We start from the raw sequence: 72089 nt of genomic DNA on the forward strand, positions 1-72089 counted from the left end.
GACTCAGAGGAGTGTGTTTCAGACTGAACACTAGAGACTGACTCAAAGAGGAGTGTGTTTCAGACTGAACGCTAGAGACTGACTCAAAGAGGAGTGTGTTTCAGACTGAATACTAGAGACTGACTCAAAGGAGTGTGTTTCAGACTGAAAACTAGAGATTGACTCAGAGGAGTGTGTTTCAGACTGAACACTAGAGACTGACTCAGAGGAGTGTGTTTCAGACTGAACACTAGAGACTGACTCAGAGGAGTGTGTTTCAGACTGAACACTAGAGATTGACTCAGAGGAGTGTGTTTCAGACTGAACACTAGAGACTGACTCAGAGGAGTGTGTTTCAGACTGAACACTAGAGACTGACTCAGAGGAGTGTGTTTCAGACTGAACACTAGAGATTGACTCAGAGGAGTGTGTTTCAGACTGAACACTAGAGACTGATTCAGAGGAGTGTGTTTCAGACTGAACACTAGAGACTGACTCAAAGAGGAGTGTGTATCAGACTGAATACTAGAGACTGACTCAGAGGAGTGTGTTTCAGACTGAAGACTAGAGACTGACTCAAAGAGGAGTGTGTATCAGACTGAATACTAGAGACTGACTCAGAGGAGTGTGTTTCAGACTGAACACTAGAGACTGACTCAGAGGAGTGTGTGTCAGACTGAATACTAGAGATTGACTCAGAGGAGTGTGTTTCAGACTGAACACTAGAGATTGACTCAGAGGAGTGTGTTTCAGACTGAACACTAGAGACTGACTCTGAGGAGTGTGTTTCAGACTGAACACTAGAGACTGACTCAGAGGAGTGTGTTTCAGACTGAACACTAGAGACTGACTCAAAGAGGAGTGTGTATCGGACTTGACACTAGAGACTGACTCAGAGGAGTGTGTTTCAGACTGAACACTAGAGACTGACTCAGAGGAGTGTGTTTCAGACTGAACACTAGAGACTGACTCAAAGAGGAGTGTGTATCAGATTGAATACTAGAGACTGACTCAGAGGAGTGTGTTTCAAACTTAACACTAGAGACTGACTCAGAGGAGTTTGTTTCAGACTGAACACTAGAGACTGACTCAGAGGAGGGTGTTTCAGACTGAATACTAGAGATTGACTCAGAGGAGTGTGTTTCAGACTGAACACTAGAGACTGATTCAAAGAGGAGTGTGTTTCAGACTGAACACTAGAGACTGACTCAGAGGAGTGTGTTTCAGACTGAACACTAGAGACTGACTCAAAGAGGAGTGTGTATCAGACTGAATACTAGAGACTGACTCAGAGGAGTGTGTTTCAGACTGAACACTAGAGACTGACTCAGAGGAGTGTGTTTCAGACTGAATACTAGAGACTGACTCAAAGGAGTGTGTTTCAGACTGAAAACTAGAGATTGACTCAGAGGAGTGTGTTTCAGACTGAACACTAGAGACTGATTCAGAGGAGTGTGTTTCAGACTGAACACTAGAGACTGACTCAAAGAGGAGTGTGTATCAGACTGAATACTAGAGACTGATTCAGAGGAGTGTGTTTCAGACTGAACACTAGAGACTGACTCAAAGAGGAGTGTGTATCAGACTGAATACTAGAGACTGACTCAGAGGAGTGTGTTTCAGACTGAACACTAGAGACTGACTCAAAGAGGAGTGTGTATCAGACTGAATACTAGAGACTGACTCAGAGGAGTGTGTTTCAGACTGAACACTAGAGACTGACTCAGAGGAGTGTGTTTCAGACTGAATACTAGAGATTGACTCAGAGGAGTGTGTTTCAGACTGAACACTAGAGATTGACTCAGAGGAGTGTGTTTCAGACTGAACACTAGAGACTGACTCAGAGGAGTGTGTTTCAGACTGAACACTAGAGACTGACTCAAAGAGGAGTGTGTTTCAGACTGAAAACTAGAGATTGACTCAGAGGAGTGTGTTTCAGACTGAACACTAGAGACTGACTCAGAGGAGTGTGTTTCAGACTGAACACTAGAGACTGATTCAGAGGAGTGTGTTTCAGACTGAACACTAGAGATTGACTCAGAGGAGTGTGTTTCAGACTGAACACTAGAGACTGATTCAGAGGAGTGTGTTTCAGACTGAACACTAGAGACTGACTCAAAGAGGAGTGTGTATCAGACTGAATACTAGAGACTGACTCAGAGGAGTGTGTTTCAGACTGAACACTAGAGACTGACTCAAAGAGGAGTGTGTATCAGACTGAATACTAGAGACTGACTCAGAGGAGTGTGTTTCAGACTGAACACTAGAGACTGACTCAGAGGAGTGTGTTTCAGACTGAATACTAGAGATTGACTCAGAGGAGTGTGTTTCAGACTGAACACTAGAGATTGACTCAGAGGAGTGTGTTTCAGACTGAACACTAGAGACTGACTCAGAGGAGTGTGTTTCAGACTGAACACTAGAGACTGACTCAAAGAGGAGTGTGTTTCAGACTGAACACTAGAGACTGACTCAGAGGAGTGTGTTTCAGACTGAACACTAGAGACTGACTCAAAGAGGAGTGTGTTTCAGACTGAACGCTAGAGACTGACTCAAAGAGGAGTGTGTTTCAGACTGAATACTAGAGACTGCCTCAAAGGAGTGTGTTTCAGACTGAAAACTAGAGATTGACTCAGAGGAGTGTGTTTCAGACTGAACACTAGAGACTGACTCAGAGGAGTGTGTTTCAGACTGAACACTAGAGACTGACTCAGAGGAGTGTGTTTCAGACTGAACACTAGAGATTGACTCAGAGGAGTGTGTTTCAGACTGAACACTAGAGACTGACTCAAAGAGGAGTGTGTTTCGGACTTGAACACTAGAGACTGACTCAGAGGAGTGTGTTTCAGACTGAACACTAGAGACTGACTGACTCAGAGGAGTGTGTTTCAGACTGAACACTAGAGACTGACTCAAAGAGGAGTGTGTATCAGATTGAATACTAGAGACTGACTCAGAGGAGTGTGTTTCAAACTTAACACTAGAGACTGACTCAGAGGAGTTTGTTTCAGACTGAACACTAGAGACTGACTCAGAGGAGGGTGTTTCAGACTGAATACTAGAGATTGACTCAGAGGAGTGTGTTTCAGACTGAACACTAGAGACTGATTCAAAGAGGAGTGTGTTTCAGACTGAACACTAGAGACTGACTCAGAGGAGTGTGTTTCAGACTGAACACTAGAGACTGACTCAAAGAGGAGTGTGTTTCAGACTGAACACTAGAGACTGACTCAAAGAGGAGTGTGTTTCAGACTGAATACTAGAGACTGACTCAAAGGAGTGTGTTTCAGACCGAAAACTAGATATTGACTCAGAGGAGTGTGTTTCAGACTGAACACTAGAGACTGACTCAGAGGAGTGTGTTTCAGACTGAACACTAGAGACTGACTCAGAGGAGTGTGTTTCAGACTGAACACTAGAGACTGACTCAGAGGAGTGTGTTTCAGACTGAACACCAGAGACTGACTCAGAGGAGTGTGTTTCAGACTGAATACTAGAGATTGACTCAGAGGAGTGTGTTTCAGACTGAACACTAGAGACTGATTCAGAGGAGTGTGTTTCAGACTGAACACTAGAGATTGACTCAGAGGAGTGTGTTTCAGACTGAACACTAGAGACTGATTCAGAGGAGTGTGTTTCAGACTGAACACTAGAGACTGACTCAAAGAGGAGTGTGTTTCAGACTGAATACTAGAGACTGACTCAGAGGAGTGTGTTTCAGACTGAACACTAGAGACTGACTCAAAGAGGAGTGTGTATCAGACTGAATACTAGAGACTGACTCAGAGGAGTGTGTTTCAGACTGAACACTAGAGACTGACTCAGAGGAGTGTGTTTCAGACTGAACACTAGAGACTGACTCAGAGGAGTGTGTTTCAGACTGAACACTAGAGATTGACTCAGAGGAGTGTGTTTCAGACTGAACACTAGAGACTGACTCAGAGGAGTGTGTTTCAGACTGAACACTAGAGACTGACTCAAAGAGGAGTGTGTTTCAGACTGAACACTACAGACTGACTCAGAGGAGTGTGTTTCAGACTGAACACTAGAGACTGACTCAAAGAGGAGTGTGTTTCAGACTGAACGCTAGAGACTGACTCAAAGAGGAGTGTGTTTCAGACTGAATACTAGAGACTGACTCAAAGGAGTGTGTTTCAGACTGAAAACTAGAGATTGACTCAGAGGAGTGTGTTTCAGACTGAACACTAGAGACTGACTCAGAGGAGTGTGTTTCAGACTGAACACTAGAGACTGACTCAGAGGAGTGTGTTTCAGACTGAACACTAGAGATTGACTCAGAGGAGTGTGTTTCAGACTGAACACTAGAGACTGACTCAAAGAGGAGTGTGTATCGGACTTGACACTAGAGACTGATTCAGAGGAGTGTGTTTCAGACTGAACACTAGAGACTGACTCAGAGGAGTGTGTTTCAGACTGAACACTAGAGACTGACTCAGAGGAGTGTGTTTCAGACTGAACACTAGAGACTGACTCAGAGGAGTGTGTTTCAAACTTAACACTAGAGACTGACTCAGAGGAGTTTGTTTCAGACTGAACACTAGAGACTGACTCAGAGGAGGGTGTTTCAGACTGAATACTAGAGATTGACTCAGAGGAGTGTGTTTCAGACTGAACACTAGAGACTGATTCAAAGAGGAGTGTGTTTCAGACTGAACACTAGAGACTGACTCAGAGGAGTGTGTTTCAGACTGAACACTAGAGACTGACTCAAAGAGGAGTGTGTTTCAGACTGAACACTAGAGACTGACTCAAAGAGGAGTGTGTTTCAGACTGAATACTAGAGACTGACTCAAAGGAGTGTGTTTCAGACCGAAAACTAGAGATTGACTCAGAGGAGTGTGTTTCACTGACAGAGGAGTGTGTTTCAGACTGAACACTAGAGACTGACTCAGAGGAGTGTGTTTCAGACTGAACACTAGAGACTGACTCAGAGGAGTGTGTTTCAGACTGAACACTAGAGACTGACTCAGAGGAGTGTGTTTCAGACTGAACACCAGAGACTGACTCAGAGGAGTGTGTTTCAGACTGAATACTAGAGATTGACTCAGAGGAGTGTGTTTCAGACTGAACACTAGAGACTGACTCAAAGAGGAGTGTGTATCGGACTTGACACTAGAGACTGACTCAAAGGAGTGTGTTTCAGACTGAACACTAGAGACTGATTCAGAGGAGTGTGTTTCAGACTGAACACTAGAGACTGACTCAAAGAGGAGTGTGTTTCAGACTGAACACTAGAGACTGACTCAAAGAGGAGTGTGTATCAGACTGAATACTAGAGACTGACTCAGAGGAGTGTGTTTCAGACTGAACACTAGAGACTGACTCAGAGGAGTGTGTTTCAGACTGAATACTAGAGATTGACTCAGAGGAGTGTGTTTCAGACTGAATACTAGAGATTGACTCAGACGAGTGTGTTTCAGACTGAACACTAGAGACTGACTCAGAGGAGTGTGTTTCAGACTGAACACTAGAGATTGACTCAGAGGAGTGTGTTTCAGACTGAACACTAGAGACTTACTCAAAGAGGAGTGTGTTTCAGACTGAACACTAGAGACTGACTCAAAGAGGAGTGTGTTTCAGACTGAACACTACAGACTGACTCAGAGGAGTGTATTTCAGACTGAACACTAGAGACTGACTCAAAGAGGAGTGTGTTTCAGACTGAACGCTAGAGACTGACTCAAAGAGGAGTGTGTTTCAGACTGAATACTAGAGACTGACTCAAAGGAGTGTGTTTCAGACTGAAAACTAGAGATTGACTCAGAGGAGTGTGTTTCAGACTGAACACTAGAGACTGACTCAGAGGAGTGTGTTTCAGACTGAACACTAGAGACTGACTCAGAGGAGTGTGTTTCAGACTGAACACTAGAGATTGACTCAGAGGAGTGTGTTTCAGACTGAACACTAGAGACTGACTCAAAGAGGAGTGTGTATCGGACTTGACACTAGAGACTGACTCAGAGGAGTGTGTATCAGACTGAATACTAGAGATTGACTCAGAGGAGTGTGTTTCAGACTGAACACTAGAGACTGACTCAGAGGAGTGTGTATCAGACTGAACACTAGAGACTGACTCAGAGAAGAGTGTGTTTCAGACTGAACACTAGAGATTGACTCAGAGAAGAGTGTGTTTCAGACTGAACACTAGAGATTGACTCAGAGGAGTGTGTTTCAGACTGAACACTAGAGACTGACTCAGAGGAGTGTGTTTCAGACTGAACACTAGAGGCTGACTCAGAGGAGTGTGTTTCAGACACAATCAGCCATAAAACATCTGTGGCGAATACATTTTGGTCCTCCGATCCTTCTCGCCTCTCCTCTTCAGATGAAGAGGAGGACGACCGTGACAGTGGAAGTAAATACAATTCATCATTTCCACTGTCATACTTTTATTTCATAAATGGCTCTTATTGATATTCAAACACTTGAATCACATTTTTTTTTTCTTCTTTTCAGAACAAACAAGTCAACAAAAATGCTTTCTCCCCCCGAATATACCCAACATGCCTTCTGTACAGTTGAACACATCTACATACACTACACCGGGTCTTAAATATTTATGTTGTCACGCACAGCAGTTACTCTGTTAGAGACTAGAGATTTCATTGGAGGAATATTTCCATTCAGGGGATTTCTTTCTTTATGGAACAACAGAAAGGAACGGTCAGCAACCCAGATACCGGCTCTGTCAAGTCCAAGACTCCTTCTCTCCCTCAGAATAGAAAAAAGGCACCATTATTCCTGGTGAGGAGCAGGTGAGCCAGGGTTAAAGGTCGCGGAGACCTGAATCTGCATCCCAAATGGCACCCTAAGTAGTGCACGGCCAGAGGAGCCAGGGTCAAAAGTAGTGAGCTTTATAAGGGACTGGGTGTCAAATAGTCTGCCGTTTTAGGGCACACATCCAGAGAAAGTCTTCTAGGAATGTAAAAGGAAAACAGCTCAGGAAGGAGGATAAAGAGACAGTCTGTTAAAGATTCTGACACCTCACTATAACGTAGGATTTCTGAGCCACTTGGGGCTCCTGGGAGGACTTCAACAGATGCTTCCCTGTAAATGTGGGCTTTGTATTTTCTGACAAGCCAAATGGAAATGTCATCAGCAGCCATACTACACCACCATACTACACCATGCTACACCACCATACTACACCATACTACACCACCATACTACACCATACTACACCACCATACTACACCATGCTACACCACCATGCTACACCACCATACTACACCACCATACTACACCATAGTACACCACCATACTACACCATGCTACACCACCATACTACACCATGCTACACCACCATACTACACCATGCTACACCACCATACTACACCATGCTACACCACCATACTACACCATGCTACACCACCATACTACACCACCATACTACACCATGCTACACCACCATACTACACCATGCTACACCACCATACTACACCATGCTACACCACCATACTACACCATGCTACACCACCATACTACACCACCATACTACACCATACTACACCACCATACTACACCACCATACTACACCATGCTACACCACCATACTACACCATGCTACACCACCATACTACACCATGCTGCACCACCATACTACACCACCATACTACACCATACTACACCACCATACTACACCATACTACACCATGCTGCACCACCATACTACACCACCATGCTACACCACCATACTACACCATGCTACACCACCATACTACACCATGCTACACCACCATGCTACACCACCATACTACACCATGCTACACCACCATACTACACCATGCTACACCACCATACTACACCATGCTACACCACCATACTACACCATGCTACACCACCATACTACACCATGCTGCACCACCATACTACACCATACTACACCACCATGCTACACCACCATACTACACCACCATACTACACCACCATACTACACCATACTACACCACCATACTACACCATGCTACACCACCATACTACACCATGCTACACCACCATACTACACCACCATACTACACCATGCTACACCACCATACTACACCACCATACTACACCATACTACACCACCATACTACACCATGCTACACCACCATACTACACCACCATACTACACCATACTACACCACCATACTACACCATGCTACACCACCATACTACACCATGCTACACCACCATACTACACCATGCTACACCACCATACTACACCATACTACACCACCATACTACACCATGCTACACCACCATACTACACCACCATACTACACCATGCTACACCACCATACTACACCACCATACTACACCACCATACTACACCATACTACACCACCATACTACACCATGCTACACCACCATACTACACCCATACTACACCACCATACTACACCATGCTACACCACCATACTACACCATGCTACACCACCATACTACACCACCAAACTACACCACCATACTACACCATGCTACTACACCACCATGCTACACCATACTACACCATACTACACCATACTACACCACCATACTACACCACCATACTACACCATACTACACCACCATACTACACCATGCTACACCACCATACTACACCATGCTACACCACTACACACCATGCTACACCACCATACTACACCATGCTACACCACCATACTACACCATACTACACCATACTACACCACCATACTACACCATGCTACACCACCATACTACACCACCATACTACACCACCATACTACACCACCATACTACACCATACTACACCACCATACTACACCATGCTACACCACCATACTACACCATGCTACACCACCATACTACTACACCATGCTACACCACCATACTACACCATGCCATACTACACCATGCTACACCACCATACTACACCACCATACTACCACCACCATACTACACCATGCTACACCACCATACTACACCACCACCATACTACACCATGCTACACCACCATACTACACACATACTACACCACCATACTACACCATGCTACACCACCATACTACACCACCATACTACACCATACTACACCATACTACACCATACTACACCACCATACTACACCATGCTACACCACCATACTACACCCATACTACACCACCATACTACACCATGCTACACCACCATACTACACCATGCTACACCACCATACTACACCATGCTACACCACCATACTACACCATGCTACACACCATGCTACACACCATACTACACCATACTACACCACCATACTACACCATGCTACACCACCATACTACACCATGCTACACCACCATACTACACCATGCTACACCACCATACTACACCACCATACTACACCACCATACTACACCATGCTACACCACCATACTACACCATGCTACACCACCATACTACACCACCATACTACACCATGCTACACCACCATACTACACCATGCTACACCACCATACTACACCATGCTATACTACACCATGCTACACCACCATACTACTACACCACCATACTACACCATACTACACCACCATACTACACCATGCTACACCACCATACTACACCATACTACACCATACTACACCACCATACTACACCATGCTACACCACCATACTACACCATGCTACACCACCATACTACACCACCATACTACACCATGCTACACCACCATACTACACCATGCTACACCACCATACTACACCATGCTACACCACCATGCTACACCACCATACTACACCATACTACACCACCATACTACACCACCATGCTACACCACCATACTACACCATGCTACTACACCACCATACTACACCATGCTACACCACCATACTACACCACCATGCTACACCACCATACTACACCACCATGCTACACCACCATACTACACCATGCTACACCACCATACTACACCATGCTACACCACCATACTACACCATACTACACCACCATACTACACCATACTACACCACCATACTACACCACCATACTACACACCACCATACTACACCACCATACTACACCATGCTACACCACCATACTACACCATGCTACACCACCACCATACTACACCATGCTACACTACACCATACTACACCATGCTACACCACCATACTACACCATACTACACCACCATACTACACCATGCTACACCACCATACTACACCATGCTACACCACCATACTACACCACCATACTACACACCATGCTACACCACCATACTACACCATGCTACACCACCATACTACACCATGCTACACCACCATACTACACCATACTACACTACACCATACTACACCACCACCACCATACTACACCATGCTACACCACCATACTACACCATGCTACACCACCATACTACACCATGCTACACCACCATACTACACCATGCTACACCACCATACTACACCATGCTACACCACCATACTACACCATGCTACACCACCATACTACACCATGCTACACCACCATACTACACCACCATACTACACCACCATACTACACCATACTACACCACCATACTACACCATGCTACACCACCATACTACACCATGCTACACCACCATACTACACCATGCTACACCACCATACTACACCACCATACTACACCACCATACTACACCATGCTACACCACCATACTACACCATGCTACACCACCATACTACACCATGCTACACCACCATACTACACCATGCTACACCACCATACTACACCACCATACTACACCACCATACTACACCATGCTACACCACCATACTACACCATGCTACACCACCATACTACACCATGCTACCATACACCATACACCACCATACTACACCATGCTACACCACCATACACACCCATGCTACACCACCATACTACACCATACTACACCACCATACTACACCATGCTACACCACCATACTACACCACCATACTACACCATGCTACACCACCATACTACACCATACTACACCACCATACTACACCATACTACACCACCATACTACACCATGCTACACCACCATACTACACCACCACCATACTACACCACCATACTACACCATGCTACACCACCATACTACACCATGCTACACCACCATACTACACCATACTACACCACCATACTACACCATACTACACCACCATACTACACCACCATACTACTACTACACCATGCTACACCACCATACTACACCATGCTACACCACCATACTACACCATGCTACACCACCATACTACACCATGCTACACCACCATACTACACCACCATACTACACCACCATACTACACCATGCTACACCACCATACTACACCATACTACACCACCATACTACACCATGCTACACCACCATACTACACCACCATACTACACCACCATACTACACCATGCTACACCACCATACTACACCATGCACCATGCTACACCACCATACTACACCACCATGCTACACCACCATACTACACCATATACTACACCACCATACTACACCACCATACTACACCACCATACTACACCATGCTACACTACACCATACTACACCATGCTACACCACCATACTACACCATGCTACACCACCATACTACACTACACCATGCTACACCACCATACTACACCATGCTACACTACACCATACTACACCACCATACTACACCATGCTACACCACCATACTACACCACCATACTACACCACCATACTACACCATGCTACACCACCATACTACACCACCACTACACCACCATACTACACCATGCTACACCACCATACTACACCATACTACACCACCACCACCATACTACACCACCATACTACACCACCATACTACACCATACTACACCACCATACTACACCACCACCACCATACTACACCATGCTACACCACCATACTACACCATGCTACACCACCATACTACACCATGCTACACCACCATACTACACCATGCTACACCACCATACTACACCATGCTACACCACCATACTACACCATGCTACACCACCATACTACACCATGCTACACCACCATACTACACCATACTACACCACCATACTACACCATGCTACACCACCATACTACACCATGCTACACCACCATACTACACCACCATACTACACCACCATACTACACACCACCATACTACACCACCACTACACACCATACTACACACCATACTACACCACCATACTACACCATACTACACCATGCTACACCACCATACTACACCACCATACTACACCACCATACTACACCACCATACTACACCACCATACTACACCACCATACTACACCACCATACTACACCATGCTACACTACACCATACTACACCATGCTACACCACCATACTACACCACCATGCTACACCACCATACTACACCATACTACACACTACACCACCATACTACACCACCATACTACACCATGCTACACCACCATACTACACCATACTACACCACCATACTACTACACCATGCTACACCACCATACTACACCATGCTACACCACCATACTACACCATACCACCACCATACTACACCATGCTACACCACCATACTACACCATACTACACCACCATACTACACCATGCTACACCACCATACTACACCATGCCACCACCATGCTACTACACCATACTACACCACCATACTACACCACTACACCACCATACTACACCACCATACTACACCATGCTACACCACCATACTACACCATGCTACACCACTATACACACCATGCTACACCACCATACTACACCATGCTACACCACCATACTACACCATACTACACCACCATACTACACCATGCTACACCACCATACACCACCATACTACACCATGCTACACCACCATACTACACCACCATACTACACCACCATACACACCATGCTACACCACCATACTACACCACTACCACACCACCATACTACACCATGCTACACCACCATACTACACCATGCTACACCACTACATACTACACCATGCTACACCACCATACTACACCATGCTACACCACCATACTACACCACCATACTACACCATACTACACCACCATACTACACCATGCTACACCACCATACTACACCATACTACACCACCATACTACACCATGCTACACCACCATACTACACCATGCCATACTACACCACCATACTACACCACCATACTGCTACACCACCATACTACACCATGCTACACCACCATACTACACCATGCTACACCACCATACACCATGCTACACCACCATACTACACCATGCTACACCACCATACTACACCATGCTACACCACCATACTACACCACCCACCATACTACACCATACTACACCACCATGCTACACCACCATACTACATCACCATACTACACCACCATACTACACCATGCTACACCACCATACTACACCATGCTACACCACCATACTACACCATGCTACACCACCATACTACACCATGCTACACCACCATACTACACACCATGCTACACCACCATACTACACCACTACACCACCATACTACACCATGCTACACCACCATACTACACATGCTACACCACCATACTACACCACCATACTACACCACCATACTACACCTACACCATACTACACCACTACACCACCATACTACACCATACTACACCACCATACTACACCATACTACACCATGCTACACCACCATACTACACCATGCTACACCACCATACTACACCACCATACTACACCATACTACACCACCATACTACACCATACTACACCATACTACACCACCATACTACACCATGCTACACCACCATACTACACCATGCTACACCACCATACTACACCATGCTACACCACCATACTACACCATGCTACACCACCATACTACACCATGCTACACCACCATACTACACCACCATACTACACCATACTACACCATGCTACACCACCATACTACACCATGCTACACCACCATACTACACCACCATACTACATCACCATACTACACCATGCTACACCACCATACTACACCACCATGCTACACCACCATACTACACCATGCTACACCACCATACATACTACACCACCATACTACACCACCATACTACACCATGCTACACCACCATACTACACCATACTACACCACCATACTACACCATGCTACACCACCATACTACACCATACTACACCACCATACTACACCATGCTACATACCACCATACTACACCACCATACTACACCACACACCATACTACACCATGCTACACCACCATACTACACCATACTACACCATGCTACACCACCATACTACACCATGCTACACCACCATACTACACCATGCTACACCACCATACTACACCATGCTACACCACCATACTACACCATACTACACCACCATACTACACCATGCTACACCACCATACTACACCACCATACTACACCATGCTACACCACCATACTACACCATGCTACACCACCATACTACACCATGCTACACCACCATACTACACCATACTACACCACCATACTACACCATGCTACACCACCATACTACACCATGCTACACCACCATACTACACCATGCTACACCACCATACTACACCATACTACACCACACACCATACTACACCATGCTACACCATACCATACTACACCACCATACTACACCATGCTACACCACCATACTACACCATGCTACACCACCATACTACACCACCATACTACACCACCATACTACACCATGCTACACCACCATACTACACCATGCTACACCACCATACTACACCATACTACACCACCATACTACACCATGCTACACCACCATACTACACCATACTACACCACCATACTACACCATGCTACACCACCATACTACACCACCATACTACACCATGCTACACCACCATACTACACCACCATACTACACCATACTACACCACCATACTACACCATGCTACACCACCATACTACACCATGCTACACCACCATACTACACCATACTACACCACCATACTACACCATGCTACACCACCATACTACACCATGCTACACCACCATACTACACCATGCTACACCACCATACTACACCACCATACTACACCACCATACTACACCACCATACTACACCATGCTACACCACCATACTACACCATGCTACACCACCATACTACACCATACTACACCACCATACTACACCATGCTACACCACCATACTACACCATGCTACACCACCATACTACACCATGCTACACCACCATACTACACCACCATACTACATCACCATACTACACCACCATACTACACCATGCTACACCACCATACTACATCACCATACTACACCATACTACACCATGCTACACCACCATACTACACCATGCTACACCACCATACTACACCATACTACACCACCATACTACACCACCATACTACACCATGCCATACTACACCACCATACTACACCATACTACACCACCATACTACACCATGCTACACCACCATACTACACCATACTACCACACCATACTACACCACCATACTACACCACCATACTACACCATGCTACACCACTACTACACCATGCTACACCACCATACTACACCATGCTACACCACCATACTACACCATGCTACACATACTACACCATGCTACACCACCACCACCATGCTACACCACCATACTACACCACCATACTACACCATACTACACCACCATACTACACCATGCTACACCACCATACTACACCATGCTACACCACCATACTACACCACCACCACCATACTACACCACCATACTACACCATACTACACCACCATACTACACACCATACTACACCATACATACTACACCATGCTACACCACCATACTACACCACCATGCTACACCACCATACTACACCCATGCTACACCACCATACTACACCATACTACACCACCATACTACACCATGCTACACCACCATACCATACTACACCATGCTACACCACCATACTACACCATGCATACTACACCATACCACCATACCACCATACTACACCATACTACACCACCATACTACACCATGCTACACCACCATACTACACCACATACTACACCACCATACTACACCACCATGCTACACCACCATACTACACCATACTACACCACCATACTACACCATGCTACACCACCATACTACACCACCATGCTACACCACCATACTACACCATGCTACACCACCATACTACACCATACTACACCACCATACTACACCATGCTACACCACCATACTACACCATGCTACACCACCATACTACACCATGCTACACCACCATACTACACCATGCTACACCACCATACTACACCACCATGCTACACCACCATACTACACCATGCTACTACACCATGCTACCACCATACTACACCCATGCTACACCACCATACTACACCCATGCTACACCACCATACTACACCATGCTACACCACCATACTACACCATGCTACACCACCATACTACACCATACTACACCACCATACTACACCATGCTACACCACCATACTACACCATACTACACCACCATACTACACCATGCTACACCACCATACTACACCACCATACTACACCACCATACTACACCATGCTACACCACCATACTACACCACCACCATACTACACCATGCTACACCACCATACTACACCATGCTACACCACCATACTACACCATGCTACACCACCATACTACACCACCATACTACACCATGCTACACCATCATGCTACACCACCATACTACACCACCATACTACACCATGCTACACCACCATACTACACCATGCTACACCACCATACTACACCATGCTACACCACCATACTACACCACATGCTACACCACCATACTACACCACCACACCACCATACTACACCATGCTACACCACCATACTACACCACCACCACCATACTACACCACCATACTACACCATGCTACACCACCATACTACACCATGCTACACCACCATACTACACCACCATACTACACCACCATACTACACCATGCTACACCACCATACTACACCACCATACTACACCATGCTACACCACCATACTACACCATGCTACACCACCATACTACACCACCATACTACACCATACTACACCACCATACTACACCATACTACACCACCATACTACACCATGCTACACCACCATACTACACCACCATACTACACCACCATACTACACCATGCTACACCACCATACTACACCATGCTACACCACCATACTACACACCATACTACACCACCATACTACACCATGCTACACCACCATACTACACCATGCTACACCACCATACTACACCACCATACTACACCATGCTACACCACCATACTACACCATGCTACACCACCATACTACACCATACTACACCATACTACACCACCATACTACACCATGCTACACCACCATACTACACCACCATACTACACCATACTACACCACCATACTACACCACCATACTGCTACACCACCATACTACACCATGCTACACCACCATACTACACCATGCTACACCACCATACTACACCATGCTACACCACCATACTACACCATACTACACCACCATACTACACCATGCTACACCACCATACTACACCATGCTACACCACCATACTACACCATGCTACACCACCATACTACACCACCATACTACACCACCATACTACACCATACTACACCACCATACTACACCATACTACACCACCATACTACACCATGCTACACCACCATACTACACCATACTACACCACCATACTACACCATGCTACACCACCATACTACACCATGCTACACCACCATACTACACCATGCTACACCACCATACTACACCATGCTACACCACCATACTACACCATGCTACACCATACTACACCACCATACTACACCACCATACTACACCACCATACTACACCATGCTACACCACCATACTACACCATGCTACACCACCATACTACACCATGCTACACCACCATACTACACCACCATACTACACCATGCTACACCACCATACTACACCACCATACACCACCATACTACACCACCATACTACACCACCATACTACACCATGCTACACCACCATACTACACCATGCTACACCACCATACTACACCATGCTACACCACCATACTACACCATACTACACCACCATACTACACCATGCTACACCACCATACTACACCACCATACTACACCACCATACTACACCATGCTACACCACCATACTACACCATGCTACACCACCATACTACACCATACTACACCACCATACTACACCATGCTACACCACCATACTACACCACCATACATGCTACACCACCATACTACACCATGCTACACCATACTACACCACCATACTACACCATGCTACACCACCATACTACACCATGCTACACCACTACACCACCATACTACACCATACTACACCACCATACTACACCATGCTACACCACCATACTACACCACCATACTACACCACCATACTACACCATGCTACACCACCATACTACACCATGCTACACCACCATACTACACCATGCTACACCACCATACTACACCATGCTACACCACCATACTACATCACCATACTACACCACCATACTACACCATGCTACACCACCATACTACACCATGCTACACCACCATACTACACCACCATGCTACACCACCATACTACACCACCATACTACACCACCATACTACACCATGCTACACCACCACACTACACCACCATACTACACCACCATACTACACCACCATACTACACCACCATACTACACCATGCTACACCACCATACTACACCACCATACTACACCACCATACTACACCACCATACTACACCACCATACTACACCATGCTACACCACCATACTACACCATACTACACCACCATACTACACCATGCTACACCACCATACTACCCACCATACTACACCATGCTACACCACCATGCTACACCACCATACTACACCATGCTACACCACCATACTACACCACACTACACCACCATACTACACCATGCTACACCACCATACTACACCACCATACTACACCATGCATACTACACCATACTACACCATACTACACCCATACTACACCATGCTACACCACCATACTACACCATGCTACACCACCATACTACACCATGCTACACCACCATACTACACCACCATACTACACCACCATACTACACCATGCTACACCACCATACTACACCATGCTACACCACCATACTACACCATGCTACACCACCATACTACACCATGCTACACCACCATACTACACCATGCTACACCACCATACTACACCACCATACTACACCATGCTACACCACCATACTACACCATGCTACACCACCATACTACACCACCATACTACACCACCATACTACACCACCATACTACACCACCATACTACACCACCATGCTACACCACCATACTACACCATACTACACCACCATACTACACCACCATACTACACCATGCTACATACTACACCATACTACACCATACTACACCACCATACTACACCATGCTACACCACCATACTACACCATACTACACCACCATACTACACCATGCTACACCACCATACTACACCATGCTACACCACCATACTACACCACCATACTACACCATGCTACACCACCATACTACACCATGCTACACCACCATACTACACACCATGCTACACCACCATACTACACCACCTACTACCACCATACTACACCACCATGCTACACCACCATGCTACACCACCATACCATACTACACCATGCTACACCACCATACTACACCACCATGCTACACCACCATACTACACCATGCTACTACACCACCATACTACACCATACACCACCATACTACACCATGCTACACCACCATACTACACCATGCTACACCACCATACTACACCACCATACTACACCATGCTACACCACCATACTACACCACCATGCACCACCATACACCACCATGCTACACCACCATACACACCATACTACACCACCATACTACACCATGCTACACCACCATGCTACACCATGCTACACCACCATACTGCTACACCACCATACTACACCACCATACTACACCACCATACTACACCATACTACACCATGCTACACCACCATACTACACCATGCTACACCACCATACTACACCATGCTACACCACCATACTACACCACCATGCTACACCACCATACTACACCACCATGCTACACCACCATACTACACCACCATACTACACCACCATACTACACCATGCTACACCACCATACACCACCATACTACACCACCATACTACACCACCATGCTACACCACCATGCTACACCACCATACTACACCACCATGCTACACCACCATACTACACCACCATACTACACCATGCTACACCACCATACTACACCATGCTACACCACCATACTACACCATGCATACACCACCATACTACACCACCATACTACACCATGCTACACCACCATACTACACCACCATACTACACCACCATACTACACCACCATACTACACCATGCTACACCACCATACCATACTACACCACCATACTACACCATGCTACACCACCATACTACACCACCATACTACACCATGCTACACCACCATACTACACCATGCTACACACCATACCACCACCATACTACACCACCACCATGCTACACCACCATACTACACCATGCTACACCACCATACTACACCATGCTACACCACCATACTACACCATGCTACACCACCATACTACACCATGCTACACCACCATACTACACCACCATACTACACCACCATACTACACCACCATACTACACCACCATACTACACCATACTACACCACCATACTACACCATGCTACACCACCATACTACACCATACTACACCACCATACTACACCACCATACTACACCACCATACTACACCACCACCACCATACTACACCACCATACTACACCACCATACTACACCATGCTACACCACCATACTACACCATGCTACACCACCATACTACACCATGCTACACCACCATACTACACCATGCTACACCACCATACTACACCATACACCACCATACTACACCATACTACACCACCATACTACACCATGCTACACCACCATACTACACCATGCTACACCACCATACTACACCACCATACTACACCACCATACTACACCACCATACTACACCACCATACTACACCACCATACACCACCATACTACACCATGCTACACCACCACCATGCTACACCACCATACTACACCATGCTACACCACTACATACTACACCATGCTACACCACCATACTACACCATGCTACACCACCATACTACACCACCATACTACACCATGCTACACCACCATACTACACCATGCTACACCACCATACTACACCACCATACTACACCACCATACTACACCATACTACACCATACTACACCACCATGCTACACCACCATACTACACCATGCTACACCACCATACTACACCACCATACTACACCACCATACTACACCATACTACACCATACTACACCACCATACTACACCATGCTACACCACCATACTACACCATACTACACCACCATACTACACCATGCTACACCACCATACTACACCATGCTACACCACCATACTACACCATGCTACACCACCATACTACACCACCATACTACACCATGCTACACCACCATACTACACCATGCTACACCACCATGCTACACCACCATGCTACACCACCATGCTACACCACCATACTACACCATGCTACACCACCATGCTACACCACCATGCTACACCACCATACTACACCACCATACTACACCATGCTACACCACCATACTACACCATGCTACACCACCATACTACACCATGCTACACCACCATACTACACCACCATACTACACCATGCTACACCACCATACTACACCATGCTACACCACCATGCTACACCACCATGCTACACCACCATGCTACACCACCATGCTACACCACCATACTACACCACCATACTACACCATGCTACACCACCATACTACACCATGCTACACCACCATGCTACACCACCATGCTACACCACCATGCTACACCACCATGCTACACCACCATGCTACACCACCATACTACACCACCATACTACACCACCATACTACACCATGCTACACCATGCTACACCACCATACTACACCATGCTACACCACCATGCTACACCACCATGCTACACCACCATGCTACACCACCATGCTACACCACCATACTACACCATGCTACACCACCATACTACACCACCATACTACACCACCATACTACACCATGCTACACCACCATACTACACCATGCTACACCACCATACACCACCATACTACACCACCATACTACACCACCATACTACACCATGCTACACCACCATACTACACCATGCTACACCACCATACTACACCATGCTACACCACCATACTACACCATGCTACACCACCATACTACACCATGCTACACCACCATACTACACCACCATACTACACACCATGCTACACCACCATGCTACACCACCATACATGCTACACCACCATACTATACCATGCTACACCACCATACTACACCACCATACTACACCACCTACACCACCATACTACACCATGCTACACCACCATACTACACCATGCTACACCACCATACTACACCATGCTACACCACCATACTACACCACCATACTACACCACCATGCTACACCACCATACTACACCACCATACTACACCACCATGCTACACCACCATACTACACCACCATACTACACCATGCTACACCACCATACTACACCATGCTACACCACCATACTACACCACCATACTACACCACCATACTACACCATGCTACACCACCATACTACACCACCATACTACACCATGCTACACCACCATACTACACCATGCTACACCACCATACTACACCACCATACTACACCATACTACACCACCATACTACACCACCATACTACACCACCATACTACACCACCATACTACACCAGGCTGTTATCATTCAAACTGCTCAAAAAGAGAAGAGGTTTTATGTTTTGTTTTTGCTGTTGTTGCTTTAGGCAGCTGTATAGTCTGACCATCCCATCTATTTTCAAAGAAGACAATTCTATGGATTTTTTCAATGTGAGCTTTTCCGAATTCTGAAGCGTATTTAATAACTCTACCCTTTTACAGTAAATACTGTGAACTTATTCACACATGGATGACAATATGTTTTGAGGTTTTAGAAGGCTTCATGAAAGTGGGCACACAGAGAAATATGCGAACATACCTCACCAACACATTATTCCTGTGGTACAAACCAACAATTCAATGTATTTGAGATCTTAGCAGCACATCTATCTTCGGTTACATAACGCAAAACCGAACAAATATCACAATTCTATAAACTTTGACATTGACTTTATGAAAAGGCCTTTGTGTCCTACTCAGCCATAACTCGTTTATTTAAATTGATTTGGGTGAATTTCAACAAGGTAAACAAGGTACTACAAACCACTACAAATCTCTGTATTCATACTTTGATGGCTATCTGAAATAAAGACGTGTAAATCCATTTGAAATGTGGTTACTGTGTGTTATTGTGAATAGATTTTGTTCACCCTGAGATTGAACTCAATTGAACAAGGGGCCGAAAAACCAACTTAAGAAATTCCCCGGTTTGGATTTAATTATATTCAATGACTTCTATGTTGTAACTATCTGTTGTCTGACTGTGTTGTAACTGTCTATTGTCTGACTGTGTTGTAACTGTCTGTTGTCTGACTGTTTGTAACTGATCTGTTGTCTGACTGTGTTGTAACTGTCTGTTGTCTGACTGTGTTGTAACTGTCTATTGTCTGACTGTGTTGTAACTTTCTATTGTATGACTGTTGTAACGGTCTATTGTCTGACTGTGTTGTAACTGTCTGTTGTCTGACTGTGTTGTAACTGTCTATTGTCTGACTGTGTTGTAACTCTCTATTGTCTGACTGTGTTGTAGCTGTCTATTGTCTGACTGTTGTAACTGTCTGTTGTCTGACTGTGTTGTAACTGTCTATTGTCTGACTGTGTTGTAGCTGTCTATTGTCTGACTGTGTTGTAGCTGTCTATTGTCTGACTGTTGTAACTGTCTGTTGTCTGACTGTGTTGTAACTGTCTGTTGTCTGACTGTGTTGTAACTGTCTATTGTCTGACTGTGTTGTAACTTTCTATTGTCTGACTGTTGTAACGGTCTATTGTCTGACTGTGTTGTAACTGTCTGTTGTCTGACTGTGTTGTAACTGTCTATTGTCTGACTGTGTTGTAACTGTCTATTGTCTGACTGTGTTGTAGCTGTCTATTGTCTGACTGTTGTAACTGTCTGTTGTCTGACTGTGTTGTAACTGTCTATTGTCTGACTGTGTTGTAACTGTCTATTGTCTGACTGTGTTGTACATGTCTATTGTCTGACTGTGTTGTAACTGTCTATTGTCTGACTGTGTTGTACATGTCTATTGTCTGACTGTGTTGTAACTGTATGTTGTCTGACTGTTGTAACTGTCTATCGTCTGACTGTGTTGTAACTGTCTATTGTCTGACTGTTGTAACTGTCTGTTGTCTGACTGTGTTGTAACTGTCTGTTGTCTGACTGTTGTAACTGTCTATTGTCTGACTGTGTTGTAACTGTCTATTGTCTGACTGTGATGTAACTGTCTATTGTCTGACTGTGTTGTAGCTGTCTATTGTCTGACTGTGTTGTAACTGTCTATTGTCTGACTGTTGTAACTGTCTATTGTCTGACTGTGTTGTAACTGTCTATTGTCTGACTGTTGTAACTGTCTGTTGTCTGACTGTGTTGTAACTGTCTATTGTCTGACTGTGTTGTAACTGTCTGTTGTCTGACTGTGTTGTAACTGTCTGTTGTCTGACTGTGTTGTAACTGTCTGTTGTCTGACTGTGTTGTAACTGTCTATTGTCTGACTGTGTTGTAACTGTCTATTGTCTGACTATGTTGTAACTGTCTGTTGTCTGACTGTGTTGTAACTGTCTGTTGTCTGACTGTGTTGTAACTGTCTATTGTCTGACTGTGTTGTAACTGTCTGTTGTCTGACTATGTTGTACCTGCAGTTCATTTAGAGATACAGTATATTATCACACTGTTTATCAAAATAATCTATGATTCGCTCAAGCCTCGTTGTGAGTATGCAGTGCTACTCAAAAACAGTCAGTCCTCAAGGGTTCTAGATTCCTAGAACTAGATATAATAGACAGGAGTAAACATAGGCTTCTAGATTCCTAGAACTAGATATATAGACAGGACTAAACATAGGGTTCTAGATTCCTAGAACTAGATATAATAGACAGGAGTAAACATAGGGTTCTAGATTCCTAGAACTAGATATAATAGACAGGACTAAACGTAGGATTCTAGATTTGTAGAACTAGATATATAAACAGGACTACACTTAGGGTTCTAGATTCCTAGAACTAGATATATAGACAGGATTAAACATAGGGTTCTAGATTCCTAGAACTAGATATATATAGACAGGACTAAACATAGGGTTATAGATTCCTAGAACTAGATATATAGAAAAGACTAAACGTAGGGTTTTAGATTCTAAGAACTAGATATATATAGACAGGACTAAACATAGGGTTCTAGATTCCTAGAACTAGATATATAGACAGGACTAAACATAGGCTTCTAGATTCCTAGAACTAGATATAATAGACAGGACTAAACATAGGCTTCTAGATTCCTAGAACTGAGACAGGACTAAACATAGGGTTTTAGATTCCCAGAACTGAGACAGGACTAAACATAGGCTTCTAGATTCCTAGAACTGAGACATGACTAAACATAGGCTTCTAGATTCCTAGAACTGAGACAGGACTAAACATAGGCTTCTAGATTCCTAGAACTGAGACAGGACTAAACATAGGCTTCTAGATTCCTAGAACTGAGACAGGACTAAATGTTACCATTACAGACAAGTTAAACCACATCTTCAAGGACAACTGTCTGGGAGAGCAGCACCAGTGGCACAGCACAGTGAGCTGTGGGCTGCATCCAAAAACCACTACGACTACCATATATATTTCATTTAGCTCCAGGCAGCTATTTCCCATGGGACATTTGAAATGCCCCATCAAATGATGCAATGTTCCCTTTCACTGGACTTGTGTTGTGTGCCTAAAAGCTGGGAGCCACATTCATCTTTGAAATAACCCAATGCCTTTTCTGGCTGGCCTGGTGGGCGTGTTACTAGTCTGTTCTATTTGTCGTGTGTGTCGGAGCGAGGGACAATCTGTTCTGTCTGTTGTGTCTGGCCCTAACACACTGACATGCTACACATCAGAGGGTTAGGCTGAGGAGCTAATATGTTTACAGCCTAACTCATTTATTTGTTGTCAGCTAATAGTTGTAGCGTTCGTGATTGACCAACCTCATGGTACTGAACCCCGTGAATCCATATGACTGCTTTCATATTCTGCTTAACAGCATCACTAATGACATCATCACTAATGACATCATCACTAATGACAGCATCACTAATGACATCATCACTAATGACAGCATCGCCAATGACAGCATCAGCAATGACAGCATCACCAATGACAGCATCAGCAATGACAGAATCAACAATGACAGCATCACCAATGACAGCATCACTAATGACAGAATCAGCAATGACAGCATCACCAATGACAGCATCACTTATGACAGTATCACTAATGACAGAATCAACAATGACAGCAATGCCAATGACAGTATCACCAATGACAGCATCGCCAATGACAGCATCAGCAATGACAGCATCAGCAATGACAGCATCACCAATGACAGTATCACCAATGACAGCATCACCAATGACAGCATCACTAATGACAGAATCAACAATGACAGCATCAATGACAGCATCAACAATGACAGTATCACTAATGACAGCATCAACAATGACAGCATCGCCAATGACAGCATCACCAATGACAGCATCAGTAATGACAGAATCACCACTGACAGCATTTCCCAGGACAGCATCAGCAATGACAGCATCACCAATGACAGCATCAGCAATGACAGCATCACCAATGGCAGTATCACCAATGACAGTATCACCAATGCTAGCATCACCAATGGCAGCATCAGCAATGACAGCATCACCAATGGCAGCATCACCAATGACAGCATCAACAATGGCAGCATCACCAATGACAGCATCAGCAATGACAGCATCACCAATGACAGCATTTCCCAGGACAGCATCAGCAATGGCAGCATCACCAATGACAATTTCACCAATGACAGCATTACCCAGGACAGCATCAGCAATGCTCGTATCACCAATGACAGCATCACCAATGACAGAATCAGCAATGACAGCATCACAAATGACAGCATCAGCAATGACAGCATCACCAATGACAGCATTACCCAGGACAGCATCACCAATGACAGCATCACTAATGACAGAATCAACAATGACAGCATCGCCAATGACAGCATCAACAATGACAGTATCAACAATGATAGCATCGCCAATGACAGCATCACCAATGACAGCATCAGTAATGACAGAATCACCACTGACAGCATTTCCCAGGACAGCATCAGCAATGACAGCATCACCAATGACAGCATCAGCAATGACAGCATCACCAATGGCAGTATCACCAATGACAGTATCACCAATGCTAGCATCACCAATGGCAGCATCAGCAATGACAGCATCACCAATGGCAGCATCACCAATGACAGCATCAACAATGGCAGCATCACCAATGACAGCATCAGCAATGACAGCATCACCAATGACAGCATTTCCCAGGACAGCATCAGCAATGGCAGCATCACCAATGACAATTTCACCAATGACAGCATTACCCAGGACAGCATCAGCAATGCTCGTATCACCAATGACAGCATCACCAATGACAGAATCAGCAATGACAGCATCACAAATGACAGCATCAGCAATGACAGCATCACCAATGACAGCATTACCCAGGACAGCATCACCAATGCTAGTGTCACCAATGACAGCATCAGCAATTACAGTATCAACAATGAGACTATCACCAATGACAGCATTACCCATGACAGCATCACTAATGACAGAATCACTAATGACAGCATTACCAATGGCAATAGCATCCAATTAACAGCATCACCAATGACAGTAACACCAATGACAGTAGCACCAATGACAGTAGCACCAATGACAGTAACACTAATGACAGTAGCACCAATGACAGCACTACAGGAAAAGCCCAGGACTCATAGTCTGCCTCCACGTTGCTTTCTCTTCATGGTTTTATGCTGGGCATCTGGGTATTTTCTCTCTCTGTGCACCTGGTTATCAGGGGGCATTTGAGAAAGTTGTGGCTGGTTTCTCTCTCTGTGCACCTGGTTATCAGGGGAATTTGGGAAGGTTGTGGCTGTTTTCTCTCTCTGTGCACCTGGTTATCAGGGGAAATTGGGAAGGTTGTGGCTGGTTTCTCTCTCTCTGTGTACCTGGTTATCAGGGGGATTTGGGAAGGTTGTGGCTGGTTTCTCTCTCTGTGCACCTGGTTATCAGGGAGATTTGGGAAGGTTGTGGCTGTTTTCTCTCTCTGTGCACCTGGTTATCAGGGGAAATTGGGAAGGTTGTGGCTGGTTTCTCTCTCTCTGTGTACCTGGTTATCAGGGGGATTTGGGAAGGTTGTGGCTGGTTTCTCTCTCTGTGCACCTGGTTATCAGGGAGATTTGGGAAGGTTGTGGCTGTTTTCTCTCTCTGTGCACCTGGTTATCAGGGAGATTTGGGAAGGTTGTGGCTGTTTTCTCTCTCTGTGCACCTGGTTATCAGGGAGATTTGGGAAGGTTGTGGCTGTTTTCTCTCTCTGTGCACCTGGTTATCAGGGGGATTTGGGAAGGTTGTCGCTGGTTTCTCTCTCTGTGCACCTGGTTATCAGGGAGATTTGGGAAGGTTGTGGCTGTTTTCTCTCTGTGCACCTGGTTATCAGGCTGGTTTCTCTCTCTGTGCACCTGGTTATCAGGGAGATTTGGGAAGGTTGTGGCTGGTTTCTCTCTCTCTGTACACCTGGTTATCAGGGGGATTTGCGAAGGTTGTGGCTGGTTTCTCTCTCTCTGTACACCTGGTTATCAGGGAGATTTGGGAAGTGGCTGTTTTCTCTCTCTGTGCACCTGGTTATCAGGCTGGTTTCTCTCTCTGTGCACCTGGTTATCAGGGGGATTTGGGAAGGTTGTGGCTGGTTTCTCTCTCTGTGCACCTGGTTATCAGGGGGATTTGGGAAGGTTGTGGCTGGTTTCTCTCTCTGTGCACCTGGTTATCAGGGGAAATTGGGAAGGTTGTGGCTGGTTTCTCTCTCTGTACACCTGGTTATCAGGGGAAATTGGGAAGGTTGTGGCTATTCAGAATATGATTATTTTGTGTTTTAATTTCAGCACCTATACATCCTGTGGTTTATGACTACAACACACACACACACACACACACACACACACACACACACACACCCCACACACACACGCACACACACACACAGACACACCCACACACACACACCGTGAGCGTTGATAATTGAACATGCAGATAGCAGAACAGAGAAGGCCATGTGAAAATATATTCCCGACATATAATTTAACAGTTCCATTTGAGAAGTAATAACGGTTTCTCCCAGGGAAAAGAGAGTGGCTACGGGAGGGGAAATCCCGGTAAATCTCAGGAACCCGGTTCCCGCCACTACACCCTGCTTCCATCCTGTTTTATCACAGTGTCACTTTTCATTCCTCCATTTGGTCCGGTAGGTAGGCGGGTGGTGATATTAATCTACGACCTCAGTGATTGGATGTGACGATAAATGATCGGAGAGGGAGAGTATTCTCCCGAGGTCCATTTCCTTGACACGGCTCTAGATTATGTCCCACCACAGTTCCATCATCGGCTCCCAGTCCCAGACTCGAGTCCCAAATCACACTCTATTCCCCTTTTCAGCACACTACTTTTGACCAGAAGCATCATAGAGCGCTATACATAGGGAATAGGGTTCTGTTTGGGTTACAGTCCCGGGTCTCAAAGTCACAGGACCACCGAATGGAAAGGAAAAAGGACATTTGGAGAAGATATCCACCTACCAGAAACCAACTGCTCCATTATTTCACACTTCCTGGCAGTCCTGGATCACTGGGGATCGTTTTTGTAATTCCTTCGTACATTAAGGAATTCATTATTGGAAACCGTACTGCCAGAGCTCTAGACATCCCGATATGACTCTCTGCAGTGGCCCGAAGCTCTGGTGGTTTTTTCCCCCCTTCAGACTGGGCCGGTGTTCCAAATGGAACCATATTCCCTTTGTAGTGCACTACTTTTGACCAGAGCCCTATGGTGGCTCCGGTGGAAACAAATATAGTGCACTATAAAAGGGAGGTAAAGGAGGGTGCTATTTGGGAGGTAGTCTGGGTTTCCTTTTCCCAGTGAGCTGACATTGATCTATCCTTGAGGTGTTTACCTACAGGACCTGGTCAGACTCTAAACTAAGGTCTGTGGACATAAAAAAACAACTGATATATGAATCAAACCGTAATGATTTTGTTGTCCAGCTCTCATGTTGACCTGTAAATTGGGTGTACTGTAATACTGTATCGGCAGCCAACAGGGCGACTAGCTGAGTGTAGATGGAGAGTCCTAGCAAGACTGATGAGTTTATAAGAAATTAGTGTTGCCAACAAACAAAAAAGAAGAAGTACTACTTTAGGTTTATTATAGACTATTACACTACTGTTCAGAAGTTTGGGGTCACTTAGAAATGTCCTTGTTTTGGTAAGAAAAGCACATTTTTTGGTCCATTAAAATAACATCATATTGATCGGAAATACAATGTTGTAAATGACTATTGTAGCTGGAAGCGGCTGATTTTTTATGGAATATCTACAAAGGCGAACAGAGGCCCATTATCAGCAACCATCACTCCTGTGTTCCAATGGCACGTTGTGTTAGCTAATCCCAAGTTTATCATTTTAAAAGGCTAATTGATCATTAGAAAACCCTTTTGCAATTATGTTAGCACAGCTGGAAACTGTTGTTCTGATTAAATAATCAATTAAACTAACCTTCTTTAGACTAGTTGAGTATTTGAAACATCAGCATTTGTGGGTTCGATTACAGGCTCAAAATGTCCAGAAACAAAGACCTTTCTTCTGAATCTCATCAGTCTATTCTTGTTCTGCGTGAAATTGCCAAGAAACTGAAGATCTTGTAAGCGCGTAGCGTGTAAAGATCCAAACTGCCTCCAGAAGGAACGTCAGCACAATAACTGTTTGTTGGGAGCTTCATGAAATGGGTTTCCGTGGCTGAGCAGCCGCACACAAGCCTAAGATCACCATGCTCAATGCCAAGCATCAGCTGGAGTGGTGTAAAGCTCACCGCCAATGACAATTGGAATGGCGACTGCGAGCCAGGAGGCCTAATCGCCTAACATCATTGCCCGACCTCACTAATGCTCTTGTGGCTGAATGGAAGCAAGTCCCCGCAGCAATGTTCCAACATCTAGTGGAACTCCTTCCTAGAAGAGTGGAGACTGTTACACAGGTGTCCACATACTTTTGGTCATTATATAACTGGCCTGAAAAGCTATGGCCTCCTCCTATCATCCTACCAACTAGTATAATTGTGTCCTGTAACCAGATTACAGCGATATTCAGATGAGATTGTAAACATGTCACTCTTGATGTTGTAGTCCTTCATAATTAACTCTTAGTCATACAGAAGAGTTTCAACCACATCACATATCAGGGTAGCCTAGTGGTTAGAGTGTTGGACTAGTAACCAAAAGGTTTCAAGTTCAAACCCCCGAGCTGACAAGGTACAAATATGTCGTTCTGCCCCTGAACAGGCAGTTAACCCACTGTTCCTAGGCCGTCATTGTAAATAAGAATTTGTTCTTAACTGACTTGCCTAGTTAAATAAAGGTAAGGCTGTCTTAGGCCAAGCTCCTGGTTAAACCTCAAGTCATTTGTACCATACATATTGAACTGCAGTATGCCCTACATCATACCTAACGTGTTTTTATATGACAGGAAGTAATGACCATGCTAAGACATAGGAATAAATATGTGACAGGCATCATGTGTGTACACTCTAGATCAACTTTACTCCACACACAGAAACACATACAAGACCCTCCCTCACACTCCCTTTGGCAAAACGGACCATAATTCTATCCTACTGCTTCCTGCAAAAACTCAAACAGGAAGTACCAGTGACGCAATCAAATATGGAAGTGGTCCGACGAAGCGGTTGCTAAGCTACAGGACTGTTTTGCTAGCACAGACTGGAATATGTTTCCGGGACTCATCTGATAATACTGAGGCGTTTACCACATCAGTCATTGGCTTCATAGATAAGTGCATCGACGACGTGGTCCCACACCCTGACCTTACGTACATACCCCAACCAGAAGCCATGGGTTACAAACTGCCGCTTTCAAGTAGCGGGGACACTATCCAGACGCTAAGACCTCTGACAAGCCCTCAAACAGGCAAAGTGTCAATACAGATCGAAGATTGAATTCTACTACGCCGACTCTGACGCTCGACTGATGTAACCGGGCTTGAAAACTATGAGGGATTACAAAGAGAAACCCAGCCGCGAGCTGCCCAGAGACGCTAGCCTACCAGATGAGCTAAATGCCTTCTATGCTCGCTTCTAGTCAAGAAACACTGAACCATGAACGAAAGCACCAGCTGTTCTGGACGACTGGTTGATCTCCCTCTCTGTAGACAACATGAGTAGGACCTTTAAACAGGGCCAGGTGGAATATCATGACCCATTCTCAGAGCTGGCCATCTGGCAAGTGTCTTCACTGACATTTTCAACCTATCCCTGACTAGGGTCTGCAATACCAATTTGTTTCAAGCAGACCACCATAGTCCCTGTGCCCAAGAATGCCCCATAGCACTCACATCTATAGCCATGAAATGTTTTAAAAGGATGCTCATGACTTACAGTAACACCATCATCCCAGACACCCTGGACCCACTCTAATTCACATACCGCCCCCAAACAGATCCACAGATGACACAATCTCTATTGCACTCCACACTGCCCTCACCCACCTGGACAAAACTAATACATATGTAAGAACGCTGTTCATTGACTACGGCTTAACATTCAACAACATAGTACCCTATAAGCTCATCACTAAGCTCAGGACCCTGGGACTGAACACCTCCCTCTGCAGCTCCGAGCACGCCCCCATCCACATCGATGAGGTTGTAGTGGAGCGGTTTGAGAGTTTAAAGTGTCCACATCACTGAGGAATTAACATGGGCCAAAACAACAGGGCATGACAACGCCTCTTCCCTCTCAGGAGGCTGAAACGATTTGGCATGGACCCTCAGATCTTCAAAACGTTATTCAGCTGCACCATCGAGAGCATCTTGACTGGCTGCATCAGCGCTTGGTATGGAAACTGCTTGGCATCCGACCGCAAGGTGCTACAGAGGGTAGTGCGTACGGCCAAGTACATCACTGGGGACGAGTTCCCTGCCATCCAGGACCTCTATACTACGCTGTGTCAGAGGAAGGCCCAAACATTTTTCAAAGACTCCAGCAGCCCAACCCATGGACTGATCTCTCTGCTACCGCATGGCAAGCAGTACCAGTGCACCAATTCTGGAACCAACAGGACCCTGAACAGCTTCTACCCTTAATCTATAAGACCTCTAAACAGAGGCTGCTAATTAGCTAATCAAATGGCTACCCAGACTAACTGCATTGATCCATTTGCACTGGCTCACACTGCACACACGGGACTCTACACACACACTCACACATTGTTACACTGACACATACACACACACACACATACACACACTACATACGCCGACACACACCGACTGATACTGGTACTGGTACTCCCTGCAATATAGCCATGTTATTACCTCATATTCCCTGTATATAGCCATGTTATTACCTCATATTCCCTGTATATAGCCATGTTATTACCTCATATTCCCTGTATATAGCCATGTTATTACCTCATACTCCCTGTATATAGCCATGTTATTATCTCGTACCCCTGTATATAGCCATGTTATTACCTCATACTCCCTGTATATAGCCATGTTATTACATGGTACTCCCTGTATATAGCCATGTTATTACCTCATATTCCCTGTATATGGCCATGTTATTACCTCGTACTCCTGCACATAGACTCAGTACTGGTACTCCCTGTATATATCCATGTTATTACCTCATATTCCCTGTATATAGCCATGTTATTACCTCATATTCCCTGTATATAGCCTTGTTATTACCTCATATTCCCTGTATATAGCCATGTTATTACCTCGTACTCCTGCACATAGACTCAGTACTGGTACTGCCTGTACATAGACTCAGTACTGGTACTGCCTGTACATAGACTCAGTACTGCTACTCCCTGTACATAGCCATGTTATTACCTCATCCTCATATTCCCTGTATATAGCCATGTTATTACCTCATATTCCCTGTATATAGCCATGTTATTACCTCATATTCCCTGTATATAGCCTTGTTATTACCTCATATTCCCTGTATATAGCCATGTTATTACCTCGTACTCCTGTACATAGACTCAGTACTGCTACTCCCTGCACATAGACTCAGTACTGCTACTCCCTGTACATAGACTCAGTACTGCTACTCCCTGTACATAGACTCAGTACTGCTACTCCCTGCACATAGACTCAGTACTGCTACTCCCTGCACATAGACTCAGTACTGCTACTCCCTGTACATAGACTCAGTACTGCTACTCCCTGTATATAGCCATGTTATTACCTCATCCTCATATTCCCTGTATATAGCCATGTTATTACCTCATACCCCTGTACATAGACTCAGTACTGGTACTGCCTGTACATAGACTCAGTACTGCTACTCCCTGTATATAGCCATGTTATTACCTCATCCTCATATTCCCTGTATATAGCCATGTTATTACCTCATACCCCTGTACATAGACTCAGTACTGGTACTGCCTGTACATAGACTCAGTACTGGTACTGCCTGTACATAGACTCAGTACTGGTACTGCCTGTACATAGACTCAGTACTGCTACTCCCTGTACATAGACTCAGTACTGGTACTGCCTGTACATAGACTCAGTACTGGTACTGCCTGTACATAGACTCAGTACTGGTACTGCCTGTACATAGACTCAGTACTGGTACTGCCTGTACATAGACTCAGTACTGGTACTGCCTGTACATAGACTCAGTACTGGTACTGCCTGTACATAGACTCAGTACTGGTACTGCCTGTACATAGACTCAGTACTGGTACTGCCTGTACATAGACTCAGTACTGGTACTGCCTGTACATAGACTCAGTACTGGTACTGCCTGTACATAGACTCAGTACTGCTACTCCCTGCACATAGACTCAGTACTGCTACTCCCTGCACATAGACTCAGTACTGCTACTCCCTGTACATAGACTCAGTACTGCTACTCCCTGTACATAGCCATGTTATTACCTCATCCTCATATTCCCTGTATATAGCCATGTTATTACCTCATACCCCTGTACATAGACTCAGTACTGGTACTGCCTGTACATAGACTCAGTACTGGTACTGCCTGTACATAGACTCAGTACTGGTACTGCCTGTACATAGACTCAGTACTGGTACTGCCTGTACATAGACTCAGTACTGGTACTGCCTGTACATAGACTCAGTACTGCTACTCCCTGTACATAGACTCAGTACTGGTACTCCATAGCCCTGTTATTTTTACTCATGGTTGTTATTCATTATTCACTGTGTTTTTATTCATTATTTCCCTTGTTCTGTATATTGTATTTTATCTTTAAATCTGTGTTGCTGGAAAAGGACCCGTCAGTAAGCATCTCACTGTTAGTCTACACCTGTTGTTTACCAAGCATGTGACAAATAATGTTTATTTTGTTTTGTTTTATTTGATATAGTCAGCACGTTCCTTTTTTCATTCATGGAACGAAATAATGAACTGTGTGCAGCTGAGTGTCTGGAAGAGGTAGTTGGTCCACAGAAATGAGGTAATGCTTTAAGAACAAGGTAGAGCACCAGCTGTGTGGGATAACACTGCCATCTTGTGTATGCTACTGAAAAAGACTTCCTGGAAGGACCTTCCTCTCCCTCTAAAGTAGGCAGATAAAATGATGTCATTCGGTCCATACTGAAAAAAACAGTCAGACCGGCAGAACTGCATGCTGTGTTTGAGTGGTAGTGGTAGTGGTAGTGGTAGTGGATGGAGTGGTAATGGTAGTGGATGGAGTGGTAGTGGTAGTGGTAGTGGTAGTGGATGGAGTGGTAGTGGTAGTGGTAGTGGTAGTGGTAGTGGATGGAGTGGTAGTGGTAGTGGTAGTGGTAGTGGTAGTGGATGGAGTGGTAGTGGTAGTGGTAGTGGTAGTGGATGGAGTGGTAGTGGTAGTGGATGGAGTGGTAGTGGTAGTGGTAGTGGTAGTGGTAGTGGATGGAGTGGTAGTGGTAGTGGATGGAGTGGTAGTGGTAGTGGTAGTGGTAGTGGATGGAGTGGTAGTGGTAGTGGTAGTGGTAGTGGTAGTGGATGGAGTGGTAGTGGTAGTGGTAGTGGATGGAGTGGTAGTGGTAGTGGATGGAGTGGTAGTGGTAGTGGTAGTGGATGGAGTGGTAGTGGTAGTGGAGGGAGTGGTAGTGGTAGTGGTAGTGGTAGTGGATGGAGTGGTAGTGGTAGTGGATGGAGTGGTAGTGGTAGTGGTAGTGGTAGTGGATGGAGTGGTAGTGGTAGTGGTAGTGGTAGTGGTAGTGGATGGAGTGGTAGTGGTAGTGGTAGTGGATGGAGTGGTAGTGGTAGTGGATGGAGTGGTAGTGGTAGTGGTAGTGGATGGAGTGGTAGTGGTAGTGGATGGAGTGGTAGTGGTAGTGGTAGTGGTAGTGGTAGTGGTAGTTGTAGTGGTAGTGGTAGTGGATGGAGTGGTAGTGGTAGTGGTAGTGGATGGAGTGGTAGTGGTAGTGGTAGTGGATGGAGTGGTAGTGGTAGTGGTAGTGGTAGTGGTAGTGGTAGTGGTAGTGGATGGAGTGGTAGTGGTAGTGGTAGTGGTAGTGGATGGAGTGGTAGTGGTAGTGGTAGTGGTAGTGGTAGTGGTAGTGGATGGAGTGGTAGTGGTAGTGGTAGTGGTAGTGGTAGTGGTAGTGGATGGAGTGGTAGTGGTAGTGGTAGTGGTAGTGGTAGTGGATGGAGTGGTAGTGGTAGTGGTAGTGGTAGTGGTAGTGGTAGTGGTAGTTGTAGTGGTAGTGGTAGTGGATGGAGTGGTAGTGGATGGAGTGGTAGTGGTAGTGGTAGTGGATGGAGTGGTAGTGGTAGTGGTAGTGGTAGTGGTAGTGGTAGTGGATGGAGTGGTAGTGGTAGTGGTAGTGGTAGTGGTAGTGGATGGAATGGTAGTGGTAGTGGTAGTGGTAGTGGTAGTTGTAGTGGTAGTGGTAGTGGTAGTGGTAGTGGATGAGTGGTAGTGGTAGTGGATGGAGTGGTAGTGGTAGTGGATGGAGTGGTAGTGGTAGTGGTAGTGGATGGAGTGGTAGTGGTAGTGGTAGTGGATGGAGTGGAAGTGGTAGTGGATGAAGTGGTAGTGGATGGAGTGGTAGTGGTAGTGGTAGTGGATGGAGTGGTAGTGGTAGTGGTAGTGGTAGTGGTAGTGGTAGTGGTAGTGGATGGAGTGGTAGTGGTAGTGGTAGTGGTAGTGGTAGTGGATGGAATGGTAGTGGTAGTGGTAGTGGTAGTGGTAGTGGTAGTTGTAGTGGTAGTGGTAGTGGTAGTGGTAGTGGTAGTGGATGAGTGGTAGTGGTAGTGGATGGAGTGGTAGTGGTAGTGGATGGAGTGGTAGTGGTAGTGGTAGTGGATGGAGTGGTAGTGGTAGTGGTAGTGGATGGAGTGGAAGTGGTAGTGGATGAAGTGGTAGTGGATGGAGTGGTAGTGGTAGTGGTAGTGGTAGTGGTAGTGGTAGTGGTAGTGGATGGAGTGGTAGTGGTAGTGGTAGTGGTAGTGGATGGAGTGGTAGTGGTAGTGGTAGTGGTAGTGGTAGTGGATGGAGTGGTAGTGGTAGTGGTAGTGGTAGTGGTAGTGGTAGTGGATGGAGTGGTAGTGGTAGTGGTAGTGGTAGTGGTAGTGGATGGAGTGGTAGTGGTAGTGGTAGTGGTAGTGGTAGTGGATGGAATGGTAGTGGTAGTGGTAGTGGTAGTGGTAGTGGTAGTGGTAGTGGATGAGTGGTAGTGGTAGTGGATGAGTGGTAGTGGTAGTGGATGGAGTGGTAGTGGTAGTGGATGGAGTGGTAGTGGTAGTGGTAGTGGATGGAGTGGTAGTGGTAGTGGATGGAGTGGTAGTGGTAGTGGTAGTGGTAGTGGATGGAGTGGTAGTGGTAGTGGTAGTGGTAGTGGTAGTGGATGGAGTGGTAGTGGTAGTGGTAGTGGATGGAGTGGTAGTGGTAGTGGATGGAGTGGTAGTGGTAGTGGTAGTGGATGGAGTGGTAGTGGTAGTGGATGGAGTGGTAGTGGTAGTGGTAGTGGTAGTGGTAGTTGTAGTGGTAGTGGTAGTGGATGGAGTGGAAGTGGTAGTGGTAGTGGATGGAGTGGTAGTGGTAGTGGTAGTGGATGGAGTGGTAGTGGTAGTGGTAGTGGTAGTGGTAGTGGTAGTGGATGGAGTGGTAGTGGTAGTGGTAGTGGTAGTGGATGGAGTGGTAGTGGTAGTGGTAGTGGTAGTGGTAGTGGATGGAGTGGTAGTGGTAGTGGTAGTGGTAGTGGTAGTGGTAGTGGATGGAGTGGTAGTGGTAGTGGTAGTGGTAGTGGTAGTGGTAGTGGATGGAGTGGTAGTGGTAGTGGTAGTGGTAGTGGTAGTGGTAGTGGTAGTTGTAGTGGTAGTGGTAGTGGATGGAGTGGTAGTGGATGGAGTGGTAGTGGTAGTGGTAGTGGATGGAGTGGTAGTGGTAGTGGTAGTGGTAGTGGTAGTGGTAGTGGATGGAGTGGTAGTGGTAGTGGTAGTGGTAGTGGTAGTGGATGGAATGGTAGTGGTAGTGGTAGTGGTAGTGGTAGTGGTAGTGGTAGTTGTAGTGGTAGTGGTAGTGGTAGTGGTAGTGGATGAGTGGTAGTGGTAGTGGATGGAGTGGTAGTGGTAGTGGATGGAGTGGTAGTGGTAGTGGTAGTGGATGGAGTGGTAGTGGTAGTGGTAGTGGATGGAGTGGAAGTGGTAGTGGTAGTGGTAGTGGTAGTGGTAGTGGTAGTGGTTGGAGTGGTAGTGGATGGAGTGGTAGTGGTAGTGGTAGTGGATGGAGTGGTAGTGGTAGTGGTAGTGGTAGTGGTAGTGGTAGTGGTAGTGGACGGAGTGGTAGTGGTAGTGGTAGTGGTAGTGGTAGTGGATGGAATGGTAGTGGTAGTGGTAGTGGTAGTGGTAGTGGTAGTGGTAGTGGTAGTGGTAGTGGTAGTGGTAGTGGTAGTGGATGAGTGGTAGTGGTAGTGGATGGAGTGGTAGTGGTAGTGGATGGAGTGGTAGTGGTAGTGGTAGTGGATGGAGTGGTAGTGGTAGTGGTAGTGGATGGAGTGGAAGTGGTAGTGGATGAAGTGGTAGTGGATGGAGTGGTAGTGGTAGTGGTAGTGGTAGTGGATGGAGTGGTAGTGGTAGTGGTAGTGGATGGAGTGGTAGTGGTAGTGGTAGTGGATGGAGTGGTAGTGGTAGTGGTAGTTGTAGTGGTAGTGGTAGTGGTAGTGGTAGTGGTAGTGGTAGTGGTAGTGGTAGTGGTAGTGGTAGTGGTAGTGGTAGTGGTAGTGGATGAGTGGTAGTGGTAGTGGATGGAGTGGTAGTGGTAGTGGATGGAGTGGTAGTGGTAGTGGTAGTGGATGGAGTGGTAGTGGTAGTGGATGGAGTGGTAGTGGTAGTGGATGGAGTGGTAGTGGATGGGGTGGTAGTGGTAGTGGATGGAGTGGTAGTGGTGGTAGTGGTAGTGGTAGTGGTAGTGGTAGTGGTAGTGGTAGTGGTAGTGGAGTGGAGTGGTAGTGGTAGTGGATGGTAGTGGTAGTGGATGGAGTGGTAGTGGTAGTGGTGGAGTGGTAGTGGTAGTGGATGGAGTGGTAGTGGATGGAGTGGTAGTGGATGGAGTGGTAGTGGTAGTGGATGGAGTGGTAGTGGTAGTGGATGGAGTGGTAGTGGTATTGGATGGAGTGGTAGTGGTAGTGGATGGGTTGGTAGTGGTAGTGGATGGAGTGGTAGTGGTAGTGGATGGAGTGGTAGTGGTAGTGGATGGAGTGGTAGTGGTAGTGGTAGTGGTAGTGGATGGAGTGGTAGTGGATGGAGTGGTAGTGGTAGTGGTAGTGGTAGTGGTAGTGGATGGAGTGGTAGTGGATGGAGTGGTAGTGGATGGAGTGGTAGTGGTAGTGGATGGAGTGGTAGTGGTAGTGGTAGTGGTAGTGAATGGAGTGGTAGTGGATGGAGTGGTAGTGGTAGTGGATGGAGTGGTAGTGGTAGTGGATGGAGTGGTAGTGGTAGTGGTAGTGGTAGTGGTAGTGGTAGTGGATGGAGTGGTAGTGGATGGAGTGGTAGTGGTAGTGGATGGAGTGGTAGTGGTAGTGGATGGAGTGGTAGTGGATGGAGTGGTAGTGGTAGTGGATGGAGTGGTAGTGGTAGTGGATGGAGTGGTAGTGGTAGTGGTAGTGGTAGTGGATGGAGTGGTAGTGGATGGAGTGGTAGTGGTAGTGGTAGTGGTAGTGGTAGTGGATGGAGTGGTAGTGGATGGAGTGGTAGTGGATGGAGTGGTAGTGGTAGTGGATGGAGTGGTAGTGGTAGTGGTAGTGGTAGTGGTAGTGGATGGAGTGGTAGTGGATGGAGTGGTAGTGGTAGTGGATGGAGTGGTAGTGGTAGTGGATGGAGTGGTAGTGGTAGTGGTAGTGGTAGTGGTAGTGGTAGTGGATGGAGTGGTAGTGGATGGAGTGGTAGTGGTAGTGGATGGAGTGGTAGTGGTAGTGGATGGAGTGGTAGTGGATGGAGTGGTAGTGGTAGTGGATGGAGTGGTAGTGGATGGAGTGGTAGTGGTAGTGGTAGTGGATGGAGTGGTAGTGGATGGAGTGGTAGTGGTAGTGGTAGTGGTAGTGGTAGTGGTAGTGGTAGTGGATGGAGTGGTAGTGGTAGTGGTAGTGGTAGTGGATGGAGTGGTATTGGTAGTGGATGGAGTGGTAGTGGTAGTGGTAGTGGTAGTGGATGGAGTGGTAGTGGATGGAGTGGTAGTGGATGGAGTGGTAGTGGATGGAGTGGTAGTGGTAGTGGTAGTGGTAGTGGATGGAGTGGTAGTGGTAGTGGATGGATTGGTAGTGGTATTGGATGGAGTGGTAGTGGTAGTGGTAGTGGTAGTGGTAGTGGATGGAGTGGTAGTGGTAGTGGTAGTGGTAGTGGTAGTGGTAGTGGATGGAGTGGTAGTGGTAGTGGTAGTGCTAGTGGTAGTGGATGGAGTGGTAGTGGTAGTGGTAGTGGTAGTGGATGGAGTGGTAGTGGTAGTGGTAGTGGTAGTGATAGTGGTAGTGGTAGTGGTAGTGGTAGTGGTAGTGGTAGTGGATGGAGTGGTAGTGGATGGAGTGGTAGTGGTAGTGGATGGAGTGGTAGTGGTAGTGGTAGTGGATGGAGTGGTAGTGGTAGTGGTAGTAGATGGAGTGGTAGTGGTAGTGGTAGTGGTAGTGGTAGTGGATGGAGTGGCAGTGGTAGTGGTAGTGGTAGTGGATGGAGTGGTAGTGGATGGAGTGGTAGTGGTAGTGGTAGTGGTAGTGGTAGTGGATGGAGTGGTAGTGGTAGTGGTAGTGGATGGAGTGGTAGTGGATGGAGTGGTAGTGGTAGTGGTAGTGGTAGTGGTAGTGGTAGTGGTAGTGGATGGAGTGGTAGTGGTAGTGGTAGTGGATGGAGTGGTAGTGGTAGTGGTAGTGGTAGTGGATGGAGTGGTAGTGGTAGTGGTAGTGGTAGTGGATGGAGTGGTAGTGGTAGTGGTAGTGGTAGTGGTAGTGGTAGTGGTAGTGGATGGAGTGGTAGTGGTAGTGGTAGTGGTAGTGGATGGAGTGGTAGTGGTAGTGGTAGTGGATGGAGTGGTAGTGGTAGTGGTAGTGGTAGTGGTAGTGGTAGTGGATGGAGTGGTAGTGGTAGAGGTAGTGGTAGTGGATGGAGTGGTAGTGGTAGTGGTAGTGGTAGTGGATGGAGTGGTAGTGGTAGTGGTAGTGGTAGTGGTAGTGGTAGTGGTAGTAGTAGTGGTAGTGGTAGTGGATGGAGTGGTAGTGGTAGTGATAGTGGTAGTGGTAGTGGGTGGAGTGGTAGTGGTAGTGGTAGTGGTAGTGGTAGTGGTAGTGGATGGAGTGGTAGTGGTAGTGGTAGTGGTAGTGGTAGTGGATGGAGTGGTAGTGGTAGTGGTAGTGGTAGTGGTAGTGGTAGTGGTAGTGGTAGTGGTAGTGGTAGTGGTAGTGGTAGTGGTAGTGGATGGAGTGGAGTGGTAGTGGTAGTGGTAGTGGTAGTGGTAGTGGTAGGAGTGGTAGTGGTAGTGGTAGTGGTAGTGGTAGTGGATGGATGGAGTGGTAGTGGTAGTGGTAGTGGTAGTTGTAGTGGTAGTGGATGGAGTGGTAGTGGTAGTGGTAGTGGTAGTGGTAGTGGTAGTGGATGGAGTGGTAGTGGTAGTGGTAGTGGTAGTGGTAGTGGTAGTTGTAGTGGTAGTGGTAGTGGATGGAGTGGTAGTGGTAGTGGTAGTGGTAGTGGATGTCTCAACAGGATTTTTCACATTGTTGGGCACTTTCTTTACAACACAACTAGTCTCACCACTCCTATTGAACAGGGGGCCGCAGGAGGCAGGGGGGGGGGTGGAAGGAGAAAGGGATGGAGTGAGGCATCTAGTAGTCTCTCTATTGTGTACAGGGGGCCATAGGAGGGAGGGACGGAGGAAGGGAAGGATGGAGGGAGGGAGGGAGGCGTCTCTCTCTCTCTCTCCTCTCTAGCCCCGTTTATACCCGGCGATAACATGCATCCTTTTTCCTGACTGTGTCTACATCCTGATTGTGGCCACTTTCTTAGACAGGTTTAGACGATCAAAAGACACTGATTGTGATCATATCTTCCTGCCCACCACCGGAGGAAGTCAGGCACGCATCGTGTCTGGATATCTCCCAAGAGAAAGCATTGAAAATCATCATTATCCCGCCTTCTAAAATCAGTGACAGGTGGCACCATTGACTTACAAAATCTATGTATCTTAAAATAAATAAATAAATAAATACAAATTTAGTACGAATATTGCTCAAATCTTTTGCGTACAGGGAGGGACCAAGACACAGTGGACGGACAAGAGACACATTTACTACCAGGTGTAGATGCAACGGCTACAATGTGACACAGTCAGAATGTGGATAAGATCAGGACGCATGTTAGTGCCAGGTTTAAACGAGGCTTCTGTGTGTGTTCTCTAACGGCCATAACGAGAGGACAGGCCATTCATTATATAGGGGGGAAGGTAGAGGAGGACTACAATTAAAGTAGAAAAACACTGGGCGCTTGTAAAGGGCGCGAGGTAATGTGACGTCTGGATGATGGATTCAAGAGAAATGAGACTCGCAGGGGGATTGGCACGCATGCACACACACACACACACACACACACACACACACACATACGCACACACACACACACACACACACACACGCACACGCATGCACACATACACACACACACACACACACACGCACACACACACACACACACATACACACACACACCCACACACACATACGCACACACACCCACACACACATACGTACACACACACACACACACATACGCACACACACACACACACACACACACACACACACACGCACACACACACACACACACACACACACACACACACACGCACGCACGCACACACACACACACACACACACACACACACACACACACACACATACTCACACAGGGCCAGGAGCGCCGTCCTTATTATCCCCAGCCAGTTGAAGATCTATCATAGAAGTGAATTAGAGGAGCTAGCTAGCGTTAGCTGAGGATAGAGTGTAGTGCTGTGGTGAGGTTAGCTTCAGGGTTTCTGTCAGATCTGCTCCGGTTGTATTTAATACAGGCCGCCCACCGGTGGAGCAGTGAAGGTCTTGGCTTTTTCTCTTGATGACTGGGAGCGGAGTTATAGGCCGCATGCCTTGGACACTGTCTAACCATGTTCTCCTGGCGGGGAGGGGGGGGCGGGGGGGGGGGATGAAACCAAGCTCTGAGAACTATATTTCAGTGGAGTGGGGTTCTTCGGCTGTAGTAGCGTGAAGAAATGTAACATTCAACTCACTAAAATGGAGTTAAGTAGACAACTCCTTGTGGCAACTCCTTGTGTCAACTCCTTGAGTCAACTCCTTGTGTCAACTCCTTGTGTCAACTCCGTGTGCCAACTCCTTGTGTCAACTCCTTGTGCCAACTCCTTGTGTCAATTCCTTGTGTCAACTCCTTGTGTCAACTCCTTGTGTCAACTCCTTGCATACACATCACAGACAAACTGAATTGGTCCACTCACACAGACAGCATCGTGAAGAGGCTGAAGAAATTCGGCTTGTCACCAAAAGCACTCACAAACTTCTACAGATGCACAATCGAGAGCATCTTGGCGGGCTGTATCACCGCCTGGTACGGCAACTGCACCGCCCTCAACCGTAAGGCTCTCCAGAGGGTAGTGAGGTCTGCACAACGCATCACCGGGGGCAAACTACCTGCCCTCCAGGACACCTACACCACCCGATGTTACAGGAAGGCCATAAAGATCATCAAGGACATCAACCACCCGAGCCACTGCCTGTTCACCCCGCTATCATCCAGAAGGCGAGGTCAGTACAGGTGCATCAAAGCTGGGACCGAGAGACTGAAAAACAGCTTCTATCTCAAGGCCATCAGACTGTTAAACAGCCACCACTAACATTGAGTGGCTGCTGCCAACACACTGACACTGACTCAACTCCAGCCACTTTAATAATGGGAATTGATGGGAAATTATGTAAAATATATCACTAGCCACTTTAAACAATGCTACCTAATATAATGTTACATACCCTACATTATTAATCTCATATGCATACGTATATACTGTACTCTATATCATCTACTGCATTCTTATGTAATACATGTACCACTAGCCACTTTAACTATGCCACTTTGTTTACATACTCATCTCATATGTTTATACTGCACTCTATACCATCTACTGTATCTTGCCTATGCTGCTCTGTACCATCACTCATTCATATATCTTTATGTACATATTATTTATCCCCTTACACTGTGTATGACAGTAGTTTTGGAATTGTTAGTTAGATTACTTGTTGGTTATCACTGCATTGTCGGAACTAGAAGCACAAGCATTTCGCTACACTCGCATTAATATCTGCTAACCATGTGTATGTGACAAATAAGATTTGATTTGAATTGATTTGTGCCAACTCCTTGTGTCAATTCCTTGTGTCAATTCCTTGTGTCAACTCCTTGTGTCAACTCCTTGTGTCAACTCCGTGTGCCAACTCCTTGTGTCAACTCCTTGTGCCAACTCCTTGTGCAAACTCCTTGTGTCAATTCCTTGTGTCAACTCCTTGTGTCAACTCCTTGTGTCAACTCCGTGTGTCAACTCCGTGTGCCAACTCCTTGTGCCAACTCCTTGTGCCAATTCCTTATGTCAACTCCTTGTGTCAACTCCTTGTGTCAATTCCTTGTGCCAACTCCTTGTGTCAATTCCTTGTGTCAACCCCTTGTGTCAATTCCTTGTGTCAACTCCTTGTGTCAACTCCTTGTGCCAGCTCCTTGTCACTTATTGTATTGTGTCACTCAGACAGCACAAACAGATGTGGCTGATTAATGACAACATGGGTCAGGCACGGTTGTGTGGAGGTATCCAGGACAACATGTACTGTGGAACAAATTGACTTCTCAGGAGCTCCTTGTTCAGTGTATTTAACAAACACAACCCTGGGGGGTGCTTTTGATGAAGTGAAAAACATTTTGCTTCTTTTGGCTCGCCAATTAGCTCAAATTATGTTAGTATTGTACATTTTACATTGTAGAACAGCAAATTGAACTAATTTGTGTTAGTGAGTTTCTTCTTTCTTGTCAGTTGCCATGGAAGTGGAAGTGTCACAAGACAACAGTCTGTTGCAAAGCAGCACTCACAAAACACACACAAACACACACATACAAATACTCACAGAACACACACAAACACACACATACAAATACTCACAAAACACACACAAACACACACATACAAATACTCACAGAACACACACAAACACACACATACAAATACTCACAAAACACACACAAACACACATACAAATACTCACAAAACACACACAAACACACACATACAAATACTCACAAAACACACACAAACACACACATACAAACACTCACAAAACACACACAAACACACACATACAAATACTCACAAAACACACACAAACAAACACAAACAAACACATACAAATTCTCACAGAACACACACGCACGCACACACACACGCACGCACGCACGCACGCACGCACGCACGCACACACACGCACACACACACACACACACACACACACACACACACACACACACACACACACACACACACACACACCAAGATGTCACATGTGCAACTAGAGGTGAAAAAAACTCTAGACCACCTTTACTCCACACACAGAAACGCGTGCAAAACTCTCCCTCACCTTCCCTTTGGCAAATCTGACCATAACTCCATCCTCCTGATTCCTGCTTACAAGCAAAAACTCAAACAGGAAGTACCCGTAACACGCTTAATACAGAAGTGGCCCATTGAAGCGGATGCTAAGCTACAGGACTGTTTCGCTAGCAGAGACTGGAACATGTTCAGGGATTCATCCGATGGCTTTGAAGAGTTTAACACATCAGTCACTGGCGTCATGAATACAGTGACAGTGCGTACATATCCCAACCAGAAGTCATGGATTACAGGCAACATCCGCACTGAGCTAAAGGCTAGAGCTGCTGCTTTCAAGGAGCGGGGACACTATCTGGACTCTTATCAGAAATCCCGCTACGCCATCCGACGAACCATCAATCAAGTGTCAATGCAGTGCTAAGATGGAATCCTACTATGCTGGCGCTGATGTGGCAGGGCTTGTGTTTACAGGACCCGCCTCCCGAGGGCGCTGTGTTGTTGTTTATGTCTGGCTTGCTCCTTCAGCCAATCAGACTGTGTCCCAATGCACTGATCATGTGACCTGTGATTCGTCAGATGCTCCTAACTAGCTCAGCACTTGCCAGTTGGATCCGCTTACATGCTCTCTCAAGCGTATACGCTAAGTGTCAGCGGGGCCTGAACTGTGTTTTTTCCACTCAGGGAACGTGGGTGGACATGTGTACATGGGCTGCGTAAACAAAGTAAGTTGTTGTTACTGTTGTTATCAAAACAAATCAAATCAAATGTATTTATATAGCCCTTCGTACATCAGCTGATATCTCAAAGTGCTGTACAGAAACCCAGCCTAAAACCCCAAACAGCAAGCAATGCAGATGTAGAAGCACGGTGGCTAGGAAAAACTCCCTAGAAAGGCCAAAACCTAGGAAGAAACCTAGAGAGGCTATGTGGGGTGGCCAGTCCTCTTCTGGCTGTGCCGGGTGGAGATTATAACAGAACATGGCCAAGATGTTCAAATGTTCATAAATGACCAGCATGGTCGAATAATAATAAGGCAGAACAGTTGAAACTGAAGCAGCAGCACGTCCAGGTGGACTGGGGAGAGCAAGGAGTCATCATGTCAGGTAGTCCTGGTGCATGGTCCTAGGGCTCAGGTCCTCCGAGAGAGAGAAAGAAAGAGAGAAAGAGAGAATTAGAGAGAGCACATGTGGGGTGGCCAGTCCTCTTCTGGCTGTGCTGGGTGGAGATTATAACAGAACATGGCCAAGATGTTCAAATGTTCATAAATGACCAGCATGGTCGAATAATAATAAGGCAGAACAGTTGAAACTGGAGCAGCAGCACGGCCAGGTGGACTGGGGACAGGGGACAGCAAGGAGTCATCATGTCAGGTAGTCCTGGGGCATGGTCCTAGGGTTATCAGTGCAGTATGTGCTAGAGTAGCAGTATTCTGTGTAGTTCTCATTCCTGTTGTTATCAGTGCAGTATGTGCTAGAGTAGCAGTATTCTGTGTAGTTCTCATTCCTGTTGTTATCAGTGCAGTATGTGCTAGAGTAGCAGTATTCTGTGTAGTTCTCATTCCTGTTGTTATCATTGCAGTATGTGCTAGAGTAGCAGTATTCTGTGTAGTTCTCATTCCTGTTGTTATCAGTGCAGTATGTGCTAGAGTAGCAGTATTCTGTGTAGTTCTCATTCCTGTTGTTGTCAGTGCAGTATGTGCTAGAGTAGCAGTATTCTGTGTAGTTCTCATTCCTGTTGTTGTCAGTGCAGTATGTGCTAGAGTAGCAGTATTCTGTGTAGTTCTCATTCCTGTTGTTATCAGTGCAGTATGTGCTAGAGTAGCAGTATTCTGTGTAGTTCTCATTCCTGTTGTTGTCAGTGCAGTATGTGCTAGAGTAGCAGTATTCTGTGTAGTTCTCATTCCTGTTGTTATCCGTGCAGTATGTGCTAGAGTAGCAGTATTCTGTGTAGTTCTCATTCCTGTTGTTATCCGTCCAGTATGTGCTAGAGTAGCAGTATTCTGTGTAGTTCTCATTCCTGTTGTTATCAGTGCAGTATGTGCTAGAGTAGAAGTATTCTGTGTAGTTCTCATTCCTGTTGTTATCCGTGCAGTATGTGCTAGAGTAGCAGTATTCTGTGTAGTTCTCATTCCTGTTGTTATCCGTCCAGTATGTGCTAGAGTAGCAGTATTCTGTGTAGTTCTCATTCCTGTTGTTATCAGTGCAGTATGTGCTAGAGTAGAAGTATTCTGTGTAGTTCTCATTCCTGTTGTTATCCGTGCAGTATGTGCTAGAGTAGCAGTATTCTGTGTAGCTCTCATTCCTGTTGTTATCAGTGCAGTATGTGCTAGAGTAGCAGTATTCTGTGTAGTTCTCATTCCTGTTGTTATCCGTGCAGTATGTGCTAGAGTAACAGTATTCTGTGTAGTTCTCATTCCTGTTGTTATCCGTGCAGTATGTGCTAGAGTAGCAGTATTCTGCGTAGTTATCATTCCTGTTGTTATCAGTGCAGTATGTGCTAGAGTAGCAGTATTCTGTGTAGTTCTCATTCCTGTTGTTATCAGTGCAGTATGTGCTAGAGTAGCAGTATTCTGTGTAGTTCTCATTCCTGTTGTTATCAGTGCAGTATGTGCTAGAGTAGCAGTATTCTGTGTAGTTCTCATTCCTGTTGTTATCCGTGCAGTATGTGCTAGAGTAGCAGTATTCTGTGTAGTTCTCATTCCTGTTGTTATCCGTGCAGTATGTGCTAGAGTAGCAGTATTCTGTGTAGTTCTCATTCCTGTTGTTATCCGTTGTTATCAGTATGTGCTAGAGTAGCAGTATTCTGTGTAGTTCTCATTCCTGTTGTTATCAGTGCAGTATGTGCTAGAGTAGCAGTATTCTGTGTAGTTCTCATTCCTGTTGTTATCAGTGCAGTATGTGCTAGAGTAGCAGTATTCTGTGTAGTTCTCATTCCTGTTGTTATCAGTGCAGTATGTGCTTAGTTCTCATTCCTGTTGTTATCAGTGCAGTATGTGCTAGAGTAGCAGTATTCTGTGTAGCTCTGTTATCAGTTGTGCTAGAGTAGAAGTCTGTGTATTCCTTCCTGTTGTTATCAGTGCAGTATGTGCTAGAGTAGCAGTATTCTGTGTAGTTCTCATTCCTGTTGTTATCAGTGCAGTATGTGCTAGAGTAGCAGTATTCTGTGTAGTTCTCATTCCTGTTGTTATCAGTGCAGTATGTGCTAGAGTAGCAGTATTCTGTGTAGTTCTCATTCCTGTTGTTATCCGTGCAGTATGTGCTAGAGTAGCAGTATTCTGTGTAGTTCTCATTCCTGTTGTTATCCGTGCAGTATGTGCTAGAGTAGCAGTATTCTGCGTAGTTATCATTCCTGTTGTTATCAGTGCAGTATGTGCTAGAGTAGCAGTATTCTGTGTAGTTCTCATTCCTGTTGTTATCAGTGCAGTATGTGCTAAAGTAGCAGTATTCTGTGTAGTTCTCATTCCTGTTGTTATCCGTGCAGTATGTGCTAGAGTAGCAGTATTCTGTGTAGTTCTCATTCCTGTTGTTATCCGTGCAGTATGTGCTAGAGTAGCAGTATTCTGTGTAGTTCTCATTCCTGTTGTTATCCGTCCAGTATGTGCTAGAGTAGCAGTATTCTGTGTAGCTCTCATTCCTGTTGTTATCAGTGCAGTATGTGCTAGAGTAGCAGTATTCTGTGTAGTTCTCATTCCTGTTGTTATCCGTGCAGTATGTGCTAGAGTAGCAGTATTCTGTGTAGTTCTCATTCATGTTGTTATCCGTGCAGTATGTGCTAGAGTAGCAGTATTCTGTGTAGTTCTCATTCCTGTTGTTATCAGTGCAGTATATGCTAGAGTAGCAGTATTCTGCGTAGTTATCATTCCTGTTGTTATCAGTGCAGTATGTGCTAGAGTAGCAGTATTCTGTGTAGTTCTCATTCCTGTTGTTATCAGTGCAGTATGTGCTAGAGTAGCAGTATTCTGTGTAGCTCTCATTCCTGTTGTTATCAGTGCCGTATGTGCTAGAGTAGAAGTATTCTGTGTAGTTCTCATTCCTGTTGTTATCAGTGCAGTATGTGCTAGAGTAGCAGTATTCTGTGTAGTTCTCATTCCTGTTGTTATCAGTGCAGTATGTGCTAGAGTAGCAGTATTCTGTGTAGTTCTCATTCCTGTTGTTATCAGTGCAGTATGTGCTAGAGTAGCAGTATTCTGTGTAGTTCTCATTCCTGTTGTTATCCGTGCAGTATGTGCTAGAGTAGCAGTATTCTGTGTAGTTCTCATTCCTGTTGTTATCCGTGCAGTATGTGCTAGAGTAGCAGTATTCTGTGTAGCTCTCATTCCTGTTGTTATTATGTTACTACTGATACCGGCTGGAAATGATTAGTCACTGTTTACTACTTCCTGTTTCCTGTATATTTATATTTACAGCCCTTGCTGATTAGTCACTGTTTACTACTTCCTGTTTCCTGTATATTTATATTTACAGCCCTTGCTGATTAGTCACTGTTTACTACTTCCTGTTTCCTGTATATTTATATTTACAGCCCTTGCTGATTAGTCACTGTTTACTACTTCCTGTTTCCTGTATATTTATATTTACAGCCCTTGCTGATTAGTCACTGTTTACTACTTCCTGTTTCCTGTATATTTATATTTACAGCCCTTGCTCTTGTTTGTTGCTGTGCAATAGCCTATTAGTATAATATACAGCCCTTTGCCATTAATCTTACTGCGCTAGTGCCGTGCTAGTCATTAATCTGGTTCTACTATGTAATGCATAGTTATTAGGTCATTATTAGATGTAGTGCTTGTTGTTCTACCCCATATCCCATTCTATCCTACTCTGCATACTGTATATTTACTTACACCAGTGTATTTATCTCCCGTATAGCATATTTATTATCTCTCTGTTTCTGTCCATTACCGAACCCCCTCCCCATGTATATGCCCACATTCATCTTCTTCAGTGTGTTTAAATAAAGTACTCAGCAAACTGGATGTAGTCTATCACAGTGCCGTCCGTTTTTATCACCAAAGCCCCATATATACTACCCACCACTGCGACCTGTACGCTCTCGTTGGCTGGCCCTCGCTACATATTCCTCGCCAAACCCACTGGCTCCAGGTCATCTCTGAGTCTTTGCTAGGTAAAGCCCTGCCTTATCTCACCTCACTGGTCACTATAGCAACACCCACCTGTAGCTCGCGCTGGTATATTGCAATGGTCGTCCCCAAAGTCAACATTTCCTTTGGCCGCCTTTCTTTCCAGTTCTCTGCTGCCAATGACTGGAACAAATTGCAAAAATCTCTGAAGCTGGAGTCTTATATCTCCCTCTCTAACTTTAAGCATCAGCTGTCAGAGCAGCTTACCGATCACTGTACCTGTACTCAGCCCATCTGTAAATAGCACACCGACTACCTCATCCCCAAATGATTACTTACCCTCTTGCTCTTTTGTACCCCAGTATCTCTACTTGCACATCATCATCTGCACATCTATCACTCCCGTATTAATGCTAAATTGTCATTATTTTCACCTCTAGGGCATATTAATTGCTTACCTCCCTAGTCTTCTACATTTGCACACACTGTAAATATATTTTTAAACTTGTCTTTTCTTTTGTGTTATTGACTGTACGTTTGTTAATGTGTAACTCTGTGTTTTGTCCCACTGCTTTTGCTTTATATTATCCAGGTCGCCTACCTGGTTAAATAAAGGTGAAATAAAAATACATTTAAAAAAAGTTAAATGCCTTCCGTGCTTCAAGGCAAGCAACACTGAACCATGCGTGAGAGCACCGGCTGTTCCTGTCGACTGTGTGATCACGCTCCCCGTAGCGGATGTGAGTAAAACCTTAAAATAATTTAACGTTCACAAAGTCGCAAGGCATGCGCTGAACAGTTGGCAATTGTCTTCACTGACATTTTAAACCTCTCCCTGACCCATTCTGTAATACCTACATGTTTCAAGCAGGCCACCATAGTTCTTGTACCCAAGAACGCCAAGGTCACCTGTCTAAATGATCCACTCCAATTCACATGGCCGTGCTGACCTGTTGCACCCTCGACAACTACTGTGATTACTATTATTTAACCATGCTGGTCATTTATGAACATTTGAACATCTTGGCCATGTTCTGTTATAATCTCCACCCGGCACAGCCAGAAGAGGACTGGCCACCCCTCATAGCCTGGTTCCTCTCTAGGTTTCTTCCTAGGTTTTGGCCTTTCTAGGGAGTTTTTCCTAGCCACCGTGCTTCTACACCTGCAATGCTTGCTGTTTGGGGGTTTTCATGGACTAGGTACTGGTAATCCCTGTATAAAGCCAAGTTATCATGGACTAGGTACTGGTAATCCCTGTATAAAGACAAGTTATCATTACTCAGTGTGAATTTTATATTACTTCTCTATTTTCTTTCTCTCTGCATTGCTGGGAAGGGCCCGTTAAGGAAGCATTTCGCTGTTAGCCTACACCTTTTCTTTACAAAAATATGTTGCAATTAACATTTGATTTGATTGGACACACACCTGTCTGTTGCAGAGACAGCGACCCAACTGAATTACCTGTGTGTGTTCATCAACCTCAGTAGAACCCAAGGCAGTAACACAGTTGTTGCTCATCAAATCTCCATTACCGTCTGTGTGGTGTATAACAGTTAGAGTGTATTCTTTATGAGTATTCAAAATGGAGTCCAATTCCCTACATAGTGCACTCCTTTTGACTTGGGCCCATAGAGCTCTGGGCAAAATAAGTGCACTATATAGGGAATAGTGCGCCATTTGAGACACAGCTGTAGTGTGTATAGACTTTGGGCTCCCGAGTGGCACAGTGGTCTAAGATGCTGTATCTCAGTGCAAGAGTACCTGGTTCCAATCCAGGCTGCATCACATCTGGCTGTGATTGGGTGTCCCATAAGGCAGTGCCTAGGTTTGACTGGGGTAGGCTGTCATTGTAAATAAGAATGTGTTCTTTATTAACTGACTTGCCTAGTAAAATATAAAATAAGTATATTGACAGGCTGCAAAATGCCAACTCTTTGAATAATAACATTATTACAGGCAACAATTGAAAACTCAAAATATAATTATATATATATATAATTATATAACTCTAAGTTATAGTCAAACAGAGTGCTGCTAAAATGGAATATAAAGATTCAAATGGCATTTATTTGTATTTATTTTTTGCTTAGTTCCATCTTGGCATTTGGAAAGCTGTTTATCCACATTAAACAATGATAGATCATATCGCAAATGTAGATTGTACAGCTAAAAATATCTAATGTGTTGATTTAATTTGACTGTTTGTAAATGTCCTTGATTATAGCATGAATTCTGCATCATTCACAGTGTTTATAACTGTGGAAGTGGGAGTATTCGGAGTATGGCTTTTGACTATAGAAGAACAACTGAACAGAATAGCTAAGTTTTTTTTTACAGACACATTAACGTCAACAACGACCTGAGGGAAATATGTAAATCGAGGGTCTGCCTATATAAATGGAGATTAAGTTAACTGGAGGAAATCACATTTTGAGAAATGCTTATAAGTTCTGTCAACATGAAATGAAATACCTGTCTATCATGTCACATTTCACATACACAGTCATCAGGTTGAATTTATTTTGGGGGTTTATCAGGATAATCCAGTGTTGCATAGCGGACATGAATGTTGCAGACCTGCTAGCACATCAAAAACTCACTCTGACGTACAAAGCTTTTATAATTCATAAAGTCCTTTCACGGAAGATGTCCTTGGTTCTTCAGCAACAGGCAGTTAAGATGTCCTTGATTCCTCAGTGACAGAAAAGCATTGCAACCAGTTGCCTGTAATGTAGCAGGCATATTTAATTCCACTAGACAGCTAGCTAGCGTGAGATAAGACACGCCCCTCATTAATCATATTTAATTCCACTAGACAGCTAGCTAGCGTGAGATAAGACACGCCCCTCATTAATCATATTTAATTCCACTAGGCAGCTAGCTAGCGTAAGATAAGACACGCCCCTCATTAATCATATTTAATACCACAGTGTAGCTAGCTTGTTACGCGGAGTGGAACAGGGGAACCCAAGAGCAGACTCAGACGAGGAGACTGGGATGAAGTAACCAAGGTATTTATTGAACCCCAGGTGGGGGAGATGGAGTGCAGGTCAGGGGAAGCTCGGGCGGGTTACTGGAAACCAGGTGTGGAGGCTGAGGCTGGAGCGAGAGGGGTTGGGACAGGGTAAGCAGGTCCAGAGGCTGAGGCTGGAGCGAGAGGGGTTGGGACAGGGTAAGCAGGTCCGGAGGCTGAGGCTGGAGCGAGAGGGGTTGGGACAGGGTAAGCAGGTCCGGAGGCTGAGGCTGGAGCGAGAGGGGTTGGGACAGGGTAAGCAGGTCTGGAGGCTGAGGCTGGAGCGAGAGGGGTTGAGACAGGGTAAGCAGGTCCGGAGGGGAATCCAAGGGAGTAGTAGAGTGGGGAATCCAGGACAGAGAAGCAGGATGACGAGACGTGGGACAGGAGACAGAGTCAGAGCGGGCAGAACTGTAGTGGAGAGGAAAACAGTGTCAGGCAAGGAAAACAGGCACAACAGGATAACAGGATCTAAATAGTAACAAACGGCTAGAAACGTAGACTGACTGAGCAGAGATTACGATCTGGCAGTGTGGAAGTGGCAGGGCTGAGTATTTGTAGAGGTCTTGATTATGGAACAGGTTGCAGCTGGTGGGGATCTGCTCTGACTCCAGCACACCTGTCTCCGCCCACACAATCACACACACAGAGAGAGCGGGAGAGGGAGAGAGTACTGGAGTGTCGGCAGGTCAAGGAGACACAGGATGAGCAGTAGAGGGCATTGCAGGAGCAGATGTGACATTGCTAGCAGTGTAGCTGTCTAGCGTGAGATATGATACGAACATCATTAATCATATTTAACACTACAGTGTAGCTAGCTAGCGTGAGATATGATACGAACATCATTAATCATATTTAATACCACAGTGTAGCTAGCTAGCGTGAGATATGATACGAACATCATGAATCATATTTAATACCACAGTGTAGCTAGCTAGCGTGAGATATGATACGAACATCATTAATCATATTTAATACCAGTGTAGCTAGCTAGCGTGAGATATGATGCGAACATCATTAATCATATATAACACCACAGTGTAGCTAGCTAGCGTGAGATATGATACGAACATCATGAATCATATTTAATACCACAGTGTAGCTAGCTAGCGTGAGATATGATACGAACATCATTAATCATATTTAATACCACAGTGTAGCTAGCTAGCGTGAGATATGATACGAACATCATTAATCATATTTAATACCACAGTGTAGCTAGCTAGCGTGAGATATGATACGAACATCATTAATCATATATAACACCACAGTGTAGCTAGCTAGCGTGAGATATGATACGAACATCATTAATCATATTTAATACCACAGTGTAGCTAGCTAGCGTGAGATATGATACGAACATCATTAATCATATTTAATACCAGTGTAGCTAGCTAGCGTGAGATAAGATACGAACATCATTAATCATATTTGATACCACAGTGTAGCTAGCTAGCGTGAGATAAGATACGAACATCACGAATCATATTTAATACCACAGTGTAGCTAGCTAGCGTGAGATATGATACGAACATCATTAATCATATTTAATACCACAGTGTAGCTGTCTAGCGTGAGATAAGATACGAACATCATTAATCATATTTAATACCACAGTGTAGCTAGCTAGCGTGAGATATGATACGAACATCATTATCGTGTTCCAACGGGGTTTTTTGACATCCTGTCTACGCCTGAGGAGAGTAGACTAAGCGGTGTGGCACGGGGAAGGGGGGAGGAGGTGTGAGGCAGGCAGGCCTCTATGACCATCACCATCCTCATCATCCTCTTTGCTTGTGTCCCAAGTCGTACCTTATTCCCTAAAGAGTGCACCACTTTTGATCAGAATCCATAGGGCCCTGGTCTAAAGTAGTGCACTATATAGGCAACAGGGTGCATTTGGAAGGCAGAGTTATCACACGTAGGTGTATGCTAATCCTTCCTGCCTGGGCCGATTGTGTGAGCAAGAGAGGCCTTGTGTGTGTGTGTGTGTGTGTGTGTGTGTGTGTGTGTGCGTGCGTGTCTGTGTGTGTGTGTGTGGAAGGGAGGGAGGGTCTGTGTGTGAATGGAAGGGAGGTAGGTTCTGTGTGTGTGTGTGTGGGGGGGGGGGTTTAACTGCCTCTCTCTGCCAATTTGGAGCAGCCGACACACTGACAGGCTGATAATCTCATTACTAGGATGAGTTACCTCTGAGGCATCACAGGAGTGTGTGTGTGTGTGTGTGTGATGTGTCTGTGATGGTTAGAGAGGAGAAGTCAACACTGGCTAATGTTAATCACACCAGAGGAAACAGGTGATAAATACACACATTCAGGGAATGAGGGAAGTCATATTTGTGTGTGTGTGTGTGTGTGTGTGTGTGTGTGTGTGTGTGTGTGTGTGTGTGTGTGTGTGTGTAAAAACATGTTTTCTAGTTGACACTGAGTGAGGTGTTATTGAAGTGATAATCCCGGAGAAACCGTGGGTTTGGAGGATATAATTGGTCATATATTTATTCATATCATTTTCATTCCACGAGGATATAGTCCTGAGGCTGCTTCCCAAGCCGGCTGCTCGTCATTCCAATGTATTGTCTCACTGGTCGTTAGATCGATTGGCAGGTTGCTATGGCAACCCCCGCCCCCCTGTTAGCTAGCCAACTACACAGCTAGCACAATCACTTCAGACCAGGGATGGGCAACGTTGATTGGGATGGGGGCGACAAAAAATTCAGAACTAATGATGTGGGGCAGCAGTGGCTCGTGGGTTCGCCTACCCACATCCTTACCCACACATGCAGTCAGAGGGGGACCTCGCCTAATTGGGGACCCGAGCCTTTTTGGGGGCCCGAGCCTAATTCTAATAATTCTAATGGGGCAATACTTTGCAATTTTAGAAAAAGTTTAAGTTTTACGTTTAAGTTTAAGCCGATTTAAAATCGTTGGCATAGTTGCACGTAATCAAAGGCTACATGTTAGCTGTTCCCATTACATAACCTGTCCCATTTAGCCCTACGCTATCCTCACCAGGAAGCTGTGATTATATCCGGTTCAAATTCCGTATCAGCCAATTAAAATTGTCAACATATACTGAACAAAAATATAAACGCAACATGGAACAATTTAAAAGATTTTACTGAGTTACAGTTCATATCAGTCAATTTAAATAAATAAATAAGAACCTAAATGATGGATTTCACATGACTGGGAATACAGACATGCATCTATTGGTCACAGATACACTACATGACCAAAAGTATGTGGACACCTGCTCATCAAACATCTCCTTCCAAAATCATGGGTATTAATATGGAGTTGGTCCCCCCCTCCTCCCTGCTACAACAGCTTCCTCTCTTCTAGGAAGGCTTTCCACTGGATGTTGGAACATTGCTGCAGGGACTTGCTTCCATTCAGCCACAAGGGCATTAGTGAGTTCGGGTACTGATGTTGGGCGATTAGGCCTCCTGGCTTGCAGTCTGCGTTCCAATTCATTCCGAAGGTGTTCGATGGGGTTAAGGTCAGGGCTCTGTGCAGGCCAGTCAAGTTCTTCTACACCGATCTCGACAAAACCATTTCTGTATGGACCTTGCTTTGTGCACGGGGGGGGCATTGTCCTGCTAAAACAGGAAAGGGCCTTCCCTAAACTGTTAGCCACAAAGTTGGAAGCACAGAATCATCTAGAATGTCATTGTATGATGAAGTGTTAATTATCCTTCACTGGAGGAACTAAGGGGCCCAAGCCATGAATAACAGCCCCAAGACCATTACTCCTCCTCTTCACAGTTGGGACTATGCGTTGGGGAAGGAAGTGTTCTCTCGGCATCCACCAAAACCCAGATTTGTCCGTCTGACTGCCAGATGGTGAAGTGTGATTCATCGCTCCAGAGAACGTGTTTCCACTACTCCAGAGTCCAATGGCAGCGAAGCTTTACACCACTCCAGCCGACACTTTGCATCGCGCATGGTGATCTTAGGATTGTGTGCAGCTGCTTGGCAATGGAAACCCATTCCCCAAATGAACAGTTATTGTGCTGACGTTGCTTCCAGGGGGGCAGTTTGGAACTCGGCAGTGAGTGAGAACAGACGCTTCCAGGGGGGCAGTTTGGAACTCGGCAGTGAGTGTTCCACCCGAGAACAGACGCTTCCAGGGGGGCAGTTTGGAACTCGGCAGTGAGTGTTCCACCCGAGAACAGACGCTTCCAGGGGGGCAGTTTGGAACTCGGCAGTGAGTGTTCCACCCGAGGACAGACGCTTCCAGGGGGCAGTTTGGAACTCGGCAGTGAGTGTTCCACCCGAGAACAGACGCTTCCAGGGGGGCAGTTTGGAACTCGGCAGTGAGGGTTCCACCCGAGAACAGACGCTTCCAGGGGGGCAGTTTGGAACTCGGCAGTGAGTGTTCCACCCGAGAACAGACCATTGTTACGCGTTGTGCGCTTCAGCACTCAGTGGTCCCGTTCTGTGAGCTTGTGTGGCCTGCCACTTCCCGGCTGAGCCGTTGTTGCTCCTAGATGTTTCCACTTGATAATAACAGCACTTACAGTTGACAGGGGGGCAGCTCTAGCAGGCCATACATTTTGGCGAAGTGACTTGTTGGAAAGATGGCATCTTATACCACGTTGAAAGTCACTGAGCTCTTCGGTAAAGGCCAGTTTACTGACGATGTTTGTAGGAGATTGCTTACTGTTTATACTGTAATAAGCTCACATATGCATTACTGCATTACTGTAACAAACTACAAACTCCACACAGTTCTCACTGAAGAGTTGGAAATTAATTTATCACTGAGCAAACCATTTCTGTACTTACAGTATTCAGCAGTACTTACAGTCATTTACAGCATTCATCAGTATTTACAGCATTCAGCAGTACTTACAGTATTCAGCAGTACTTACAGCATTCATCAGTACTTACAGCATTCAGCAGTACTTACAGCATTCAGCAGTACTTACAGCATTCAGCAGTACTTACAGCATTCATCAGTACTTACAGCATTCAGCAGTACTTACAGCATTCATCAGTACTTACAGCATTCAGCAGTACTTACAGCATTCATCAGTACTTACAGCATTCAGCAGTACTTACAGCATTCAGCAGTACTTACAGTATTCAGCAGTACTTACAGCATTCAGCAGTACTTACAGCATTCATCAGTACTTACAGCATTCAGCAGTACTTACAGCATTCAGCAGTACTTACAGCATTCATCAGTACTTACAGCATTCAGCAGTACTTACAGCATTCAGCAGTACTTACAGCATTCAGCAGTATTCATCAGTATTTACAGCATTCAGCAGTACTTACAGCATTCAGCAGTACTTACAGCATTCATCAGTACTTACAGCATTCAGCAGTACTTACAGCATTCAGCAGTACTTACAGCATTCAGCAGTACTTACAGCATTCAGCAGTACTTACAGCATTCAGCATTCATCAGTACTTACAGCATTCAGCAGTACTTACAGCATTCATCAGTACTTACAGCATTCAGCAGTACTTACAGCATTCAGCAGTACTTACAGCATTCAGCAGTACTTACAGCATTCAGCAGTAGCATTCAGCAGTACTTACAGCATTCAGCAGTACTTACAGCATTCAGCAGTACTTACAGCATTCAGCAGTACAGCATTCAGCAGTACTTACAGCATTCATTCAGCAGTACTTACAGCATTCAGCAGTACTTACAGCATTCAGCAGTACTTACATTCAGCAGCAGTACTTACAGCATTCAGCAGTACTTACAGCATTTCAGCAGTACTTACAGCATTCAGCAGTACTTACAGCATTCAGCAGTACTTACAGCATTCAGCAGTACTTACAGCATTCAGCAGTACTTACAGCATTCATCAGTACTTACAGCATTCATCAGTACTTACAGCATTTACAGCAGTACTTACAGCATTCATCAGTACTTACAGCATTCAGCAGTACTTACAGCATTCATCAGTACTTACAGCATTCAGCAGTATTTACAGCATTCAGCAGTACTTAGAGCATTCAGCAGTATTTAGAGCATTCAGCAGTACTTAGAGCATTCAGCAGTACTTACAGCATTCATCAGTACTTACAGCATTCAGCAGTACTTACAGCATTCAGCAGTACTTACAGCATTCATCAGTACTTACAGCATTTACAGCAGTACTTACAGCAGTCAGCAGTACTTACAGCATTCAGCAGTACTTACAGCATTCAGCAGTACTTACAGCATTCATCAGTACTTACAGCATTCAGCAGTACTTACAGCATTCATCAGTACTTACAGCATTCAGCAGTACTTACAGCATTCATCAGTACTTACAGCATTCATCAGTACTTACAGCATTCAGCAGTACTTACAGCATTTACAGCAGTACTTACAGCATTCAGCAGTACTTACAGCAGTCAGCAGTACTTACAGCATTCAGCAGTACTTACAGCATTCATCAGTACTTACAGCATTCAGCAGTACTTACAGCATTCATCAGTACTTACAGCATTCAGCAGTACTTACAGCATTCATCAGTACTTACAGCATTCAGCAGTACTTACAGCATTCATCAGTACTTACAGCATTCAGCAGTACTTACAGCATTCAGCAGTACTTACAGCATTCAGCAGTACTTACAGCATTCATCAGTACTTACAGCATTCAGCAGTACTTACAGCATTCATCAGTACTTACAGCATTCATCAGTACTTACAGCATTCATCAGTACTTACAGCATTCAGCAGTACTTACAGCATTCATCAGTACTTACAGTATTCAGCAGTACTTACAGCATTTACATCAGTACTTACAGCATTCATCAGTACTTACAGCAGTCATATAAAAGTAATGTTTTTCAGGTTTTTTCTTGGCAGACTTTTTTATTTTTGAATTGCCATTTGTCAATAGAAAGTCTTGAATAACAACTGTTAATGTCCCATTGTTTTGTGTCCTACTTGTAGCCCTGGTTGTCCTGAAAACACACATTGTAAAACACTTCGTTGTCAGACTACATATGATGGCAGAGCAAGCAGATGGATGAAAGCAGTGAATTTCAGCTTTTTCACTGTGGGATTTCATGAACTTCCATTAAACAGTCTCTCTCAGATTCTCTCCAGCTCTCTGGCCCGGTCTCTGTCTCTGCCTCTGTCTTGGTCTCTGGGTCTCTGCCTCTGTCTGCCTCTGCTTCTGCCTCTGCCTCTGCCTCTGCCTCTGCCTCTGCCTCGGTCTCTGCCTCTGCCTCGGTCTCTGCCTCTGCCTCTGCCTCTGCCTCGGTCTCTGCCTCTGTCTCTGCCTCTGTCTCTGCCTCTGCCTCTGTCTCTCTGCCTCTGTCTCTGTCTCTCTGCCTCTGTCTCTCTTTCTCTCTCTCTCATCCCCCCCGATTTCAGATTTGACAGGCCCTGCAGGGTAAAGAGGAATGTTCAGATGATGTGATGTGTGGACTGTAAATCAGTAAAAGGTTATTCTTCATTTCTCAGATTAAATAGTTTCATCATACAGTTGTTTCATTATACATCAGCAAATGATAACTATGGATTACAATAATATTAATATTATTTTTATTACATAACTGTCACAGAGAAAGACACCTGGAATGACGATAACAGGCCTTCGGCAGAACCAATTCCTGCTGTCGGTTGAAATCAAGGTATTTCCTGTCTAAATATAAGTTGTAAGAAGGCTACATCATACTTCCATACCTTCTGGGCTTATTTCACATTACTTTCTATCTCATTTACATTCCCAGAGCCCTTGAATATTAGATATTTAATCACCCATCTCAGATTCCCTCAGAATCTCCCATCCATGTCCTACGGAACCTAAATGCGTTTTGCCAGATGCATTTAGATAGTCAATTAGACCCAGTTTTTGCCTTTTAGTTCCATATTGCACAAATAGGGATGTTTCTATGTTTAATGTCTGTCACAGAGAAATATGTCTCCCTCTCAGGTACTTTTTAGTTAAAGTAATGATGATATTAATGTAACGCGAGGGAATATTTGAACGGGACAAACAAGCTGCCTGGAGAGTCAGACCAGAACACAACTACAGTCATCTCAGACCACAACTACAGTCAGACCAGAACACAACTACAGTCAGACCAGAACACAACTACAGTCAGACCAGGACACAACTACAGTCATCTCAGACCACAACTACAGTCAGACCAGGACACAACTACAGTCAGACCAGACCACAACTACAGTCAGACCAGGACACAACTACAGTCAGACCAGAACACAACTACAGTCAGACCAGAACACAACTACAGTCAGACCAGAACACAACTACAGTCATCTCAGACCACAACTACAGTCAGACCAGAACACAACTACAGTCATCTCAGACCACAACTACAGTCAGACCAGAACACAACTACAGTCATCTCAGACCACAACTACAGTCAGACCAGACCACAACTACAGTCAGACCAGGACACAACTACAGTCATCTCAGACCACAACTACAGTCAGACCAGGACACAACTACAGTCATCTCAGACCACAACTACAGTCAGACCAGGACACAACTACAGTCAGACCAGGACATAACTACAGTCAGACCAGGACACAACTACAGTCAGACCAGGACACAACTACAGTCAGACCAGGACACAACTACAGTCAGACCAGGACACAACTACAGTCGTCTCAGAACACAACTACAGTCAGACCAGAACACAACTACAGTCAGACCAGGACACAACTACAGTCAGACCAGGACACAACTACAGTCAGACCAGGACACAACTACAGTCAGACCAGGACACAACTACAGTCGTCTCAGAACACAACTACAGTCATCCCAGACGCTGTCTGCGGTGTGGATGGAAGCTGTCTGGCTGTGTGGATGGAAGCTGTCTGGCTGTGTGGATGGAAGCTGTCTGACTGTGTGGATGGAAGCTGTCTGGCGGTGTGGATGGAAGCTGTCTGGCGGTGTGGATGGAAGCTGTCTGGTGGTGTGGATGGAAGCTGTCTGGCTGTGTGGATGGAAGCTGTCTGACTGTGTGGATGGAAGCTGTCTGGCGGTGTGGATGGAAGCTGTCTGGTGGTGTGGATGGAAGCTGTCTGGCGGTGTGGATGGAAGCTGTCTGGTGGTGTGGATGGAAGCTGTCTGGCTGTGTGGATGGAAGCTGTCTGGCGGTGTGGATGGAAGCTGTCTGGCGGTGTGGAGGGAAGCTGTCTGGCTGTGTGAAATCACTGGGGTGGGGCTCAAAGACACTTCCAGAGGCCCTGCACCTGCCTCATGCCTCCCTGCCTCTCTGGTACTGGGCTTGACTACAGTCCAACAGACTTCTGAGAGGGTTCCAACACTCACACACACACACACGGACACACACACACACACACACACACACGGACACACAAGGTCACACACAAACACACGCACACACACGGACACACACACACACACACGGATACACACAGACTGACACACACACACACACACGGACACACACAAACACACGGATACACACGGACACACACACACACACACGGACACGGACACACACACACACACACGGACACGGACACACAAGGACGCACAAGGTCACACACAAACACACGCACACACACGGACACACACACACACACACACGGACACGGACACACACACACACACGGATACACACACACACGGACACGGACGTGCTATTTGATGACTTGATTTGATCATTATAAATAGTTTACACTGCATATCAGTACAGTTCTGTAGGAGTGGATAGGTGCTTGTATTTCTCTGCATCTTATTCTTGCGCTCTCTATTCCACCCCCCCCCCCCCCCTCTCTCTCTCTCCTCTCTCTCACTCTCTCCCTCTCTCTCCTCTGGCTATAATTGCTCATTTATTTGATAGAGGCTTAGAGGCAGTAGTCCCATCATGATAAGAGGATCTCTGGGGCTTTCTTGACAACAAAAGCATCCGGGAGCCTCTCTCTCTCTCTCTCTGCACCCCTCCGTTACCTTGGTAGCCATGCAGGCAGGCAGCACACACACATGGCTGGCTGCTGGGCGACATCCACTCTTGGTTTTGGCCATTCTTCTCTAATTACAGGACTGTCTGCCAGGAGGCACCATTCTCTGAAGAGTTGGGGCGTTCTGCCTGCCTGTCTGACTGTCTGTCTGCCTGCCGCCTTACAAACAAAGCCAAGGATTCTGTTGCTGTTCATTGTGCCTACATGCTTGTGTTTGTGTGCCTCGCATTGCACCTGCCTCCCTCTGCCTCTTCAGTCCCATCAGAGGATTGGAGTCTCTTTCATGTTCTATACTGTCTAATCTAACACCTGCCTTTGGGTTTCAGGACTGGGCAGGGCTGGACTGGACTAGCTGGACTGGACTAGCTGGACTGGACTGGTTGGACTGGACTAGCTGGACTGGACTAGCTGGGCTGGACTAGCTGGGCTGGACTGGACTAGCTGGACTGGACTAGCTGGGCTGGACTAGCTGGGCTGGACTGAACTGGACTGGTTGGACTGGACTAGCTGAACTGGACTAGCTGAACTGGACTAGCTGAACTGGACTAGCTGGACTGGGCTGGACTGGACTAGCTGGACTGGACTGGACTAGCTGGACTGGGCTGAACTGGACTAGCTGGACTGGACTATCTGGACTGGACTATCTGGACTAGCTGGACTGGACTGGACTAGCTGGACTGGGCTGAACTGGACTGGTTGGACTGGACTAGCTGAACTGGACTAGCTGAACTGGACTAGCTGAACTGGACTAGCTGGACTGGGCTGGACTGGACTAGCTGGACTGGACTGGACTAGCTGGACTGGACTAGCTGGACTGGGCTGAACTGGACTAGCTGGACTGGACTATCTGGACTGGACTATCTGGACTAGCTGGACTGGACTGGACTAGCTGGACTGGGCTGAACTGGACTGGTTGGACTGGACTAGCTGAACTGGACTAGCTGAACTGGACTAGCTGAACTGGACTAGCTGGACTGGGCTGGACTGGACTAGCTGGACTGGACTGGACTGGACTGGGCTGGGCTGGACTGGCTGGACTGGGCTGGGCTGGACTAGGCTGAGCTGGACTGGCTGGGCTGGCATGGGCTGGACTGGGCTGGACTGGACTGGACTGGACTCGGCTGGACTGGGCTGGACTGGCTGGACTGGGCTGGGCTGGACTAGGCTGAGCTGGACTGGCTGGGCTGGACTGGACTGAGCTGGACTGGCTGGACTGGCTGGGCTGGGCTGGGCTGGGAGGGTTTTCTTCAAATGTAAGTATGAAGTGGAAGGACTGTGTGAAAGGATGGATGGATATAGAGATGTTTCTAATGCATTTTGGTTCATTTGGTAAGTGTAGTGTTTGGTAATGGTACTATGCCATATTAACATAGAAAATAGAATCCCTAAAGCAAGCTGTACACAGTCCTTCCTTATGCTGTTCACTAACATGCAGCAACAAAACAAGAACATACAAATATTTCTCATCCCCACTGCTACAGTAATCATCCAGCAGCTACAGTAATCATCCAGCAGCTACAGTAATCAACCAACAGCTACAGTAATCATCCAGCAGCTACAGTAATCATCCAGCAGCTACAGTAATCATCCAGCAGCTACAGTAATCATCCAACAGCTACAGTAATCATCCAGCAGCTACAGTAATCATCCAACAGCTACAGTAATCATCCAACAGCTACAGTAATCATCCAGCAGCTACAGTAATCAACCAACAGCTACAGTAATCATCCAAGCTACAGTAATCAGCTACAGTAATCATCCAACAGCTACAGTAATCATCCAACAGCTACAGTAATCATCCAAGCATAAATCATCCAACAGCTACAGTAATCATCCAACAGCTACAGTAATCATCCAACAGATACAGTAATCATCCAGCAGCTACAGTAATCATCCAGCAGCTACAGTAATCAACCAACAGCTACAGTAATCATCCAACAGCTACAGTAATCATCCAACAGCTACAGTAATCATCCAGCAGCTACAGTAATCATCCAACAGCTACAATCATAATCATCCAACAGAATCACAGTAATCATCCAACAGCTACAGTAATCATCCAACAGCTACAGTAATCATCCAACAGCTACAGTAATCATCCAACAGCTACAGTAATCATCCAACAGCTACAGTAATCAACCAACAGCTACAGTAATCATCCAACAGCTACAGTAATCATCCAAGCAGCATCCACAGCTAATAATCATCCAACAGCTACAGTAATCATCCAACAGCTACAGTAATCATCCAACAGCTACAGTAATCATCCAACAGCTACAGTAATCATCCAACAGCTACAGTAATCATCCAACAGCTACAGTAATCATCCAACAGCTACAATCATCCAACAGTAATCATCCAACAGCTACAAATCAGCTACAGTAATCATCCAACAGCTAATCATCCAACAGTAATCATAAATCATCCAACAGCTACAGTAATCATCCAACAGCAGTAATCATCCAACAGCTAATCATCCAACAGCTACAGTAATCATCCAACAGCTACAGTAATCATCCAACAGCTACAGTAATCAACAGCTCCAAACAGCTACAGTAATCATCCAACAGCTACAGTAATCAACCAACAGCTACAGTAATCATCCAACAGCTACAGTAATCATCCAACAGCTACAGTAATCATCCAACAGCTACAGTAATAATCATAATCATCCAACAGCTACAGTAATCATCCAACAGCTAATCAGTAATCATCCAACAGCTACAGTAATCATCCAACAGCTACAGTAATCATCCAACAGCTACAGTAATCATCCAACAGCTACAGTAATCATCCAACAGCTACAGCTACAGTAATCATCCAACAGCTACAGTAATCATCCAACAGCTACAGTAATCATCCAACAGCTACAGTAATCATCCAACAGCTACAGTAATCATCCAACAGCTACAGTAATCATCCAACAGCTACAGTAATCATCCAACAGCTACAGTAATCATCCAACAGCTACAGTAATCACCCAACAGCTACAGTAATCATCCAACAGCTACAGTAATCATCCAACAGCTACAGTAATCATCCAACAGCTACAGTAATCATCCAACAGCTACAGTAATCAATCCAAACAGCTACAGTAATCATCCAACAGCTACAGTAATCATCCAACAGCTACAGTAATCATCCAACAGCTACAGTAATCATCCAACAGCTACAGTAATCATCCAAAAGCTACAGTAATCAACCAACAGCTAAAGGCAGGCTAAAGAAAAACTCCTTTCTGTATGATTAATTGTTTTGGTCCGACCTTAATAACTAATGTTCTGCCCGGTAACGCCGGAGCGGAGCAGCCTATTGGATATCACCTCTATACATCATACTGCATCCCAAATGGCAACGCTTTTGACCAGGGTCCATAGGATTTCCATAGTGCTCTGGTCAAAAAGTAGTGCACTATATAGGGAATAGGGTGTCAAAAGTAGTGCACTATATAGGGAATAGGGTGTCAAAAGTAGTGCACTACATAGGGAATAGGGTGTCAAAAGTAGTGCACTATATAGGGAATAGGGTGTCAAAAGTAGTGCACTATATAGGGAATAGGGTGTCAAAAAGTAGTGCACTATATAGGGAATAGGGTGTCAAAAAGTAGTGCACTATATAGGGAATAGGGTGTCAAAAGTAGTGCACTACATAGGGAATAGGGTGTCAAAAGTAGTGCACTATATAGGGAATAGGGTGTCAAAAGTAGTGCACTATATAGGGAATAGGGTGTCAAAAGTAGTGCACTATATAGGGAATAGGGTGTCAAAAGTAGTGCACTATATAGGGAATAGGGTGTCAAAAGTAGTGCACTATATAGGGAATAGGGTGCAATTAGGGACGTCAAGTCAAGTCATAGTGCTGACAGATGACCACTCAGAAATACCATTAGAATTGTTGAAATTAAAATGGGGTTGCTTAAGGTGTTAGCCTGATTACTTCATATCCTGGAGGGCTTTTCTGTCTGTTATTAAATTATTACAAGACCGTTAGGAAAGCCTCTTGAAGGCTCTCATAACCTGATTTGTGAAGGGCAAATAAATTATACAGCCTTCGGGCAACAATCTTTTTCTATCATTAAGAAGGGGGGGATACATTATGCTTATATTACGTTTTTAATGCACAAATTGTAAAAAGCTGTTAAATTGTTAAGTTGCTATTTGGCTTAGCCAAGGGAATGTCCCCAACTCTGAACAGCGGGGTAACTCTGTAAAATGATTGGACGACTTGTTTTCACAGTGTTGAGTTGGGGTCAATTCAGTTTTAATGTCAGTCAATTCACCAAGTGAAGAATAATTTATATTCACTTCTCTCTTCAATAAACTTTTCTGAATCGACTGAAATGAAAACGTGAATTGACCCCAAGTAACCCCTCGGTCCTCATCAAACGCAGCATCGACAACCTCTCTTCAGATATTGACAGATACGTTCTGTCCTCAGTCCTGCTCTCTTCCTCCGGAGGTCTGAGAATGACAGACAGGATCAATATGTTGAAGAATGAAAACAACATCAGAAGGTAAGGTCATGTGATGGATAACGGCGTGTCGCTCCATCTATCATCCTAATGACATCTCTTATTGAACTGTCTGGGAAAGTCATTCACAGTTGAACTAATACATCAGTTTGGCAAAGGGGATAGATGGTATTAGGTGCAGTGGATGTGGACCCTGCAATACGACATCTGGCCACAAGGGGTACCCATTGGTAATATAACGTTTATGACAGTTAGTCTACTCCACACACCTACCCTATTTAAACCTACCGAATTTGTGAGTGAAATGTGATTCAGAACCATAGAAATAGGAATGAGAATAGTCATTAGAATTGTAATTAGAATTAGCAATTAGAATAGTAATTAGAATAGTAATTTAATACGATTTCTATGTCTGGGTCAAGCACTAGAATAATAGTTGCCCTCTCCTTCCCCCTGCCTGTCTCTGACCATTAGGCCTATCAGATGGACCAAGAGAGGCCCTCTCCTTCCCCCTGCCTGTCTCTGACCACTAGGCCTATCAGATGAAACCAAGAGAGGCCCTCTCCTTCCTCCTGCCTGTCTCTGACCACTAGGCCTATCAGATGGACCAAGAGAGGCCCTCTCCTTCCCCCTGTCTGTCTCTGACCACTAGGCCTATCAGATGAAACCAAGAGAGGCCCTCTCCTTCACCCTGCCTGTCTCTGACCACTAGGCCTATCAGATGAAACCAAGAGAGGCCCTCTCCTTCCTCCTGCCTGTCTCTGACCACTAGGCCTATCAGATGGACCAAGAGAGGCCCTCTCCTTCCCCCTGTCTGTCTCTGACCACTAGGCCTATCAGATGGAACCAAGAGAGGCCCTCTCCTTCCCCCTGCATCTCTCTGACCACTAGGCCTATCAGATGGACCAAGAGAGGCCCTCTCCTTCCCCCTGCCTGTCTCTGACCACTAGGCCTATCAGATGGACCAAGAGAGGCCCTCTCCTTCCCCCTGCCTGTCTCTGACCACTAGGCCTATCAGATGGACCAAGAGGCCCTCTCCTTCCCCCTGCCTGTCTCTGACCACTAGGCCTATCAGATGGACCAAGAGAGGCCCTCTCCTTCCCCCTGCCTGTCTCTGACCACTAGGCCTATCAGATGGACCAAGAGAGGCCCTCTCCTTCCCCCTGCCTGTCTCTGACCACTAGGCCTATCAGATGGACCAAGAGAGGCCCTCTCCTTCCCCCTGCCTGTCTCTGACCACTAGGCCTATCAGATGGACCAAGAGAGGCCCTCTCCTTCCCCCTGTCTGTCTCTGACCACTAGGCCTATCAGATGGACCAAGAGAGGCCCTCTCCTTCCCCCTGCCTGTCTCTGACCACTAGGCCTATCAGATGGACCAAGAGAGGCCCTCTCCTTCCCCCTGCCTGTCTCTGACCACTAGGCCTATCAGATGGACCAAGATAGGCCCTCTCCTTCCCCCTGCCTGTCTCTGACCACTTGGCCTATCAGATGAAACCAAGAGAGGCCCTCTCCTTCCCCCTGCCTGTCTCTGACCACAAGGCCTATCAGATGAAACCAAGAGAGGCCCTCTCCTTCCCCCTGCCTGTCTCTGACCACTAGGCCTATCAGATGGACCAAGAGAGGCCCTCTCCTTCCCCCTGCCTGTCTCTGACCACTAGGCCTATCAGATGGACCAAGAGAGGCCCTCTCCTTCCCCCTGCCTGTCTCTGACCACTAGGCCTATCAGATGGACCAAGAGAGGCCCTCTCCTTCCCCCTGTCTGTCTCTGACCACTAGGCCTATCAGATGAAACCAAGAGAGGCCCTCTCCTTCCTCCTGCATGTCTCTGACCACTAGGCCTATCAGATGGACCAAGAAGAGGCCCTCTCCTTCCCCCTGCCTGTCTCTGACCACTAGGCCTATCAGATGGACCAAGAGAGGCCCTCTCCTTCCCCCTGCCTGTCTCTGACCACTAGGCCTATCAGATGGACCAAGAGAGGCCCTCTCCTTCCCCCTGCATCTCTCTGACCACTAGGCCTATCAGATGGAACCAAGAGAGGCCCTCTCCTTCCCCCTGCATCTCTCTGACCACTAGGCCTATCAGATGGACCAAGAGAGGCCCTCTCCTTCCCCCTGCCTGTCTCTGACCACTAGGCCTATCAGATGGACCAAGAGAGGCCCTCTCCTTCCCCCTGCCTGTCTCTGACCACTAGGCCTATCAGATGGACCAAGAGGCCCTCTCCTTCCCCCTGCCTGTCTCTGACCACTAGGCCTATCAGATGGACCAAGAGAGGCCCTCTCCTTCCCCCTGCCTGTCTCTGACCACTAGGCCTATCAGATGGACCAAGAGAGGCCCTCTCCTTCCCCCTGCCTGTCTCTGACCACTAGGCCTATCAGATGGACCAAGAGAGGCCCTCTCCTTCCCCCTGCCTGTCTCTGACCACTAGGCCTATCAGATGGACCAAGAGAGGCCCTCTCCTTCCCCCTGTCTGTCTCTGACCACTAGGCCTATCAGATGGACCAAGAGAGGCCCTCTCCTTCCTCCTGCCTGTCTCTGACCACTAGGCCTATCAGATGGACCAAGAGAGGCCCTCTCCTTCCCCCTGTCTGTCTCTGACCACTAGGCCTATCAGATGGAACCAAGAGAGGCCCTCTCCTTCCCCCTGCATCTCTCTGACCACTAGGCCTATCAGATGGACCAAGAGAGGCCCTCTCCTTCCCCCTGCCTGTCTCTGACCACTAGGCCTATCAGATGGACCAAGAGAGGCCCTCTCCTTCCCCCTGCCTGTCTCTGACCACTAGGCCTATCAGATGGACCAAGAGGCCCTCTCCTTCCCCCTGCCTGTCTCTGACCACTAGGCCTATCAGATGGACCAAGAGAGGCCCTCTCCTTCCCCCTGCCTGTCTCTGACCACTAGGCCTATCAGATGGACC

General features: G+C 45.8%; 1 protein-coding gene across 1 annotated transcript; it reads left to right on the plus strand.

Annotated features, from left to right (window-relative positions):
- Positions 1 to 26414: 26414 nt before the first annotated feature.
- LOC135574961 (putative uncharacterized protein DDB_G0286901) lies at positions 26415 to 47119 on the plus strand. The gene is made up of 2 exons (XM_065027085.1): positions 26415 to 28145; positions 46781 to 47119. Exons 1-2 carry the CDS (start codon positions 26415 to 26417, stop codon positions 47117 to 47119), a joined length of 2070 nt encoding a protein of 689 aa, XP_064883157.1.
- Positions 47120 to 72089: the final 24970 nt, after the last annotated feature.

This window comes from Oncorhynchus nerka, linkage group LG14, assembly GCF_034236695.1.
Source record: "Oncorhynchus nerka isolate Pitt River linkage group LG14, Oner_Uvic_2.0, whole genome shotgun sequence".
Classification (NCBI taxonomy): domain Eukaryota; kingdom Metazoa; phylum Chordata; class Actinopteri; order Salmoniformes; family Salmonidae; genus Oncorhynchus; species Oncorhynchus nerka.

What these genes read in the sequence shown, in the direction of transcription:
- LOC135574961 (XM_065027085.1), top strand. Translation starts at nt 26,415, where the DNA reads ATGGTACTGAACCCCGTGAATCCATATGACTGCTTTCATATTCTGCTT. An exon ending in TAACAGCATCACCAATGACA is followed by an intron (nt 28,146 to 46,780) that starts GTAACACCAATG and finishes CCTGCTTACAAG; the next exon opens with CAAAAACTCAAACAGGAAGT.